This window comes from Cyprinodon tularosa, unplaced genomic scaffold (genome assembly GCF_016077235.1).
Source record: "Cyprinodon tularosa strain WSP-4 unplaced genomic scaffold, ASM1607723v1 ctg191, whole genome shotgun sequence".
Taxonomy (NCBI): domain Eukaryota; kingdom Metazoa; phylum Chordata; class Actinopteri; order Cyprinodontiformes; family Cyprinodontidae; genus Cyprinodon; species Cyprinodon tularosa.
Genome location: NW_024038682.1, coordinates 248,224 through 319,921, shown reverse-complemented (window position 1 = coordinate 319,921; position 71,698 = coordinate 248,224). Strand labels below are relative to the sequence as shown.

At 38.4% G+C, this 71,698-nt stretch overlaps 4 protein-coding genes and 1 long non-coding RNA gene across 7 annotated transcripts in view; 2 read left to right on the top strand and 3 right to left on the bottom strand.

The window, feature by feature from the left end:
* The window catches only part of tmem39a (transmembrane protein 39A), a 17,729-nt gene extending 8,554 nt beyond the window's left edge, over positions 1 to 9,175 (top strand). For both annotated transcript variants that reach the window (XM_038283198.1, XM_038283197.1), the window contains exons 6-9: positions 2,828 to 3,185; positions 3,321 to 3,508; positions 3,595 to 3,715; positions 6,824 to 9,175. In XM_038283198.1, the coding sequence (XP_038139126.1) occupies positions 2,828 to 3,185; positions 3,321 to 3,508; positions 3,595 to 3,715; positions 6,824 to 7,063 (907 nt within the window). In that variant the 3' untranslated portion in view covers positions 7,064 to 9,175. The remainder of the gene's footprint in view (positions 1 to 2,827; positions 3,186 to 3,320; positions 3,509 to 3,594; positions 3,716 to 6,823) is intronic.
* A 1,639-nt stretch (positions 9,176 to 10,814) lies between these two features.
* On the bottom strand, positions 10,815 to 13,103 carry LOC119782299 (serine protease 23-like). The gene is made up of 2 exons (XM_038283199.1): positions 12,791 to 13,103; positions 10,815 to 12,169 (listed from the first exon to the last, which is right to left on the bottom strand). Exons 1-2 carry the CDS (start codon positions 12,814 to 12,816, stop codon positions 10,987 to 10,989), a joined length of 1,209 nt encoding a protein of 402 aa, XP_038139127.1. The 5' UTR covers positions 12,817 to 13,103; the 3' UTR covers positions 10,815 to 10,986.
* A 13,977-nt stretch (positions 13,104 to 27,080) lies between these two features.
* On the bottom strand, positions 27,081 to 49,993 carry LOC119782301 (coiled-coil domain-containing protein 81-like). 2 transcript variants are annotated; one of them, XM_038283204.1, is made up of 6 exons: positions 49,779 to 49,993; positions 49,624 to 49,702; positions 48,938 to 49,048; positions 48,284 to 48,393; positions 48,077 to 48,202; positions 27,081 to 27,369 (listed from the first exon to the last, which is right to left on the bottom strand). In XM_038283204.1, the coding sequence occupies exons 1-6, from the start codon at positions 49,862 to 49,864 to the stop codon at positions 27,351 to 27,353; spliced, it is 531 nt and encodes a 176-aa protein (XP_038139132.1). In that variant the 5' UTR covers positions 49,865 to 49,993; the 3' UTR covers positions 27,081 to 27,350. The 2 variants fall into 2 exon arrangements, with proteins under 2 accessions (XP_038139132.1, XP_038139131.1); XM_038283203.1 differs by lacking the exon at positions 27,081 to 27,369 and adding an exon at positions 47,035 to 47,381 and having other exon boundaries at positions 49,779 to 49,989.
* Positions 49,994 to 54,527: 4,534 nt separating this feature from the next.
* LOC119782286 lies at positions 54,528 to 56,963 on the bottom strand. The gene is made up of 3 exons (XR_005280654.1): positions 56,858 to 56,963; positions 55,274 to 55,390; positions 54,528 to 54,616 (listed from the first exon to the last, which is right to left on the bottom strand). It is a non-coding gene; the product is annotated as an uncharacterized LOC119782286 (long non-coding RNA).
* Positions 56,964 to 65,639: 8,676 nt separating this feature from the next.
* On the top strand, positions 65,640 to 70,871 carry LOC119782293. Its single transcript, XM_038283192.1, has 8 exons — positions 65,640 to 65,750; positions 68,681 to 68,927; positions 69,428 to 69,614; positions 69,705 to 69,849; positions 69,933 to 69,992; positions 70,072 to 70,195; positions 70,288 to 70,430; positions 70,515 to 70,871. The coding sequence occupies exons 1-8, from the start codon at positions 65,657 to 65,659 to the stop codon at positions 70,640 to 70,642; spliced, it is 1,128 nt and encodes a 375-aa protein (XP_038139120.1). The 5' UTR covers positions 65,640 to 65,656; the 3' UTR covers positions 70,643 to 70,871.
* The last annotated feature ends 827 nt before the right edge of the window (positions 70,872 to 71,698 follow it).

The window sequence follows — 71,698 nt, the reverse complement described above, 5'->3', positions numbered from 1 at the left end:
TGGCTCTTTCTTGGATCAAGAGTTATTTGGAGAATATCTCACAATATGTTCATATTAGAAATACTGATTCGCAGCTGCTGACAGTGACCACTGGTCTACCGCAGCGGTCCGTGTTGGGTCCTTTACTATTTATTCTTTATATTAATGATATATGTTTAGTCTAAAAAATATTACATTTTATATTATTTGCAGATGATACTAATATCCTTAGTTCTGGTAAAGATTTAAAAACCTTATTGGAGAATATAGGAAAATAATTAAATATATTAAAGTGTTGGTTTGATTCAAACAAATTGACCTTAAATTTAAAGAAAACAAAATTTATAATATTCACAAATCTTGCTATTAATGTGCACACAAAATTGAAAATAAAGACATAGATTTTGAAAGAGTAAGTGAAGTAAAATTTCTAGGGGTAGCGATACAAAATAAGTTAGGTTGGAAACCACATATTGACTATATCAGATCAAAGTTATCTAAAACATTGGCTTTGGTATATAAATTTAAAGGCCTTTTAAATAAAAAAAACATTATATCTCTTGTATTGTTCATTAGTTTTGCCTTACCTGATGTACTGTCTTGAAGTGTGGGGAAACACCTATAAATTAAGTTAAACCCATTATTCATAATTCAAAAGAGAGCTATTCAGATTGTAAATATAGCAGAATATAGAGAGCATACAAACCAACTTTTTGTAAATTTTTTTGTACTGCTCAATTTATGTACAAAGTAAAAAATATGTTGCCAGTACATATTCAGGGTCTGTTTTTGATCAGGGTCTGTGCTTATGATCTCAGAGGGTATAAAATGTTCAGAAAACCAAAAACAAGAACACATGTAAAACATTGTATTTCTTTTGTTGGGGTTGATGTATGGAACAAATTAGATCAGGAGCTAAAGATTGTACAACATTAACAAGATTTAAAAACAAATGTAAGAATAATACAATAAAAAATTATGAAACGTGAATGCAATTAAGAGCAGCAAGATATTGGGTGCATTAGCTTTTTCTTTTAGTTATTATTGTAGAATAATATATTTTCCTAAAATCATACGTCGGTATGCATTATAAACGGTAGCCATCTATTTATCTTTTTTTCTTTGCTTTCTAGTCCATTGTAAATTGGCTTTGGAGGGTGGGCATTATAAACTTCTTTCTTCTGCCAATACACAGTTTTTCAGACTGTTTTAATTTATGTTATATGGACATACTGTCTTTATTACATACTTGTATGTCTGAAATAAACAAAAAGTGTGCAGCTACTTTACAACCTGCCGGTGCCAACATATTCTACCAGGTCGCCAACACATAGCAGAGCTTTGGTTGTCTTGGTTTGTCTATTGGTAAACACATGCACTGGGTCAGTTAACAGTCAAGTGTGAAGCTGCCAGGATGAGAATCATATCCTCCCAGTCTGTAAACATTGTTCTTGACTGGTTAAAAGGTGGTATGTCACCTTCAGGTTGAAGTTCCTGCCTCAAGGGGAGGAGTTAAAGTGTTTGGGGGCCTGAGGAGTGAGGGGAGAATGGAGCGGGAGATTGATGGATGGATCGGTGCAGCTGCTGCTAAAACGCGGGAGCTGCCTGCCATGGTGGAGAGAGAGCAGAGTAAAAATCCTCTCAATTTATCAGTCGGTCTACGTTTCTACCCTCACCTATGGTCATGAAATCTGGTTCATGACCAAAGGACAAGACCCTGGATACAACTGTCTGAAATGAGCAGGGTGACTTGGCTGTCTCTTAGAGATAAGGGGAGGGGCTCAGTCATCTGGGAGAGGCTCTGAGTAGAGCCATTTCTCCTCAACATTGAAAGGAGTTGGGTGTAGAGGTGTGGGGGGGGGGGGGGAATAATTTTGGCGATATATTGTGATTTTGGGTTGTTTGATATTATATCGATCTTTTAGTGCCTAGTATCGATTTTTTTGTTTTCTTTTAAGCAAAGCATTTTTACCTTAAACTGAGGGAGAATGGGCTACCCCTGCACCGCCAGTGTGGCAGACGGCGCTGTGGAGCCCTTTTATTGTGCAGAGCAGCGCCATATCTGTAGTTGAGGCAGTCACAGTGAAAGACGATAACTGACTCAAACCCCAAGCAACATGGATTCCAAAATAACTGAGCGGTTACTTTTTTATCTATACATTTAATTTTGATTGCAGGAAAGATATTGAAATATATGGTGATTATGCAATATGAGGATATCATTGTATGATGAGACATATCGTATCGCAACACCCAAGGCAATACTCACCCCTAATTGGGTGCAGTGGCTCGGCCATCTTTTTTCGCGGCCCTGGGCACCTTGCTCGAGAGATGTTCCACGGACATCCCCCTGGGAAGGGGACGACCCAGGACACACTGGAGGGCCAATGTGTCTCTGCTGGCCTTGGAGTGGCTCAGACAGAGCTGAGAAGGTTTCTTATCTGTGACTCGGTCACAGATAAAGCAGAAACGACTATGATTACAATGATGCTCTTCATCAAATCAGCCTTCTTGGGCCACTGTTGTCGGGACGCATGTATAGCGACCTTCTTCCTCAAAGCCGCCGCGTCCGTCTTCAGCCAGTGTATGCCCGCTGTCAGGGGAGATGATAGTAATATGTATCTTCATCAGAATTTCCAAAGCTGGCGATCAATCTGTTTATTCACTATGGTACAGTAATGCTGTTGAGTCTCTTCTTTTATGCACTAATGGGTCCAGAAAATGCAATTTGCTCTCCCTTGGTATGTTTCAGCATTTCAAATATTTATGTGTTCACAATATACATTGCATCATGTAAACCTCTTTCTTCTTTGTTTTCTCCTTTTGTTTCTCTCACTGTCCTCTTCAGATTTGGTGTGTACGTCCCTCTCTGCTGTTTCCATCAGGAGGGAGGGAAGAGCCAAGCATCAGCGTCCGACTGCGAGTACCCCGCCGACCACCAGCAGACCGACCTCGCAGAATCCCCGTTGTTCCGACCCCGCGACTTTCTCTTCCTTTTACGAGAAAACATCAGAGAACAGTTCTCTAGCCCCCCACATATGCCCACGCACACCTGCCCACAGCACATACACTCAGACACACCTGAGCTAATTCGAGCAGAGGTGGAGGAGTTGAAAAGCGATTTTAACCGACGAATTAAAGAAGTGCTGTTCAACTCACTGTTCAGTGCTTACTATGTAGCCTTCCTGCCTCTCTGCTTTGTTAAGGTTGGTGTCTTTCCTTTTCTTTTAATGCTGTTTTTGATGTAAACGTGTCATTTAGTTCAGTTCATACCCAACCCTTCATTCACACAGTAATTCTTCCCTCTTTTAAAACTAATCTCATGCACTTCCATTCAACAGAGTACACAGTACTACGACATGCGCTGGTCTTGTGAGCATCTGATAATGGTATGGATCAATGCCTTTGTGATGCTGATGAGCCAGCTGCTGCCTCCCAGCTACTGCGACCTGCTTCACCGCTCGGCGGGTCACCTGGGCCGCTGGCAGAAACTGGAGCACGGTTCATACAGTAACACACCTCAGCATGTGTAGGTGGCTCCTCAACACACGTCTATACCCCGAGAGAGGGAGAAATAATATTGTTCATGGTTTCTGTGGTATGGATGTCTTTCAGGTGGTCGGAAAGCACTGTTTGGCCTCAGGGGGTGTTGGTACGACACAGCCGATGTCTATATAAGGCTGTTGGTTCCTATAATGTTGCTCTCCCCTCTGATGTGTCACATGCAAGGTTTTATGTGAGTATCTCATTTTTAATCAGAGCTGCTTTTATGTCCCTGTGTTCTTTGGAAAATTTTTAAAGGAGGGAAGGAAAAACTATTTTTTAAACATCAGTAAAAGTTTTTATTTTTTTTATTGAAGACATATTTAAAGAGTTTGGTTAGACTTTTATTCTAGCAACAATCAACTTTTTATTTTTATTTTGCACTACCTTGACCCCCTGGTTGATTTTTTTATTTTTTTATTTCTAGAAACTTAAATACATGAATATTAATAAATTTATATATTTCCTTTTATAGTGATGCTCATTTGAAGAAAAAATACATTAAAATTATTATTATCAACAAATTCTTTCACAATAAATGGGTGGAGTTGGTGGGTTTGAGCGGAACATGTGGACGTTTAACTTTTCTTTGCTACTTTTTTCTGCCTTTTTCCTACACTGCAGTGGCAATTTTATTCTATTTCTTCACCTTGTGATGAAATACCATAAAAAATTATGGGGTTGGTAAAGATCGATGTGGTGATACTATGCGATTTTCAGTTGCCTGATAATAATATTGAACTTTCAGCTCCTAATACCGTTTCCTCAGGATCTTCGGGTTTTACGTCTGTTACCACTACACACCCTCACCCGAGGAAGGCCCAGTCGGGGATGATAAGTCCCCACTGTGTGGAATAAAATTCCTATAGTTAAAGAGAAGGAGCAAGCTAAAAAAAAAAAAATTAGCAATTTTTTTCCTAACATAGGAGGTAAAAATAATTTCTCCTACCATTTTATTTCCTCCCTTTTGTGCATTCTCAGTAACTCAGGGTAGCTCATCCATAATGTCGCCTCTTATAGTGCTTACAATGCCGTCATTATGTCATAATGACTGCTGTGAGATGTCTACTCAGTAGTTTCAGTGAAAAGACACTTGTTGCACTTTATTTTATGATGGCAGTATGTTTGTAACTGCATGTTGTTTTTCCAGTGAGAATGTGCAAGAATACTAGTAGTAGAAAATAAATAGGATGTTTTGAAGCACATTAGACCGAGCTAAGCAAAGAGACGCCTAAGGATAATTTAAAGAGACTGAAAAACATCACAAGCACCATCTTCAAATGTAGAGAACTTGGAAAAATAACCTACATATTGACAAAGAGCAAAAAGAGCCCCTTACAGATATAAAACCTCCACCTGTAGAACTGAAATTAATGAATCCCATGTATTCATGTCCTTGTCATACATTTATGTATGAAATGTGTAGACCCCCCAGCCCCCAGCAGACAGCCCATCACCACAGTGTTACCCTTACAGGACGGTTACTTAAAGGTTTAACTGGCATTTTCCTCCTAATCAATGAAATATTTTTTTCGAATATTTATTTTAGATGATTTAGATGATCTTTGTCTGACATTTAAACTAAAGGGTCTGTCTGAAAGATTTGTGGGTAACAAGAAAGAAAAGAGAATAAATCTGCTTTAGGGGCTGTTTGACACGTACGAGTTTGACAGTGATGAGGTTAAAAAACAGAAGTGAAACTGCGCCCACATGATAAAACTGCCTGACCATAGCCTGCTCCCTGTAGCCCTGCTTAAGATAAAAAAGATCAACAGTAACGGGGACAGTAACATCTAAAAGGAATTAATTCAGATTTTCTTAACCAAAGCTAAGGAGGAAACTATAGGGAGCATCGAGGAAAACAGAAAGTAAATGTAACAGCTCCGACTTAAGATCAGCAGATTGTCTGACACATTGTCTGTTATTTACATGACTACAGAAAACAGCAGAGGCGTTTACCAAGTCAAAAACTGTTGGGAGGAAGCAATAGTCATGGCATGACGCAACAAAAAAAACAAAAGGAAAAGTAAATTAATAAAGAAAAATGGAGCTGTGTTACATTTACTTTCTGTTTTCCTCGATGCTCCCTATACTTTCCTCCTTAGCCTTTTACAGTCTAGTCCTGGCAGGCTGAGATAACTCGAGCTGCTGCACATCGTTAACCTCTTACTACTCCATCATTCTAACAGCACACATACATTTCTTTATATTAGGGGTGTGAACATTTACAAAGCAGACAACTTAAACTATCTCCTTTATTTTAAGAATTCTTTAGTTTTTCTATGCAATATCATCTATTTTGTTTAGATTCATGGATTTATACTTTATTACTTGTGAAACTTACTCATCCGCTTCAGAGGCTGGATTTATTTTCTTTTTAAGGTGCTATAGGAGGTTTAGGGAAATCTCATTAAATTGGTTAAATTTTAAAGATAAGTTACAGAAATAAAAGGACTTAGTTTTTCTAACTGCATCAAATATTGTTAAAACTGTTCACGACTTCAGGCTTGTCTAGAGAAGGATTGTGATAAGCCATCTATGCATGGTAATTATTCCACTAAATGGAAAACAAGATGATAGATTAAGGATTGGTAGTTGCAGCTAACGGCTTCCTGCTGTGCTCTAGTGTTTAATCAGGTTTTATTGCAGTTTTCTCAGATTGCATTCAAATAAACAGGATAACTAGTTAATATGAACGGTTTAAAATAAACTGCAAGCAGCTTTCTGTTTTGATAAATACATAAAAATCTATTCAGTAAAAAATATAATTTATCTTTACTTGAGAGGAGAAAACTACAAAAACGTATTAATTTTCTATCTGGAACCAAACAGACTCTGTAGCAGGTGGTGCTTCAAAGTAACAATGCTCTTTACTTATATGTTCTGTATTGGATGGGTCCTTCTAAAACATGTTTAAACAAAAGATACAATGATAATAAAACTTTTTACCATGCATATGAGGTTTAATGTTATCGTTAAGATAATGCAGGATGAATATGGAAACACTCAGCAGCGTAGTTTTTTCAGCAGGAAGCGACAGCTAGCATGTTGAATGTTTTTTTTCTGCTTTTGAAAGTGTTTGCTCTGCCTGGTATCCATTAGCACCCTTAATTACTTCTTTTGTGAATGTGCAAGATGGGCAGATGCAGCACAAAATGGGGAGTTTATCAAATAGACATTCTAATTTTAACATTTACTGAATCCATAGAACATTGAAATGCAAAATGTAGTGAAACCTTTATTATCTCTGACTCAGTTAAATATTATTTTTTTTGTTTTCAATTCTGGTCTGTTCTTACAGTTCCTGTTTCATAAGCCATTGCGGATCTTAAACCTGCTGATCGGGATCGAGTCCAGCGTGGTTTTATACCAGCTCTACTCTCTGCTGCGCTCGGAGCGCTGGAACCACACGTTGTCTCTGGGCCTTATTCTCCTCTGCAACTACTATGTGCTTTTTAAACTTCTCCGAGATCGCATTGTGTTGGGCAAAGCCTATTCCTACCCGCTCTCCTCCAACAGTTCGGGGCTCAAGTCACAGTAAAGGACAACAAGACCTGGCCTTCAAACTTTGGATGTGGAGCCAGGGGTCGGAGGGGTACAGACTGTGAACTCACCTCTGTGTTTTTGATACGGTTCTATTTTTAATGCAATGTTTGTATATGCTTATTTAAAAGAATATTTTTATTTTGTATACTATTACATGTTACACCGGGCATTACAGCTCCGATGACGTCAGCATGTTGTTACGTTGTTGCCAGACAACGGGGAGGTCAGGGAATGCCTGGGGGTGACTTTCACCAAAGATCCTTTAAGTGCAAGTGGCCAATCAGATTGGACATGGCCCCAAGATGTCAGTCAATAAATTGAGGAATTTAAGAAGAACAAAAGGATTTGTGCCTGAGATCCAGATTGTTTTTGGTTTTTTTCTTGCTTCATCGCAGAATCCCTTCTCTACAGGTCATTGATTTTGGAGGCAACATAATTTAGCATCCATGCAGAAAATGCATGTCAACCTTTAGATCCTGCTCTTAGAGGAGTTTGTCATTTTGCTCAGATCCTCTTATTGGCATTTAGATGGTACAGGCTGATACTTCTTTTCGGATCGTTACAAATTTCTCTAGTTTATTCAAGATAAAACTAAAGTCGATCAACAAAATGTGACAAATTTTCCTTTTTTTTATGTTGTATATGGATGTAATGTGGGCCAAACTGGCTTTTTTTGTGTTTTATTTCATTGGCTCATTTGAACTTAGATGACTGGTGATTCTAGCCAGACAAAGACGAGAGTGGCTTCTAATTTGACTAAACCAAAATATATTCCCCAAAAATGACAAACTGCTCCCTAAAGCAGAATCTCTAAGTTTCTGATGAAATAAACATCAGCAGAATGATTTGATTGAACTGCGCTGAATGTTTTTCCACCTCGCTTCAGATCGGTTATGACTGCCGCTGATACCGGACCCTTTGTATTTGTATTTGCAAAAATGTGGAGTAGTTCAATAGACTGTTGGCATTTCCTAAGAGCGAATTAAAATGAAAACTTATTCCATAATTTGTTTTCCCAACTTACAGTTAGGAAACGGGTGCCGTTTTAAGTTCAAAGCTTGATTGATGTCTGGCCTCAATTTGACTTGCTAAATTAAATTTTCTATTACTGGTTTCTGTTTTAAAGGTATACAAAATATTGCCCCCTAAACGGGAGGACAAGTACATCCAGTTAGTCTTTTGTTGGGTTAAGATGTATAAAATGAAGGGACAGTGGTAGATAAATCATTTTGGATATACCCGCACTTTAGCCTTTTTTCAACTTTAAAAAAACGAAAAGCTGTCGCTGCTCACCGATCTGGATTTACTGTTTGATATGAATTAAAGGCAAAGTAGAGGCTGGCAGGAAATACTCTTGTAAAATTTCCAGTTCCCATATGCAAAGTTACAAAACAAAGATCACCTTCTGTTTCATTTCACTTGTTGAACACCTTCATGGTCTCTATTGCTTTCTCTGTTTAAGCTTCTTTGCTACCACCTACTTTGGTTTCAGTATTGATGAAAAGGAAAATGCTAAATCTAATAAACTCAATGCAAAATACAGGTACCAGGTTTAATCTAAGGGTTTGCTCTTTGGTGCTGTTTTTCACATTTTTCACAGGAATGTAGTAGATGGCAGCGAGCTGAGGTTGCATGTTATTGTAGCTAATTCCAACTAGCCTTATCAGCATGGGGATTGAAATGTAAGCTTTGAATGTGGTTCTTCCATCTTTCACTTGCTCTTAACTGAGTAACATCACTCGAAGGTTTTTAGATTCTGCATTTGTTTAGGCTGTTTAGGCTTTATTCCATAAGATTTGGAGACTTTAAATTGGACAAAAGTCTAAACTCTGACAGATCTCATGTTTTTTTTGATCCCACTGCTGTGAAATGTATTTGATCTTATTTGAGTTTACATAAAACAATTGTTTCAAATTGATCAAGAGATTTTCTTTTTGTTTTCTCTTGTGCTGTATCACAGGATCCAGGTTCAGATTTCTGGTTATTCTGTGTCTCCACTGGTTGAGATATAGGACCAGGATCCTTGTATCTCGGCATATGACAGTATTCAGATTCCACAAACCATTTCTGGATTTTCTGACACCTGAAATAAAGTTAATGGTGTTAATTCATGTTATGTTTTGTCTTGTAAGAAATATTTTTTTTCAAAGAATATATTTTATTACATTTTCTGTTGTCTTGGATTTTAAGAAAAGCAAAAAACAAAAAAAAACAAAAAAAAAAGGCTTAACTGAATCTAGGCTGTTGACATGAAAGGTTTTGTTGAGTCATGCAGTGCTTTGTGTTCCCACTAGAGGGCGGAGTACAACAATCAAGCCTAGTTAAACAGGAATCATTACATAACGCAAATGAATTTAATAGACTCCATTGAAATAAAAAGTATGATCATCAAAACCTTTTATGTCTACTTTGAGGTGCAAGATAGACGGGAAAAAGGCAACTTTGGTTTTACAGACGTGTACATTCATCCACAGGTAACATTTTCAGTAGAAGGAAGTCTTGACAGTGCATTTTTAAGTAAAGTAGCAAAAGTTTTAGCTGGAATAAAAGAGAACATGCCCACTCCATCAGTCTGCCTTCCACTTCATTAAAACTCACTTTAATTTTTCACAGCAGATACCCTCTTCCCCTAAAATATTAGGTTGCAGCAATAAACACATTTTCACTTCATTTTTCTTAAAGAGGTTTTCGGCCTTAACTCTCCTCAACTGGGACAAAGAAATGAATACTTATAGTTGTTTAGAAATCTCAGTGTTAACAAAAAATGCTGATAAATACTGGTATCCTCTGGGTTCCAGCATTCCAGAGGAATATGCAGTGCCTCAGAGAAGTGCCTTCAGTATATTTGGATTTGCTGTAACCAACACAGAGTAGCCTATAGTTATGAAAGGGAAGGAAAAAGATGCACAGTTTTCAATATATTTCAAGCCCCATTTACTCTTGATTCTACCAAAAGACAGTTATCAGTTGCTAATAATGGCTCCAGAAATCCAATTATCTGGATTTGAGCAGTGGTTCAGTAAACACCTCAGAGGACTGTTAAGAGGATATTACTGATAAAGCATCATAAACACTCAAGGAATACAGCAGGCAGGTCAAGGGGAATCAAAAGAAGGTGGTTAAAGCAGGGAGAGCAAATAAACTATTTTTCATTTAATTTCTTAACTAGTTTTAAGGCAGTGCTGAAAAAAAGACTTCAGACCTTGAAGGTCCATCTTTCTACAGGACCGAGTGGTAAATCTTCAATAAGTATTATCCTTAATAATACCATTAATACCTGTATTTTTATTCTTAAAGTATGATAAATTTTTTTTAGACTAATTTGAGAATCCTTTCCTGGCAAACGGTCCACATAGATATATTTTTAGAGGGCTTGCAGTATACAAAACACAAGATGGAGAATGTACCTCATTGAGTGGACATGCTATTTAGCCATATGGTAATGATGACACCATGTCATGCCGCCATAGATTAAGAGTCATATTGCTTAAATAAAAAATCCCGAGCATAGAGCCAAATCCATAATATAATGCTATTGATCTTAACAAATGTATCTGATTAGTCGAGTGAAAGTTCAGCCCCAAGTGGCCTCAACATCTTATCTATCACAGCAAAGAATGGGACGATTTTAGTGTCTAGATGTGCAAAGCAGGTAGAAATCTTTCCCAAAGACTGCCGCAGTGGTAACTGTATTGAAGGTCGGTTCCACCTAATATTGACCTTGTAAAGCTTTATGCATAATTGTCACACTTTAAATGTTTTTTTAATAATCATGAAAACTGTGCATCATTTTTCTTACACTACAACTGTGTACAAACTTAAAATGTGTTGAAGTTTGTGGTTGTAGCTTAACAAAATCTGAAAAAGTTCCTAGAGTATGGCACAGTTCTTTTAGTTACTGCATCCCTTTCAACGTCCTCATCCTTCTCTGCAGTCCACAAAGTTTCCTTTAATCCAGTAGCAAATCTGTGCATATTTAAGAGGTGTGATTCTCACTGCCACATTAAATTCCTGAGATGTTCCTTTCTTCTCTACCCACTGGTGGCCCGAAAACACACCTATCACCTTTCGCTCCCAACGCCGGCGCCGCCCATCCCACATCCGGGCATAGACTCCAGAGCCGCTGGCCCCAGGCTGAGCATCACAGTGTTGGTACAGCAAATCCGACGTCTCCTCACCAGCCTGACAGAAGCGATACACCAGCTGTCCTGGGCGGTCGTTGTCAAATCCTGAGAAGTGGACACGACGGCCAGGAAGTCTCTGAGCTGGGGGGCTGACTCCCAGCTTCATGTGGCGACGTTTGTGTGGTTTTTTCAATTCCAGTAAAGCGTAGTCGTAGTCCATCCCGATTTCATTTGCATTTCCTTTAATCCAACCTTTAGGAACATGGGTGCGCTTGGCTCTGATCCATTGGAACTTCATTTTGTCATTGACAGGTGGGGAGTATTGAGCAGCACCTCCCTCTATGTGATTGGTGAAGTTAGAGGGAAGGTAGACAGATGGATCTTGTGCATCCCGTTGCTTTGACTTCAAAAAGCCAACCCGAAGCCTCTGGGCTCCTTTCACATAGTTTTTGCCGTCATGGACACAATGAGCCGCTGTCAGAACGTGTCGTTCCCCCACTAGTGTACCAGAACATCCAGTGGACAGTTTGACCGTCACCGAGAAGGGGTACTTGAGTAGGAAGTTCTGCCCTGCAATACTGAAACGTCCATCATGTCCAAATATCTGTCGTTTTCTTCTGACGTGGGACCCCTTAGCCTTAACAGAAGACCCAGAGGAGTGAGCTGGACTGGTACTGGCATATGGACTGTAGCCATAAATCCCAACAGCAGTCTCTGTGAGTTGACCATTAGAGTGGAGAGTCTCGTAGGCCAAAAAGCTGCGCAAATCCCAGTAGCTGGGACGAGGGGCTTTCTTGTGGCATTCGGGGTCACAGGGGGAGGCAACATCCAGGCGGGCCTCATTCACAAAATGCGGGGTCGGCCCAGCCTCTGTTTGCTGGGGCAGGACCACAGGGATACGCTGGAGAATCCATTGACGCCGAGAAGAGGAGGACAAAACAGAGGGGAGGAAAAGGAGACACAAAAGGGAGCCAAACCTATAAGAAGCAAAAAGCATATTAAAGAACCTGTGAAAAGCAAGTTTAAATGTTAAATATCATACCAAATATTTCTGCAAAGCAACTGATTGAAAGTGACCGCATGTCTGGACCGCCTTATAAAACATCCTCATTCCTAAAGTCTCTATCATGCATATTTAATTACATGCATGGGAGTTGGAGAGGGTTTTTAATCTGGAGGAATTTTGATCCGAGCTGAAATTTTGCAGCGGTAACTTTCCACTGTTTCATGCAGTAAAAATGGCAAAGAAGGACAAGATCAGGCCACTGATGGAAAATTCCTGAACTGGCCTTAGGGGCTTACCTTAAACCATAAAGAGCAGCTGAAAAGCATGTTGCAGTGAAAACAAAACGGGGTGTTTTTTTTTTTGGAAAAGAGCTATTTGACCCACACATATTTATGAGTTTCAAATTATTAATTGTTTCTTCCAAAGTTCCTTAAACTTTAAGTGGGAAAGGGTTAATCATTTCTTTTGCACTTTTTACTATTAAAAAAATCATTCCATTACTTTTTTTTTCTTTTTTGTTTATATGATAAAGCGATTTAATTCTTTGTATCCATCCTTCCTTTACGCATATAAGTCCACCGCTGGAACTTACCGGGGAAGCGCAGCCTGGGAGCGCATGGTCCTGTCTCTGCAGGTGAGCCTGTGGCTGAACACCGAGGGAAATCCCCTCTATCTGCTGCAGGAAGACACACCTCTGAAAACAAAAAAACTGCGTTTTCGACTTAAAAGAGCCACCGGTCGTTTGGTATGTAAAGAAAATTCAAGCTTTACGCGGAACCGTGACGGTGTGATCGGATCCACAGCATGCAGCTCTGTCCAGGACGAATGTGCTGGATCATTGCGCGCTGCTGGAGGAGGATCTGCGGACTGCCTGATCCCCGGTGTCACATCCGCCAACGAGGATACAGAGCACCAAGCCCAGCGCTGTCATGTGATATCACATCAGTGCCACTGATTGCAGCAGCAGGGACCAGGCGAGGCTTCCTGGTTTGATCCCAGCTAAATCAAATCCAGTGCATGACTGTTCTTTTTTTGCAACATACAATTGATTCAACATAACAAATTACAGTTTTAATTTATTTGACAAAATCAACAAATAGTTGATAGCTGCTCAGCGTAACAGTGCAGCACTGCTGGCTTGCAGCAAGAAGGTTCCAGGTTTGATTCCCAGCCAGGGGTCTTTCTGCATGGAGTTTGCAAGTTCTGCCTGAGCATGCGTGGGTTCTCTCCAGGTACTCCGGCTTCCTCCCACAGTCCAAAAACATGACTGTTAGGTTAATTGGCTTCTCTTGATTCTCCTTAGGTATGAGTGTGTGCGTGAATGGTTGTTTGTCTCTGTGTTGCCCTGTGATGGACTGGCGACCTGTCCAGGGTGTAGCCCACCTCTCGCCCATTGACCACTGGAGATAGGCACCAGCACCCCTTACGACCCCATTTGGGATTAAGCGTATTTGAAGATGGATGGAAAGTTATTTTATTTTCAGCCTACAGTTAATAAAACCCCAAATTATGTTAATCCACTTGTTTCTTGTACAATGGTTCCCAAACCGGGAGTCTGGACCCCAAGTGGGGGATGATTTTTAATAAACATTGTGATGTGAACCCTGAGGTACATGGAGGGCCAAAATCATAAGTTTGCATAGGGACCATAGTGACATGTTCCTACCAAAATTTTGGCCCGACCTACTTATCCCTACCAATAATTATATGTGAATAACATGTTTATAATTTACAATACAGCGTTGTTGCAGCAGTCGCTTCTTTTCTCACCACTTGTATATTGAAGTCAATATTTTAAATGCTCAGTGTCAGTTCCTCTTATAGTTCCCACGCCCATGTAAATACAATAACTCTATTTGCAGTCTCTTGCATATGTTATTTCTGCTTTGTTTTACAATACAGAGAATATTAGCATATCAGGTTAAAAAAATGAGTGGGTTTTACCTCTGTTTACCTCTCCAATTACCTATAGAAAACACCGGATAAATACACATACAAAAGACATATTTAGACTATATTGGGTTAAAAAGGCACATATTTACTTCCGTCTTAGTCATTTGTAAGTTCAAATGTAACCCTTTCAAAGTGTAAGGTTGTCCCAATTTTACATTATTCTGAGCCACTCATGCTTCAAACATTAAAAACAGCATCTTGTGTGTGTAGTCCTTATAACATTTGTATAAATGTAGCAAAAAAAAATGCTGTTTTCTCTTTGAACAAAATGCGCCCTGATGCTTAAGTCAAACATTAAAAAAAATAGGAGCATGCGCAATGCGTAGGACCAAAGATATCAGACCAATTCAGCTTAAGACCAATAGTGTCCCTACCAAAGTTGAGATCAAACCTACGCCCTTGGCCAAAGTGCAAAGTGAAATTCATCAATGTGAATTAGAAGATGTAGCATGTAGATATGCATTTTAAAATAAACATCCCAACAAATTAAAAAAGGCACACTTAGATTAGTTAAATGTTGACCCGTTAAATGCTCTATTAAATTAAAAAAAAATATTAAAATAAAAGATTAAAATGTTAATTTATAAAGAACTTACCAGTATTCAAAATAAGTAAATCAGTTAATTGAATTAATTAATTTTAAGGTTGTTGTCAGACTGTGGCACTGTTACTGTTGAGATCACAAGCTGAAATATTTGGGAATCTCCAGTCTAGTGCACTAGAAGTAACATGATAACCCTGGTTAGGAAACAGTTGCTCTAAAATGTCTCAATATAGAGCTGCCATGACTTTGAACAAGATAAAGTGAAGCAAAAGAAGCAGATGATGGCTCCCAAATCACCCCCAACTGCAAACTTTAGATTGGTTCTCAAGCTGCAGCTGCATGCTGTAGCCACAGAAGCACTGAAGAAGAACTCCACATGTAAAATTTCCCAAATCTTAAAACTATTGGTTCACAATCTCCTCATGCATGGGTACTTTTGTTACTTGTGCAAAATGTTTTAACCCTCTACGGAAAGTGAAGCTAATTAGGCTCAGCTCCAGTCTAAATTAAGCCAGCATGGTTTTATGTGTGATGGTGAGACCACATAGAATTTTGCTGATAAACTCAGTAAAATTTTAAAACGTGAGTTAGGTTGTACAGTAAAAAAAATAAATACAGACTTATTTATGTACTTATAGAGGCACTACTGAGTTCTTTCTAATAAAACAGAGCTGCATAACTTTTTGCCCGTTCTCAAAGCTTGCGCTCACACTTGACAAAGTTTATTCTTCCCTTTTTCAACTTACCTAGAGTTGCCATTGGTGTCTGATTTGAGCTGGATAACGGTCGCTTCTGAGTATTCACAAAATTCATCTTGAAAAAACTCTTCCATTGTTTGCTTGGTTGGACCCATTTAACTTTGACACAGCTGACGCCAAATTCACAGAACAGAGCGGGACTTTCTGACCCAAAGTAAATTCAGGAAAATAGGCTACAGGCTCCTAGATGCCTCAGTGCTGAACTACTTAGGGGTCAGTCTGCTCATCAAACATCGTAAAGGCACAAATAAAAAGCTTATTTGAACCCCTTAAGGCCTATGCAATTTTTTACATACATTTTTTTATTTCTCTTTGTTATTTGGGCTCGTTTGAACCCAGTTAGAATAAAAACAAAATATATTTCAATGTAATGTACTTTTAGAGAGAAAGGATGTCCACGTATTTGGATTCATGTTCCCAAGCTCCATAAAACACAGTGTCAACATTGGATAAAAGAGTGAAAAAACCCTCTTTATTTCCACCTTCAACAAAGCAGTTTTTTTCTGCCTGCTTTTTAATGTATTGATAACACGTACAAATGTTTTTTAACATGTTCTAATTATCAAAGAGTAAAAAAAAAAAAAAAATGTAGTTTTTGGTTTAACAGTTCAAATAGATCTTTTGAAAGATCATATTGTTTGCCTGTAACAAAATATAAAATAAAAATGCAAATTATTTTTAACTGTCACTGTTGTCTCAACCTATAACTGTGAAAATCATAAAAAAATAATGAAACATAATGAAAAGAAAAAATAACTTTTTGACTTCCACAGTAGCACTGCTGGCTTGCAGCGAGAAGGTTCTGGGTTCGATTCCCGGGCCGGGGTCTTTCTGCATGGAGTTTGCATGTTCTCCCTGAGCATGCATGGGTTCTCTCCAGGTACTCTGGCTTCCTCCCACAGTCCAAAAACATGACCTTTAGGTTAATTGGCTTCTCTAGATTCTCTTTAGGTGTGAGTGTGTGCGTGTATGGTTGTATGTCCTGTTTGTCTCTATGTTGCCCTGCGATGGACTGGCGACCTGTCCAGGGTGTACCCCGCCTCTCGCCCATTGACTGCTGGAGACCAGCACCCCTCGCGACCCCAATTGGGACAAGCGTGTCAGATAATGGATGGATCGATGGACTTCTACAGTTACAGTATGGCTCATGAAACTATGCATTTGTAGTGTAAGAAGAAGGATATGTGAAAGACATTAATCATTATAGGTACGAATGCACACCTTAGAAATCACTGCCATTACCTATGCGTGAAAGGCTACTCAGTTTTCACGGACAACACAACACTTTTCAGGTCACATAACACACTCTGGTTCTTCCAAGGCCACAGGTTGCAGTGCAGTGCAGTGCATAGTGTTCTTCAGGCTGATTATCTCTGGAAGGTGGGCATTGGCTCCTCTGCGGACTGAGACATGAGACAACTACTTCACATGACATGTGACCCCTTAATTAATTTCTTCATCTGAAGGTTCTGACAGGTCTGCATGTGCACCGTCATGCTGGGTCAGGAGGATCTTGGCCCCTTTCATATGGCACTATAGTAACTGGATGGGTCTCGTCTTTGGTCCAGTAATTACTGCATGGTCATTTTGGTGTAGGAGCCAGCTGTTGGCTAAAGCCAGAATTATGAAGTGATTACCATCTGTAATGTCTACTTCTAACTGCTCATGCGATAGTAACTTATTCTGTTTATCAAATCCACTCCATACATCTTCATACTTGTACTCACGTACAATGCTTGGTAGTGAGACAGTGACGTATTTCGATTTCTTGTCCCAATGCTGGCAGGTGTCCTCTGGCAGTGCACCATGAACAACAGACATAATCAGAATTGGTTTGATGTCGCACCACTTTACTGCACATAACTTTCCATCTTTAGTGGAAACTTTTTTCTCTTCCTGCATTTTTCAGGGCTTTGTCCCTGGGCAGCTTATGGTTAGCTCCAGCTAGTCTGTTCTTCATTATTGTGCCAGTCATATATAACTCCTTTTCTATCATGTGTTATGCACGCTTGATGGTGGTGAACAACCAGTCACAAAACACTTTTGTACCACAATGCAGAGTTTGACACAAAAGCTCAACGACTAAGCTTCCCACACCCAGGTTCCTCTACCTTCTCAATTAGCACACTGGTAAGGGATTAAAGCAGGCATCCCCAAAGTCGGTCCTCGAGGGCCGCTGTCCTGCAGGTTTTAGAGGTTTCCTTCCTCCAGCACAGCTGATTTTAATTACAAGAGGATTAACAGGCCTTTACTCAACTGCAATCATCAGAATCAGCTGGGCTAAAGCAAGGAAACCTCTAAAAACTGCAAGACGGCGGCCCTCGAGGACCGACTTTGGGGATGCCTGGATTAAAGCATCTATTTTGTCTAACTAACGTTGAAAATGGCCTTTCCTGAACATGTAGCTTTTCCCTTTTGTTTCTGGAAAATTGCTCCAGTGGATTTATTTTAAGACTTGTGCACAATTGTGAGTGAAGTGAGGATTTTGATAATATTCTTATTCTTGTCAACGGACTTTAAACCATAAATAACAGACGTTTTTTTTTTTTTATTAAACAAGTTTATCAAAACACAAACTTCTGATTTATCTCAGTTTGGTGTTTATATACACTTAATAGTTAGAAGAAAAAAGGGAGTTTTCAATATTTGACCCACTGAGCACGGCTCAGAGGCAGTAAAAACAAAACAGTTTGTTCTGATTTCTAGCTGAGTGATCACCGTGTCTATTTGATAAAATTCCTGTAACAATGATAATTATTATTTTATTTTTGCCCCTTTCTTGTTTTTTTAGATTATTTTCCAGTCCCCACACTAGTTTTCAACTTGCATTTCTGTTAAATGTAATTTTTTAACCCAACAGCTGGACTGAGCGCTCTGCCAGAACTAAAGAGGAAGGGAGGATCTATAAGGGTTCACAGAGGATGATGGAAAAAGAAACCAAAGCTTGTGAGACTGAGTTTATTTTTCAGCATTTGAAGGAAAGTTTGAGATGCCGCACGTTATCTGTAAGTGACTCATCGGGGAAAACTACATTCAAGAGACTAATACATCCACTAATGATAGAATTCCTTAAAAACAATATAAACACGTGAGTGTGCACTGTGTCTACAACAGGACGTTCGTGTTATACATCATTAAAGTTTCACCTGCTATAAACTGCTGTATGTTTTCTGAGGTTTCTCTACATTTCCTGAATTATGACTAACGTAAATTGACATAACTTGTATTTTATAAATTGTATTATTGTCTTAGTAGCTGCTTAGCTGTTGGGAATGTTGGATGTAGTCAAGGGGTGATTTGGATGCCAGTGTTGGAAGTGTTTCTCCCTGAATCATAATGTTGAAAACATGCAAACTGTCAGTGGATAATATTCTGTCTAATGGTTTCAGTGGGAACAACTGCCAGCAGAAAGACAGGGAGAGTGGAGGAAATAACAAGAGGGTTGCTGGGAGGGAGCCAGGCACTAATGGATGGCTGAGCCTCCACCCATCCTAACACTGTATACCCCTTGTTTGATCAAAGAACAACCCACAATGTTCACAGACATAACTTGAATGTGATAAATATAATAAATGAAAAAAAAATCTGTGAAAATGAGCAAATGAAAGTCATACATTGCTTTTCAACCACGCTTCGGTGGAATGATAAAAAAAAACAAAAACAAAAAAACTCATGAAATAGGCCTAAAAAAAAAAAAAAAAGATTGAAAATAATTTGAGGAAAGGGAGATTTTATATTAAACTGTGTCCACTAGTTAGCATCACTGGTGTCTGCAATGTAGTAATCAGTCGTTGGGTCTATAAATAGGGCTACAGGTAACACTGCTGTTTGGTGACATGGTATGTACCACACCCAACATGGACCAAAGGAAGTAAAGGAAAAAATTGTTTCAGGTGATTAGAATGAAAACTATAGACAAGCATCTTAAAGTAAAAGCAATAAGACCATCTCCAAGCAGCTTGATGTTCCTTTGACAACCTTTGCACTTATTAAGAAATCTAAGATCGCTGAGACTGTATCCATCCTCCCTGGACGGGGTTACAACAGGAAATTTATGATAAATCTGAGACAGATAATATGAATGGTAACAAAATAGCCCATAAAAACTTCTAAAGAGATTAAAGCTGGACTAATCTCAAAGAATATCTGTGTCAGATCGCACCAACCATCCTTTCTGAAGCAGAGTTATTGGAAATGACCAAGGAGCACACCATTGTTTAAAACAAATCATAAAAAAAAACATACTGGAATTAGCCAAACTACATGATGACAAGCCACAAAGTTTCTGGGAGAATTACCTATGGACAGAAGAGACAGAAATGGAAATTTGTACCAAAGCACATTAGCTCCATTTTCACACACAGAAAACTGAAGCATATCAAGAAAAGAACACAGGGGACGGATCCAAGGATGTTAACAGGCAGAGTACAAACAGCAGTCCGAAGACAGGAAACAGGTAGAAACAGACTGAAACAGGGGCAGACTAAAAACTCAGGAATCCAGGGGCGGAAACAGGTCAGGATCTGGTAGTGAAACAACAATACTGGGTACACTAGAAAATTCTCACGCTAGGATGGAATAATCTGGCACTGATGGCTGGAAAACAGGCAACATAAATAGGAGCTTGAAACAGGTGGATCAGATGAGCGGTAATGAGCAACTGGACGGAGTTAGACAGGTAAAGGAATGAGCAATTAAGCAAGCCGCCAGTGCCAAGATCATGACTGTGTAACATGAAGGAGGCTCTGTTATGTTCTGGAGCTGTTGTCTAACCTAAAACGGGGCGTATGGAATCTCTGCAGAGAAAAATGAAATTTCAAGACCATCAAAGGATTCTGGAGAGAAATGTGCTTCCCAGTGTTTGAAAGTTTGATCCCTGATGGTGCTTTACAGTTTTGTGCGTAACGTATATCATATGTGCATCGACAACAGATTAAAATCTTGTATGCACTGCAACAAAGCAGACAAATGCTGTTTTTACTTTAAACTCTTTAACCTTAAGATAACTTGTTTTATCTTCTTTGTTGTAATCTACCTCTGTTCCTATGAAACTGGGGGGTTTCTGGACTTTGAATCTTTGTGTATTTGCACAAAGTTTATTTATGACTTTTATAGATGTAGCATGTGAACAATGTTGATTCCTTCATTTCAAATACAGAAGCGTGTCTGTTTTTACTCATTAATCAGACAAAAGGAATATTTAATTCCATGTTCTTGGCATGTAAGATGAAATGTTTTCATATAAACGGAATCCTTGTTGTAAGATGTAGGGATATATTCTCACCATCCATTTTTTACTTGATTTCTTTTTACAGCTAGTTCAGTTTGAACCCAGTGACAAGCACACATAGTGTTCTTTGAACAAGCTTATCACTTGCATTATAACTGTGCAGAAAACAAAGAGTTTTCACCCTTTTATGGCTTTTGGCAAGAAAGCACATATGATTCAGAAACTATTGTTCTGCGTCTTCTGTTACTAATTATGGATAAGCACCTTTGCCAGGACAAAGGGTGGACCTGTTGGCTCATCAAACACTGCTGTAAATCCAAAGAAAAAGAACCACACCCATCCTACTGCACAAATCTACAAATTGGCCCACTGTCATACACTTTCACCAATTCTGAAGAACGGACTGAATAAAAATCAAGATTTTAAAGCCTTTTTATTATGCTGTATCTAATCAGCACCATCATCCAAGACAGAATAAGTTGATTCATTTTAAAACAGAAACAAGAGATATAAGTAAATAAGATATATAAGTCAATAATTCTTTTGTAATTATTCTCAAAAAGCTACTGCAGTTGCTCCATTTTGCAAAAGCCAGAGGGCTAATAGAAGAGACATTTCTATTTGTTTTGAAATGTTCTGAAAGGACCTGTTTGTTTGCCTTTGCCCACTGTTGTCAAGGTAACCAACATTCCCCGGAATGCTTTCCATGTTAATTGTTTTATTCCTCCCACCCTCCTCCTCTTGCTGCTGGTCACAGACACAATCAAGCGTGTGTTGACAGACTCACTTGGTGTTCATCTGCCTTTTCTCTTTCAGTCTTTGTGTTTTCCCGTTCCTGTGCCTCTTGTGTTTGATTAATCTCTCCCATCCATGAAGTCCTCTCTCACCCATTCCTTTGGGTTGCAGAACAGCTGTTTGGTGAAATGAGATAACCGCGGAGGTCTTTGGAGAAATTATTCGCCATGAAATCTTACGATGAACTTCAGCCAAGTCCACTTTTCACTGTAATACAAAAGGAGGATAATAAAAGAGCTGGAAGGCATACTTGAGATCTAACTTTTATTTCCTCAGAGTAAGTGTAACCACTCATGCTCATGTTTCATGCTCGTGGAGTGTTTACTTCCCGCCTTCTGCAATAAGCAACATACTGTCATATTGCCAATCCTTGTGTTGCTATGAAAGCAATATTGAGTTCTCATAATAATAGTGATGACTGCAGAGAGACAGCTTTAGAGACTCCTTAATTTTAAATTGGTTGCAGCCAGACCCACACTTGATGCTAAACACCCCACACAAAGAATGGAGAAAGTGCTATACAACTGAATGTTAACAATTAACCCCCCCCCCCCTCTGAGAAATGAGATAAGGTAGACTGGATTTCATCTGTATAATTAACCATAATGTCAGGGAACAAAAACTATGAGATTTATAACACCATGGTGTTATACAGCTGATATCTTCCTTATCACTGATTTCCTCATGTTTTCTGTTGGATTTGGTGCTGGATCTTGGCTAGGCCATTTCTAAGTTTTATTTTCTAAATGTAGAGATTTTGAAAGGTTACATCTCATCTACACCCAATGTGTCTCACAGACTCTATGGATTTGAGTCAAAACGGAGACGATTATAATTTTTATCCAAAATGTCAAAAGACATTTTAGCTGAAGTGGTTGTTTTCTTTTGTCTTTCAACTCCACTCACCAGTCCAGGATTAGTAATAAGACTTTTCTTACATCTACAGAATAACCAACTCTAACCAGAAGTTAATTTATCTCTCTCAGTCCTGTCAGGTTTTGGCAGCCTCCCTGAACATTTATACTTCAGTTTTCTATTAGTTAGAGAAAAAAAGTGTTCAGTTTTAGTAATATCCCAGGTTACACATGTTCTTGAACTAATTATCTCGGTCTTCATAGTAATATATGTAAATCAGAGGTGTCAAATAACGAGGGACACGTACTTCATTACTGTACTTAAGTACACTTATTAGGTATCTATACATTACTCCATTACTTATTTTTCTTCCTACTTCTGACTTCTATTCATTACATTTTCACACAATTATCTGTACTTTCTATTTCCTACAGTTTGCTTCTTTAAGACATTTGCTCTGATGCTGTAACCCATGCAGCATCTTGCTGCAAACACCAAATTATCTAGGAAATCAGGTTATATTGCTTTAATTCATTCCTCAAAGCATTACACTACAGGTGATGGGTCTTTAACGTAGGCTTTCCTCACTCTAAGGTGGGTGACAAAACATAAGGTAAATGTCAAAATAATGGGTAGAAGTGTTTTAAAAGAATGTTGGCAATATGAGAGGGTTAGGGTTTTATATCCATTCTATGTATGGTCTTTAAATGGACCATCATTAAGAACTTGGCTTAATTCAAGAGTTTCAAGAGCAGATATTCAAATGATTTTGCTTCTGATCCATTTAATAATACCAGAGTAAACCCGTCAACCAAACTACTGGTTGGAAGAAAAAGAAAAAAAAACCCAAAACAAATTAGTTAACCAGTAATATACAGCAATAAATATCATCAGCAATCAGTGTATTTAGTTTTATGTATTTCCAAGTGATATTTTTTTAAACACTACAAAATGTAAATGTGCTTCCTCATTATTTTTATTTCTTAGTTTATTTCCTAAAGAGAAACTCAAGCCGTAATTGTTGGATAAAAAAGTATTCAGTCCACCTCAGAATTGGCACTTTCAACTTTGACAGATGAGAGAGGTCTGCAATTTTCATCTTAGGTACACTTTATCTATGAGAGTCAAAACAGAAGAAAAAATGATTTCTAAAGATTTTTTTGGTAAATTAAGTGAAAAAAATATGTATTTGATCAATAAAAAAAAGTTCAATTCATAACTTTGTACCAAGACCTTTGTCGGCAATGATGAACAATAATCATGTAAGTTCACCATGTTTACACACAGCATAGCTGGTATTTTGGCCTATTCCTCCATGCAGAACACCTCTAGAGAATTAATATGTTGGTGTTTTTGCTGGAAGTTTAGACTTTCAAGTCCCTGCAAAATGTGTCTATGGGTTCTACTTGCTAGGCCATTCCAGGACCTTGAAATGTTTTTTTTTTAGCCACTACTTTGTTTAGGATCATTGTCATGGTGGAAGACCCGGCCAGTTTTTTAAAATATCTTTAAAGCTCCAACTGATGGTGGGAAATTTTGGATAAAAGTCTCACCACATATGGCCCATTTATTGTGCACTTAACAATGATCAGTCATTATGTCCCCTTTGCAGAAAAACATTGCTGAAGCATGATGTTTCCACCCCCATGCTTCACATTAGGTATGGTGTTCTTCGGATATACCTCACTATTCTTTTCCTTCCAAACACGAGTTGAGTTTTTGTCAGAAAGTTCCATTTTCATTTGACCACATGATATTCTATCGGTCGTCTTCTGGATCATCGTATCATATGCTCCCTGGAAAACTTCAGGCAGACCTGGACATGAACTAGTTTAAGGCAGGGGAGGTGGCTAACACCTTCCTCTTAGTGTAGGGCATTACTGATGGTAGCATTTGTTTCCACAGATCTCTGGAGGTCATTCATCAGGTCCCTCTGTGTAGCTCTTGGATGTTAGTTCACTGTTCTCATGATCATTTTGACTTCACAGGATGAGATTTCGTATGGGGCCCCAGATCGAGGGAAATTGTCAGTGCTCTTGCACGTCTTCTATTTTCTTACTGTTTATTTCTTCACACCAACCTGTTTGCCTATTATAGATGTACTCTTCCCAGCCTGGTGCAGGACTACAATTTTCTTCCTTTTGTCTTCAACAGTTATTTGGTCTTGGCCATGATTGAGTCTGACTGTTTGATGCTGCAAACAGGCTTCTTTTATGACATTAATATACATAATGAGTGGTGAACAGAAGAACTTCTGATAGAAGTTGTTACAGGTCTGTGAGGGCCAGGCATCTTGTTAGTTTGTGGATGACCAAATATTTTCTACCATAATTTAGAAAAAAACTCTTTAGAATGTGGCCTCAGTTATTAGTGTATTTTATTGTACAGCTATATTCAAATAAAAAAAAATCTAAATCTTATAGGCCTTGTGTTTATAAATCTTGTAACAAATGTACAGCTGTATCTGGTTTTGTAAATGTAGTAGTGAAACATGTATTAAAGTTTGATGTGATAAGAATAGAATAGAAAATCCCTTTGTTGTCTTACAATTAAAGGTTTAATTGGGGGATTTAAGGTTAGTTGTCCGCCTTAAAAGAAAACTGTTTGTCTAAATGATTTTATTCTTTAAATTAGCCATTGTTCAACATTCCTCCATCTGTCGACTTGGTTCAGTTCAGTTACAGCACTTCTCTTCCTCTGTGTCTAATAGATGCACTCTGATTTGCACCATGACCCGGTATTAGCTTGGCCTGATATCTAAAACTCAAGCTTGGAAAAATGACTCATGGTCTTGTGACAGAAACAGCAAAGCATTCATAGGGTGCTGTGGGATTTGTGGTTTTCTTTTCTCTTTTTATTTTATGTAAGCTGTTCCCACAATCCTGATTTTGTTTTATCAGCAGGTAAGAACAATTTAAACTTGGCTCTCCAATGGAGTCATACTGCAAAAGTTTGAAGCTTCTTATTAAATCTAAACATAATGAAGTCTAACACTGAGTTATTTGTACTGAAAAGTTATGTTATAATTAAACATAAGCCACAGAAATACGGATCATGGGAGGAAGATTTATGCGAGTTTTCTGACAGAACAGATGGTGCAGAAAATCCCTTCAACTTTAATCAGTTATTGAAGCAAAGCTTAAATCTGGTTATATTAACCACTAAATCGTGTTTTTTTATTCTCCAACCTGAAAGTCATACATCTATTAATGCAGGGTCTCCTTTACATTAGGGTGATAACATAAGACATTTTTTTTGTATTTCCACCAGGGTCCAATCTTTTGCAACTCAGTAAAACAGAAATTTAAAATCTAATTTATAAATAAATTAGGTAAGAGGGCTGATTTTCTACCTTAGATCATGGAGTTTTCACTGAAAGTTTGACTTAAACCATAATGTAGAATTGAGTATTTGACATTCAAAACATGCATGATAGAGAGTTGGCTGAACTTTTTTTTTTTAAACAACCTTGATTAGTTCCAGAGCTTCTATACTAAAATGTAATAGTTGATGCAAATTCTACGGAAAATACTCAATACCTTTTCTTTTATATAGGGCACTTGTTAAGAACAAAGCAAGAAATTTACAAACTTAGTTTAAAATTTATTTTCTTGAATTTGTAAGCAACAATGCAGGTCTGAAACCCCGATTCTGACGGCAGGACTGGCATCCCTAAGAAAAGGTAAGAGATAAATATCGTGTTCACAGGCGAATGTAATGACTTTAGAACCGTGGACCCAATATTCAAGCAGACAGATCAGGATGGTTTGGAAATAAGCTTTATTTATAACTTAAAGAAATAGTACACCCAAAACATGATTAGCCTTCATTTTCTACTCACCCCCATGCTGAACAACACCCTGGAGTACTTTTTTGATTTCTCAAATGCATCTGGAGATCTGGGAGTCTTCTTGCTGTCTGCTGACATTCAAATAATGGAGGTCTATGGTGACCGAGACAGAAAGGTCCATAAAAGTCCACAAAAACGTGTCAATATTCTTCCATACTGCTCGTCCAATGTATTCCAAGTGTCCTGAGTGGGTAGCATCCAGAATTTACTCGAAACGAAGTCATTTAGAATGTTTTTAGAGCATAAACAGTAGTGTATAGGATTTCCTGAAAGCGCGCACATGTGCGTTCACGACGCTACGGAAGCCGGCAGACCAAGCCAGATGAAAGTGCGCATTCAGCGTCTGCTCTGCCAATAATGCAAGCGTAGAAGAAGAAATGTGCTGTTTACCTGTGCAAAGAAAGAAACAACGAAAGAAAAAAGACTGAGGACTTCAGTGTTGAGGAAGAGCATGAGTTCTTTGCCGAGCTGAATGCGCTGGTTTGGTCTGCCGGCTTCCGTAGCGTCGTGAACGCGCATGTGTGCGCTTTCAGGAAATCCTATACACTACTGTTTATGCTCTAAAAACATTCTAAATGACTTCGTTTCGAGTAAATTCTGGATGCTACCCACTCAGGACACTTGGAATACATTGGACGAGCAGTATGGAGGAATATTGACACTTTTTTGTGGACTTTTATGGACCTTTCTGCCTCGGGCGCCATAGACCTCCATTATTTGAATGTCAGCAGAAAGCAAGAAGCCTCCCAGATCTCCAGATGCATTTGAGATATCAAAAAAGTACTCCAGAGTGTTGTTCAGCATGGGGGTGAGTAGAAAATGAAGGCTAATCATGTTTTGGGTGTACTATTCCTTTAAGCGAAACGCTGGACGTCATTGGGGCGGATGACCCGATTCTCTGCAGAAACAGAAAATTCAGGTCAGTGAGTAGAATGTCGAGCTGATTTTAAATGGGAGAAAAAGTCACTGAGCTGGTTGGAAGTTCATTCTGATCCCAGAGAGAGAGGAGGAATCCATGGGGTGATTGTCCAACGCTTGCGGTCGTAACCGCTTCAGAGCTCAGGGTGATGGGGAGCTGGCGCCAGCTGACGCTGAGGAGGCAACAGTGTCCATGAGGGATAAACCAAAACCGTAGTACAGTCCAAACCAGGTCTACACACCACGGGATCAGAGAGCCGAAGAAGTACTGAGGGAGAGTCCAAGCAGGCCACGTTCGATAACCTGCAGAATCTGAAAACCAAACTCACAGAGCAGACGAGGAAGAAACGCAAATATCCAGAGGCAGAAAACAGGTCAGAATCAGAATCTCAAACACTTACTTACACTCAACATAAATAGCTGAAATAATCTGCCGCTGATGGTAGGCAAGCAAACAACATAAATAGCTTCTGGAACCAGGTGAAACAGATCTGTGTTAATCAGCCGCTGGGCCTGTTAGTCAGGTGAGCAGGAGAAGGTGAAAAAAACAACCATCAGCACCAAGGCCATGAAAGACAGTCTTATTTTATGCATAGATTCAGCAATCCAAGGAGGAGGTAAGTTTGGACAGAAGCACGTAGGACAGCCTTATGTAAACATCACCAGAATGATTGACAATTACCAGGACCACTTATTTTGATGATCCACCCGGAAAAAGGACATCCAGCAATCTTCTCTTATGCCATTTTTCTCTCCTTTGCAGCTGCAGTGCTGTTGCTCTGTCTTTTAAAGATTTTCTACATGTTTTTATTTTATTTCTGCATTAAAATCTCTCGTTCCACTAGGGTGAAATTGAAATTCGCACTTCTTGTTGCCTGTTATCAGGGTGACTTGTCGAATTGGAGCTCAACTGATAATGGCTTTTCACACTTGTTACACGTGTTCTACTCTGAGTGGACCTACTTAGGGTTGATTAAACTAACTCACAGCAACCATTGTGACACCGAAAACTCAGAGTTTCCAGCCTTTAGACTAGATCAATTTAGAGTTGAGGATTTAAATCTGGGTCTGTTAAGCCTGCCCTAGAATAGCATCTAAGAGGTAGCTCAGACCCAGGGAACCCCATCATTAGGCCAGGGTGACCAAACGTCCGTATTTCCCGGGACATATCCGTATTTCACGTCCTGTCCCGGGTGTCCCGTTTTTTTTTTTTAGAAAGTGAGGAAATGTCCTGATTTCACTGCGCACGACGCTCCGTGTGACGTAATCCCTGAGCCGCATCAGTGCGGGCAGCCCTGTTCTTAATCAGAGGCTCTGTTCGAAAACCTAGGACGCATCCTCCAAGGACGCGGTCTACCTACACTGGATCCTTCGAAGTCCTTGAAAATAAGGAGGCCGGAAGAGTTTTGGCTGTAAATTCGAACAGGTCCTGCCTTCAGCGGGTTTTACCGCCGTATGCTCTGTTGCTTAGCAACCGTGAAAGTTGACACACAAAGCAGGAAAAGAATGAATACCGAGGCTTTCAAAACTGTTTATTTATTTATTTTTTTAAAAGTTAAAGTGAACAAAGACTACACTCACAAGAATCCAGAGTGGAATAAAGGTTCCAACCAGCGGGAGCAGGAACAAATCAAATCAAATGTAATGATAGAAACCTTAGTCAGTTAAATAACATGCTGCTGTCATTCTGCACATCTCTGATGTTGCTGCTATTTGCAAATATCCATTACTGTAAAAATGTCCATAGCTGCATATTGGTTATTTATTCTACAGTTTTATATAGTTAAAACACTTTACAGAATTTTATTTTTTATATTTTAACTCTTCCCTATTATGTTATTCTTTCTAAGGTCCACATTTGTGTGACCATTTTCAATAATCTTTCTGCTGCTGTAAATTTGCCCATTGTGGGACAATAAAGGGATTTTCTATTCTATTCTATAAAAGGGTTAAAAATATATAAGTAAATCTAAACAATGTATCTACAAAATGTATCTGCAAAATCTCTAATATTCAACAACAAAAAATACTAAGTTAAGCATATTGTGCAAAACAACAACAAAAAAATTAAACTCCTATCAGATTTATAGTCCCCACCCTGCAGATCTATTAGAATCTGTCCTTAAATTCAGGCCAAACCCATTTACACAGTAACAGATAAAAACCTTTAGATACATCAAACACTACCGCCACATATCTGACTCTATAACCATTAAAACAACTTGTAACAAGTAACACTTCCTCTCATCACTGAGCAAAACATTTGTTCTTTTAATCAAACCCCCCCCCCCCCCGGCTCCAAGGTGTCCTGGTTTTCCCAAATGAAAATATGGTCACCCTACATTAGGCTGTTCATGCCGGTCAGACTGACAAAAATTATTTTTTGCTTATATTATTCAGAATGATCACTATTTTAGTATTTTAGTGTTGCTCCAAAAGTATAGCATTAGGTTGGCACATATGCCACTTTTCAGCATTCTGTTATTTCTTGTTGGTCTTTATAGGAAAAGCACTCGAAACAATGTCTTTGTCTTTGTGTTTTTTTTTTTTTTTTTTTTTTTTTTTTCTGGCTCTATTCAACATGTTTGTAGACTTTAATACTTTAAGCATTGTTATTGCTCTGGTGAACCTATTGGAAGCAGAGGGACTGAGCTCAGTTATTCTAACACTGCAGCCAAAAAAAGGGCAACACTTTGGAGAAATGTGTTTCAATGCAAATCAGCATATTTGAATAATTAATTTTTAGTATCCCTTGCAATGAGGGGTCGTTGATTAACTATATATTTTAGTTTTTTATTTGATACTTGGAACTTTTTTTTTCTATATTGGAATCCTATTCTCCAGTCAAGGTTTCATTGTTCACACATGTGGGATTGGGTGGGGTGGATTGACATACTAGAAGGGAAGTTGGATCAAACAATAAATTCTTCACTCACCAGAAAACTGCTTCAGAATAATCTACAACCATCCCAAAGAACACTGATTTAGATTTTGAAAAGAATTGTTCTGATTTTAAGTTGCTCTCCATAATAATCTAATTATTAAGCTGTCAGTACCCAACGCTGTCTCCTTTACAGTAACTTCTCTAGTATTCAATGAGAACTCGCCACTGATTCTTTCCTAGACAGAGCTATCTGTGGAGCCAGTTTACTGTTACCCTTTTTAACAGAAAGTTTTATGGATTAGTGCTTTTAAGTTCCTTTAATATATCTGCATTTCTCTCCTTGAACCCCCAGCTGGCCTCAACAGAAGCCTGCTTATGCTGAGCCTGGCTCTGCTGCAGGTTTCTTCTTATTAAAAGTGATTTTTTCCCCCTCCTCTGTTGCTGCATGAATAATCTGAGTAAGGGATTGCTGCAGAGTAAATGACACAATGCAAACGAATACCTACTATAACCATATGTTCTTCCAGTAAGTGCTAATCTTGCAAAGTCAGTGACTCAATACAATCAGATGGGTTTCTTTAGTTAGAAAGGATTTAATGAAAACGGGCTGCATAACTATGTCAGTAACCTTGAGATGACATTTTAATTGGTGCTATATGAAAAACTGAATTGAATTGAAAATATCTTTTTTTAGATGAATAAAACACAAACTCACAACGAAACCCAAGAAAACAAATGAAATTTGATAGTTTTATTTGGCATCATGCCATGCACATGACTGCTCATACAGCAACATACTTTTATAAATAAAACCATCAGCCTTCTTAAAGAGACGGTGACTAATGCAAGTCCAATCTTTCCTTGTGGTTTCTTTGTGTCTAATCCAAGTAGTGTCGGGGTGTCCATCAAACCCCTAGAGAGTTACCACACACTGCAAAACATGCAGCCACTGATAAGTCACAGAGCCCAGAAATCCTTCTGAATCTAATTTATCTCTAAGCCTTAGACTATTTTAATGGCTCCCATTCAAAGAATGTCTCATTCTCAGAGATAAAGTCATCTGTTCTTAGTCTAAACCAGCAGTGTGTCACTGAGACACTCTTTCTCAGTTAAAACATTTTAAAAGATGTTGTCCCATGGCTGTCCCTGTGTGTGAGCCTGAATTTGTCTTTCTGAAAGGGGAACGCATGATTCACTAGGAAAAAAATAATGATTGCTTTATCAAGTCCTCACTCTCCAAAGACCCTCTCACTCTTATCATTCATCCCCCCATTTATAAACATGTTTACATGGCTATTTAATTCTTGTGGGGGATTTTAATGTACATGTTGACAACCCGGAACACAGAGTTTGGAAAGAACTGTATGATACACTTGAAATTTTTGGTTTGACTCAATATGTTAAACTACCAACACACATTTAGAGACATATTATCGACTGGGTCATTAGTAATTCAGGTCTAAATATTTCAAATGTTTCTGTAACTGATGTTGCCCTATCAGACCATCTTACTTTGAAACCATTTTCCCCACTGATCTAATATATGTTAAATATATGTTATAAGAAGGCATGTTATCATGGTCGGTAAAATTTAAAATTTTACCCAGGCTTATCTACCTGCTTCCATTTTACCCTGTTACTCAATAGATGAGCTGGTTGATTATTTCCATTCTATAGTTGCGGACATCATTGATTCCGATGCTCCAGAGAGTTAAAGTGAAAGTTGCTGGGAAGATAAAATCTCCATGGAAAAAATGCTCCAGCAGTGAGAAAAGATAAGAGGGAATACCGAAAAGCCAGGCGAAGGTAAAGAAAGAATGGACTCCAAGTTCACTATGAAATCTATAAAGAAAAGCATAATTTAGTTGCATAATTTACAACTAAAAAATGGAGAAAATCTTTCCTCTCTGAGATTATCAATAATACATCTGCATTATTTGCCACAGTCAACAGGTAAACAACGCCCCATCTCTGTGGCCAATTAACTCTTATCTAAATATGCCTGCAATGACTTTCCAATACAAGGTATTGGAAAAGCAGTCTATACATCAGCTCCAGTCCCAGTGATGTCACCAGTTAGAATAAACTAAAAGGCCCAAATTCTGCGAAATAAACTGCAAAAGTTAAGGAGAAATTCTTCAGGTGTTAAGCTCCTTTTCCTGTTGTCCAGATGTCAGGTTTTATTAGAAGGTTTTGCCTGTTTTAGAGTCTAACTTGATTCAAATTATAAACACATCCCTTGTGTCAGGTGATTTCCCCCAGGCCTTACAACAGGAATTATAAAATCATTATTGAAAAAGAGAAGCTTTGAAAAATTAATCCTGCAGGACTACAGGTCCCAAAAGTTATTTTAAGTCAAAGTCAAAAATGCATTAAATTGTTAACTGATGTGTAATTATATTAATGTCGTAGTACAACTGTTTTATTTGTTTTATTACCTGCTTTTATCGTCTTTTATATCTTTAGTTGCTTTTATTCTGCTTTTGCCTTGTCTGAAGTTATGTTCTATATTAAGCTTTATTTTTTTTTATATTGTTTTTTTTTTTTTTTTTTTTCTGATCCCATTTGTGCCGGACACAAACTTTAATATACTGAAGGTGATGTTTGGAAACTCTAATCACAAATGATCGTTTGAGAAACAAGTTCAGTGATTATACAGGTGCTGGTCATAAAATTAGAATATCATGAAAAAGTAGATTGATTTCAGTAATTCCATTTAAAAAGTGAAACTTGTATATTATATTCATACATTACATACAAACTCATATATTTCAGATGTTTATTTTGTTTAATTTTGATGATTACAAATGACAACAAATGAAAATCTCAAATTCATCATATCAGAAAATTAGAATATTGTGAAAAGGTTCAAAATTGATGGCCCCTGGTGCCACACTCTAATCAGCTAATTAACTCAAACCACCTGCAAAAGCCTTTAAATGGTCTTTCAGTCTAGTTCTATAGGCTACACAATCATGGGGAAGACTGCTGACTTGACAGTTGTCCAAAAGACGACCATCGACACCTTGCACAAGGAGGGCAAGACACAAAAGGTCATCGCTAAAGAGGCTGGCTGTTCACAGAGCTCAGTGTCCAAGCACATTAATAGAGAGGCGAAGGGAAGGAAAAGATGTGGTCGAAAAAAGTGTACAAGCAAGAGAGATAACCGCACCCTGGAGAGGATTGTGAAACAAAACCCATTCAAAAATGTGGGGGAGATTCACAAAGAGTGGACTGCAGCTGGAGTGAGTGCTTCAAGAACCACCACACACAGACGTATGAAAGACATGGGTTTCTGCTGTCGCATTCCTTGTGTCAAGCCACTCTTGAACCACAGACAGCGTCAGAAGCGTCTTGCCTGGGCTAAAGAGAAACAGGACTGGACTGCTGGTGAGTGGTCCAAAGTCATGTTCTCTGATGAAAGTAAATTTTGCATTTCCTTTGGAAATCAAGGTCCCAGAGTCTGGAGGAAAAGAAGAGAGGCACTTCATCCACGTTGCTTGAAGTCCAGTGTAAAGTTTCCACAGTCAGTGATGGTTTGGGGTGCCATGTCATCTGCTGGTGTTGGTCCATTGTGTTTTCTGAGGTCCAGGGTCAACGCAGCCACATACCAGGAAGTTTTAGAGCACTTCATGCTTCCTGCAGCTGACCAACTTTTTGGAGATGCAGATTTCATTTTCCAACAGGACTTGGCACCTGCACACAGTGCCAAAGCTACCAGTACCTGGTTGAAGGACCATGGTATCCCTGTTCTTAATTGGCCAGCAAACTCTCCTGACCTTAACCCCATAGAAAATCTATGGGGTATTGTGAAGAAGAAGATGCAATACACCAGACCCAACAATTCAGAAGAGCTAAAAGCCACTATTAGAGCAACCTGGGCTATCATAACACCTGAGCAGTGCCACAGACTGATCGACTCCATGCCACGCCGCATTGCTGCAGTAATACAGGCCAAAGGAGGCCCAACTAAATACTGAGTGCTGTACATGCTCATACTTTTCATGTTCATACTTTTCAGTTGGCCAACATTTCTATAAATCCTTTGTTTTTATTGGTCTTCAGTAATATTCTAATTTTCTGATATGATGAATTTGAGATTTTCATTTGTTGTCATTTGTAATCATCAAAATTAAACAAAATAAACATCTGAAATATATGAGTTTGTATGTAATGTATGAATATAATATACAAGTTTCACTTTTTAAATGGAATTACTGAAATCAATCTACTTTTTCATGATATTCTAATTTTATGACCAGCACCTGTATTTACAATGAGGTAAGTCATACAGGCTTCTTTTAAATGTATCAAGTGTTTCAATGATGTACAACAAAAAATAGGGAACATTTTGTTGTAGGCTGTTTCACTATTACTTGGTACACATCGTAAATTTTCTCACGTCCCACTTGCAGTATGTATTTATCTTTGCACATTAAAATAATGCTTTGGAGATGCTTTACTTCTATTTTGAAAGACTTTAAATAGAATGATTCTAATACTTGCATCCTGGTTTTAGACAACTCAGTCCAAATTTCCACTCTTTTGGCAAACTCCACAAAGGTGATGAAATGCAACAAGGTCTATGGAACCTAAATACTGTGTTTTGTGTCTGATTCCATGTGTTTCAATGAAATATTTATCTTTTCCACATATTTCACCATAAGCTATGGGATGGGACTGTCAGTTTCTGAGGCTGAATTCCTACATTTCAAATTCAAGAAGACAGATAAGAGTCCAGAGCTTAAGGCCGCTCTTAGTCACGCCATCTTTTTTCAAATGCTGTGTTTGGAGTAATCTGCTGTGAGAAGAAGCAGATGTGCTGTATTGGATCCAGCAAACAATGGTGACTGGGGGAAGATGTTTATCTTATGAATCAGAACATGCCAGGTGGAAACACCAGGCTGACATGAGAATATTGATGGTTTAACGTAATGGAAGCAGGATTTGGCTTCCTGTTTTTTTAGGGAATTACCTGCTTGACTCAGAAAACCCATAAACACACAAGTAAATCCCCTTTAGTACAGAAAAAAATAACCTTTCATATGTCTGAATGTGAATATGTACACACATCTATGGAACAACTAAAGAATAACACACTATTTCATATAGTAGCTTTTAAGTCAAGGATGTCAGTCTTTAAATCCATTGTATATCTGCAAATAATGATAAATCATGGGCGTAGGTTTGCATAGGGACATGTCCCTACCAAAATTTTGAACCGACCTAATTGTCCCTACCAATAATTGGATGTGAGCAACATGTTTATAATTTACAGCAGTAGTTGTTGCAGCAGTGGCTTCTTTTCCTCTCGCAGCTCCTCTGCCTGGTCTCTCCTGTCCCTTTCATGTAGCAGCGCATGGAACTGTGCTGCGCTGTTTAACTCAACTCTCATTGGTTGTTCTGCCTTAAGTTCCGCCTTCTCTCTCTCTGATTGGCTGTTTTCTAGTCCGCGTGTGCTTGGAGCACAACATTGAAAAATTATTCACACTAGAATGCAGCGGTTACTACAATTAATATTAGGCTACAAAACTAGTCCCAATAAAAAAAAATGAATATCATGTACACTAAAAAACAAAAACCATTTTTTTTTCTTTTATAAAACGAAATATTCTGAGTCAGCCAGGAGTTCTGAAGACTGTTGGAAAAATGGGCAAATAAAGGCTGTAAGCCATTAACATTTCTGATTCTTAGCCACAGCCACCTAAAAAAGAAAATGTGAGGGTTTCCTTTTTACCGATATTAAGTTGATATTACTGTTTTCATTTTTTTTGTTTTTATTCTTACAATTTTGATATAATAGCTGATCTAAGTGGGTTGCTCTGTGGGGAAAGGCACATTTTACATTTATATTACTGTATGTTTTAAAGTCTCTATACTCCAGTTAATGATGAATCACTTACTAAATTAGTTGACGATTATTGAAATAATCAATTAATATGATTCATTTTTTTCAGCCCCAGATGAAATACATGATATTGGCTTCACAGAGTAACTACAGCCCAGATGTTCAACTTTTATAGTGAAGTTAATATTTTAGTGAATGTATTACTTTGCTTGATACAGAGAGAGAATAGTAGGTACAAATATTAGAGTGGGGTTTAACTCTGCACAATTCTGTATCTTCAAAAGAAAATACTGTATTTACCTTCTCTCTTAGTCGTTCAAATGAAACCGTTTTCAAAGTGGAAAACAGTCCTAATTCCACATTCATCAGAGCCGGTGATACTTCAAACATTGATAAACAGCATCTAATGAGTGTAGAGCTTATAACTTTTTTATTAATGGAGCAAAATGTTGCTTTTCTCTTTTAACAATGAATTCCTCTTATCAGTACGGATGCTCACATCGAGCATAAAAAAGGGCATGCATATTGCATAGCACCAATGACACCAGACCAATAGTGTCCCTACCAAAGTTCAAATCAGACCTACGCCCTTGTGATAAATTCCACACCTGTGACTCAACAACATCTTCTTCCTCACGTATCTGTGTACCCATCCATCTAACCTCTTTTCCAAAACACCCTCCAAAAACCTTGCTCTCATTTTATCTCTATAACCAGGCCATGGTGACTGATCAGCAGGAAGATTGGAGGGTTTCGGGTTAATGAGAGCCTCAGTGTGGGAAGGACTGCATCCACAGCAGGAGGGAGACCTCAACGTCATCCAGACAAAGGGTTTTTCCATGTTTCTATGTGGGAATAATGTTCCCAGGCATCCCTGCATCATGTTAGTTTAAGGACCACCACATAATCCACACAACTTTGTATTCAAGGTATTTTTATTTTTCCTGTCAAGGGTCACATAGGTGGTTTCCGTCTATTGTGTATAATAGGTGTAAACTATTTCCGCCCATCCTGTTTGCTTAAACAAAATATTTAACTTGAAGTTTATGGATAAAAATATTAGAAAAATTTGTTACAAAAGATTAAATTTAACACGATAATTAGTGCTGTTATGGTTAAAATGGCCATCCTAGCAATTTTACAGATAAACATTTTTTTCTCTCTCTTATGTTCAATAAAACTGAATATAAGGGATGTTATTTTGATTTAAACATAAATTAAATAAATAAACCTTTAGCTTCCTATACATATGGGCAACATTTGCGCCTGGATTACATAAAGGAAATCTCTCTAAAAGCATGTAAATTATAGTTGGGACTGTTTTTCACTGCAGTCCATCAGTGTGAGTTTGGAGTTTTGTAACATTTAGTTCATGCAGCTTTAACCGATGGTCTGTGGCAGGAAGTGGCCTGAGTCCAGCTTGGCTCTGCTTCAGGTCTGTGAGTAATTTTGTTATGATATGTGCTGATTTTGGACTTTAGCTTCGGTCCCAAAGCTCTCATATAAACACACATATACAGACTCATCGCTCTACAGTTGTGAGGACAAACAATGAATCTGCTACCTGTCTCACAGCCTGGTTAAACGTCCTTTTATTTAGCAGAAGTTTTAAGTCGACTTTGTTTTGTCCCTGAGGTCTTTTCTAAACAAACTTTAGTCTGCAGTCTGAAAATGTAACTCAATAATAACAAGATTATAAATCATACATTTTGGCCTTTCTTTTTAATGCAACTAAAGGTGTTTTGTTGCTAATCTGGACTGCTTCTACAGATCGGATCATGGATTAGGAGTTTATTATTTTGGAAATCACCCACACATTCCTCCATCCTGCAAGCTGTGAGAAAAACATCATAGGTTTTGAGAACCCAAATGACTCACAGGGTGGACTTGTGGGACCTTGTCTGAAAGGACCTGATGAGGCCTTTAGAATAAGAGCTGAAACGTCTCAAAAAAGAAATGAAGACCGCTGTCCTTAAATCTAAGCATTAATGAATAGAAATAGCAAGAGCTACAGTTGCAGAATGTATTGTATTCCATCTCTTTCTATTTAGAATCAAAGTAATTACCTATTTCTGATGACGATTTTATTTTTTATACTGTCTTTTTCCACATGAATGATAAAGTCTTAGAGAGTAGCACTGTGCTACCCCACCAGTGACCCCATCAAGAGTAAGTACTCTTCTCCGCTGCACGGTGCAAAGCCTAAGACAACAGTATATTCTCCCTTAGCCAAAGGCACAATGGTGGAAACCCTCTTATCTACCAGGGTGAACCGAAAAACATAACAGCTAAGCTGCGGAGCAGCATAGGCTGTCCTAAAGTATAATGGCTGATTAAAAGAGGCATATAACATTTTTATTTGTGTTATCATTTTATAAAACCTAGGTGAAAAATCAAAGACTCTGTTTATAAGACAAAATTAATTACTACTTTGGTACAGAATGAAAAGTAGCTTGAATTCTGTTTTCTAGCTGCTTGGATCCTTTTTCTCCCTTTGTCAGATAAGTTGCTTCATTACTGATTATAACGCTCATGTATCGGTTGCACCTATTCTGACAGTGGGTGGCCCCAAACTACAGTTTTATAGACAGCAACAGAAAGTTGGAGCAATGGCTTCTTTCCCCTTAAATACTTCAATCTGAGTCCAATGTTCTCAGATATTTACAGGCCTCCTTAATCTAAAACAAATGTTAACTGTGACATGTGACTGTTTAACTATTGTGGGAGATTTTAACAATCCCACTGACCATTGCAAAAAGCATCTTACTAAACTCTGATGACAGAATGAAATTATAAATGAAAAAATAGATAATTCTGTTGATAGAATAATTGAAATTTGGAAAAATTCTCTGAATAACTCAAAAATAAAGAAATTCAAATTGATCAAATCGGGTTTTAAATTTTTTCACCACATCAAGAGTTGATCTCTCTACATTAACCATAGATAAACATCATATGTATTAACATATTGCAAACCACTTGAAAATAGGTTTGATTTCTAAGTCAAATGAATACTGTACTCACTCCATATTGTTATTTTGTATTAGATTCCGCCCTGCATTATTGGTACTGTTGTGTCTGTATAATGAAAATAGAAAAAAAAAGTAAAAAAAAAAAAAAAAAAAAAAAAAAATTCCCATGGATATTCCCATAGACACAAGTGCAATAGAACTATGTGATCCTCTTTTTGTGATTGTGTTTTGAAAACCAATGATTCAGTTGCTCCAATTAAAGTGAAGGTTGTTTCTGGGAAGAAAAAATCTCTCCACCTGTCAGAACTGAAAAGGACTCTTTAAAAAAGATGAACCCAGGTGCTAAAGACTGAACCCTAGGTTCACATAACATCTATAAAGACAGGCTATACAGATAAAACTAACAACTGCAAAAATACAATAGTGTTTTTTCCCTGATAATTAGCAAAAGCATGCCTTATTCGGTCGATAGGGAAACAAATCCTCTTCTGACTGCAGGATCTTAACTCCACTCTAACAAGTCCTGCAATTAATTTGCAAAATTCTTCACTGAAAGAACCCCAAAAAAATCAAAGGAGCAGGCAAGATATCACCACCAGCTCAAGTCACAATGTTAGCTGCAACTAAAGATCCACCGCCACTGTCACCCCCAATCCTTCTTAGACAAAAGTGGACACTTTGTAAGTCATAACACCATTTGGCTCAAAAAAATAAATATGTCGCTTTTGTCATGTGTTTGGGGGGGCCAAGTCATAAAATCGAAATGATCAGATCGCTGATGAAATAAAGCAAATGGACCTTAGTGCAACATTGAACACTGTTGAGCACTTCATGTTATTACAGTGTCTGAAAATATGTCAGCCTTGCTGTTATAGCACCCGACTGGTACTAGATTGGACTGCTTTAAATATTACTACAATGAGAGGGTCTTTTTTGTGTCAGTGCATTAGAGGCCAAAAAAAGAGGCCCCGGAGTTCATCTTAGGTCCCCTTCTTTTTCAAATATATTAAGAGAGCTGCAAGAACTAAAATTTATATTCAATTAGGTTTAATAAAAATTCTATTTCTTATGAGGTCAATATACATTCATAAATTAGAAATTTTTCCACCTAATTTAAATCAAAATTACCATTTTTTTTTATCTGAATTAGAACTCAAGAAAAACTGATAAATTCAGCTGTAAAAATGTGTGTATTTTTTTTCATTTGTTTTGAAAAAAAACAAAACATTAAGCAGATGAAAACTGGGATTCTATCTCAATACCATTGAAGCTATCACCTTATTGTTTTTAAATAATTAGTAAAACAGAATTTATAAAGAAAAAAATCTAATAGATCCAAAGGACCTATCAGTAACCATGTCTGTTCCATCACATATCATCATTAGAATTTCTTTTAAGTATCATTTCTTCAGTACAGGGCGCATAACAGGGGCCAGGACATGATTTACAGGGGCACTGCCCCCTATTGGCCCCTGTCTAGAACCACCTATGTATATATTTATTATTTGTAGAATTGATTACTGAAATGGGGCCTTCACAGGCCTGCCCCAAAAAAAATGATCAGACAGCAGCAGCTGATCTAGAATGCTGCTAGAGAAATGTGGGCATTAAGCTGGTTTGGAGGGTTCTTATCAGCGTTAGCACATTGCTTAGAAGGAAAGCCATGACAAAGTATTCTTCTCATAGCAATTGTTTCAGACAGTTGTTTCCAAAATGGAAAGAATTACTTAGGTATTTCCAAAATGGTTGGATTCTATCACTGCTCTGTTGGAGAAATGATTCACAGGTGGAAAGCCTACATGATAGCAGCCAAGGGAGGACTTATCAAGTTCAGCATGAGTTCAGAGCAATTAATGCTTTTAAAAGTAGCACAAGAGCTAGATCCAGTGCTTAATCTATGTTTGCACAGTAGATGTTTGCCCCAATCTGGACTAAAGTGAAATCAAATATAGCACAGAAAGGCAAACAAATAAGAAGAGGAATTACTGTGCTACTGTTATCATGGAAAAATCCGAACATATCATTAACTTTTGTTATATCTTATGTTGCATATTTTAAGTTTAATCTGCTGGTTAGCCTACTCCAACTTCTTCAAATGATCATTTGTGGAGTCAGATTTTGTTAGGATGTTGTGCTTAGACACAAAGATGCCTTATTCCTAATTTATTTTCTTATGAAGATTTCTGTTTTAGATTGCCTTTTCTACATTATAAATCGTATAAGTCATCTATTCATAATGTCACCTGAGAAACTTTAGTCGACATTGACTGTCCTTAAATGCACATGCTCATAAGATGACCAACATTCTTGTCAACAACTAAAGACTATATATAGATACAATTCAAATTGAGATCTACCAAAGGCTAAACACATAATCACTGAAAGCATCAAACAAGGGTGTGTTTTTCATAAACTTTATGGTTTTCTTGCTTATTCCACTTATTTTCCACTTCAATACATCCACTAAACAAACAGCTCACATGCTTCATACCAAGTCAGGTCTATGTGTTTTTACATACTGTAACCAAGCCTTCCAGACGTTATTATATTTGTCTGTCTCCAATATTTTTGATGCAGTTATTTTCTCCTTGACATAAATACTTGATATCAATCCATTCTTTTACTGTAGGTATAAAAGTACTATGCCATCGTATGGTTATTGCTTTGTAAGCAGCCAGAAGCAGTATTAGCAACATCTTGTGTTCCTCTACTTTTTTTAGATTTAGCTGACAAATATTCCCCAGACCCATAAATTCAAGTTGACAACAAACTTGTATTGTTATCGTCACTTCAAGTACTATGTTTTTTTTTTTCCGATTCAATATTGTTTTATTAACGGGCAACCCCAGAATAAATGAAAATAGTCAGCTTTTCTGGCACCACGGGATCGCCAGCCTTTGGTATCACCATTCTCTGTGCCGGAGTAACAAAGAACCTTACAATGTTTTTTTCCAGCCATATTCTCTCCAAAATAATGAATATGTGGTTTTCCCTTGATACTCATTACTTCCCTCTGAGTCCTCCTCTAGTATCTCAATATTTGCTTCCCTTTGATTTTATCTGTAAATCAATAGATGTAATCAGAAAAATCAGACATGTCACAAAAAAAAAGATCATGGCTTATCTATGTGGGATTTTTTTGAAATATGCACAGTTTTTTAGAAAAGTTTAATTGAGCATTGGTTATATGAGAAATTGTGCAAAATTCACACAGATCGAAGTATTTTATATAGGCTATTCTTTTCCTCTTTCACACATTGCTGCCAAATCCTAAAATTATCTTATTCACTTAATCGAAATGTAGTTTTTCATGCTGTGCAAGTTGCCTCCAGAAATCAAAGTATTTTAATCTGGTTATTGAGTCTAGTTCTGGGAAGTATCCCAACACACAATGGGCTTTTTTCAGAAGGTTCTCAGGGTTTTATCTGTCCTTTTCTGTTTTCATCTGAACCCAGTTGTTCATCTATCAGTTAGTAACAGCTTAGATTAAAACAGGCATTTTTACTAATTCCTTTTGGAACCCACATCTAACATAATTAGTCATGATGCAGCAATATGTATACAGTGGATTTGCTCAAAGTCTTTGAGGATCATCCTGGTATTATCTGCCAGATGAACTGCAATCTACACTCACCGGCCACTTTATTAGGTACACCTGTCCAACTGCTCGTTAACACTTAATTTCTAAGCAGCCAATCACATGGCGGCAACTCAGTGCATTTAGGCATGTAGACATGGTCAAGACAATCTCCTGCAGTTCAAACCGAGCATCAGTATGGGGAAGAAAGGTGATTTGAGTGACTTTGAACGTGGCATGATTGTTGGTGCCAGAAGGGCTGGTCTGAGTATTTCAGAAACTGCTGATCTACTGGCATTTTCACGCACAACCATCTCTAGGGTTTACAGAGAATGGTCCGAAAAAGAAAAAACATCCAGTGAGCGGCTGTTCTGTGGGCAGAAATGCCTTGTTGATGCCAGAGGTCAGAGGAGAATGGCCAGACTGGTTGGAGCTGATAGAAGGGCAACAGTGATTCAAATAACCACCCGTTACAACCAAGGTGGGCAGAAGAGCATCTCTGAACGCACAGTACGTCAAACTTTGAGGCAGATGGGCTACAGCAGTAGAAGACCACACCGGGTGCCACTCCTTTCAGCTAAGAACAGGAAACTGAGGCTACAATTTGCACAAGCTCATCGAAATTGGACAATAGAAGATTGGAAAAACGTTGCCTGGTCTGATGAGTCTCGATTTCTGCTGCGACATTCGGATGGTAGGGTCAGAATTTGGCGTCTACAACATGAAAGCATGGATCCATCCAGCCTTGTATCAACGGTTCAGGCTGGTGGTGGTGGTGTCATGGTGTGGGGAATATTTTCTTGGCACTCTTTGGGCCCCTTGGGTACCAATTGAGCATCGTTGCAATGCCACAGCCTGCCTGAGTATTGTTGCTGACCATGTCCATCCCTTTATGACCACAATGTACCCAACTTCTGAAGGCTACTTTCAGCAGGATAATCCGCCATGTCATAAAGCTGGAATCATCTCAGACTGGTTTCTTGAACATGACAATGAGTTCACTGTACTCAAATGGCCTCCACAGTGACCAGATCTCAATCCAATAGAACGTGTTTGGGATGTGGTGGAACGAGATATTCGCATCATGGATGTGCAGCCGACAAATCTGCGGCAACTGTGTGATGCCATCATGTCAATATGAACCAAACTCCCTGAGGAATGCTTCCAGCACCTTGTTGAATCTATGCCACAAAGAATTGAGGCAGTTCTGAAGGCAAAAGGGGGTCCAACCCGTTACTAGCATGGGGTACCTAATAAAGTGGCCGGTGAGTGTATTTCTTGCATGTTATAACAAACTGCCGGTTATTAAAGCATACTAACAGGGGAAATCAGAAAAGATAGACTTTGTTTGATTAATAGTTCATAAAGTAGAGCTGCAGGAGTTTGTGTGAGGGGGAGCTTAAATGCACAGAAATATTTTATTTTTCACAAATAGTTCGGGGATATTTGCATCTGTGACGCCATAAAGGGTCATTAAGATGGTGCACATAACCTCAAGACACCACTAGGTGTCGCACTAGAGCTGTAGAGCCTCAGTCCAAAACTGAAATGGGTTCCCCAATAAAAGCTTGCCAGCTGTTTGTAAATGTCACTGCATCTGTAAACCAGATAAACTATGTGCTCTACTCCCTGTTGTATTGAAACAGGACACTTTTATTAAGAAAAAAAATGATATAAATTACAAAATGTTGTAACAAAATGGAGGGATAAAAGTATATTTTAACATGCAAAAAAATAAATGGCTGCCATTTGTTTATTTGTGCAATTAATAAATATAAAGTGGACTAACTTTAAAATACTTAAATGGAGTGTTTAATTGCTTGATTTAATAATAACAATAACAATAATAATAATAATAAGAAGAATAAGAACAATAAAAATAATTGCACATGTTGCCAGTAATTCACATTTATTGCACACAAAACTAACAACCTTTTTTAACTAGGAAGCTGCATGCTCTCCTGTTAGGTAAAGAGTAATACAAAGGAAAATACCTGGCCATGGAGTTGGAAGTAACATTAATATTAGTTACCTGAAATTATAATATCAATAGAATAACAAAAATGGTGACAATTATGCTTAGTAAAAGTTACATATATGTATGTCATGGTGCTGTAAACAAAAAGAAAATGAAATAAAAAGCATAAAATATTGAAACCTGGGTAGAGGCAAAGTCAGTTGTGTTGAAAACACTTTGTTGTTGTTAAAGTTCTTTTATAAGGCAAAAATTAACTAAATAGTAGTAAGTATAACCAGACAAGGGACATAGTTTATGAAAGGTCATTTTTTTTTTTTTTTTTAGCTGATATTTTTATACCTTTATTTATATATCAAGTCCAAGTAGGCAGGTCTTATAAATAGAGGTGAGTATTGGCATGAGTGTTGCGATTCGATACATGTCGCGATACGTGGATCACGATACGATATTATCACGATATTGCAGTATCACTATATATTGCCATATTTTCCCCAGCTATCAAAATCAAATGATGAGATAAAACAGCAAGTGCTGTATATTTTCATCAGAAAATATTGATTAGGTATTATTATCCATGTTGTTTGGGGTTTTCTTCCTCTGTGACTGCCTCAAATACAAATTTGGTGCTGCACGCACAGTTAAAGGGCTCCACAGCGCTTTCTGCTAGAGTGGTGGTGCAGAGGTAGCCCATTTTCCCATCAATGTTTTATGTAACCATTTTTTTTTTTGAAAATCAATACTAAGAAGTGAAAGATCGATATTATATTGGGCAGCCGAATATCACGATATATCGCCAAAACGATTATTTCCCACACCCCTACTTATAAATCAAGTCTTTTAAAGTCCCACGCTCTAACCATGTCTGTGATGTTCATTCACTGAAAACCAGTTTGAGACCTTTCCCAAACTGTCTCATGCTTGGACAATATTTTATTTCAATATTAAGTTTGTTCCATACATTATCCCTTAACTTATATCCCCCTCCCCAGCTTTCTGTCAGCTGTTGTCTGTATCTTCATACTTTAACGGAATAATACATTAGTGTGCTTACAATTGCCTGTCTGGACGGTGCATAGTGGCTTGAGTGTTGTCCTATACAATAAGTGTTACTACAGTGTTCTGTGCAATAGCCCAGGGAGCAATAGCTCAAATCAGCTAACTGTAGACAATGTCTTTTCATTTCTTGTTTTTTAATTCTGAAACCGTTTTGCAGTTATTACAAAGGTTTCCAGCAGATTTTGTTGTCAATAATCACAACTAAGAATTACAATTCATACTTGTTCCATCTCTACCCCATCTGTTATGACTTCTCTTCATCTTCTGATGCTTATCTCTCAGAGACAAGTAGTTGGGGCCTATCTTTAGCAGTCTATGGATGAAAGAGGGGGCAGGTGCAGGGCAACACACAACACATTTAACCATGCACGCAAGCTTATACCTAATAGCAGTTTAGAGAAGAAAATCCACCTAACAGTCATGGACTGTGGGAAGAAGCTGGGTGCCTAAGAAGAGCCCACACATGCACGGGGAGAACATGTAGACTCCATGCAGATACACCCTAGGCTTGTAATCAACCCAGGACATTCTTAATGAAAGAGAAGCAGTGCTACAAACTGTGCCACAGTGTAGCCCTCTATTATGATTATCACATCTCTATCACATTTATTCTCAAATAACACAAACTTATATTTTTCTCTAAATGAGAGGGACAGTTTGTTTTTGTCAAATCAATTTCATTTGAGCTTTTCTTATTCAGAATGCTGCTGTCTGTATCCTCATTGAAACTAAAAAATTAGAACATTTCATCATATTTTGAAAGTATTAAACATTAAATGCCTGGATCTCAGAGAAGAGACTTAAATATGTATATCATTATGTAAATAACTAACTATCTTAGCACAAAAAAACAACAACAACAGATCTGTTGTCTATATATAAACCTTACAGACCAGCCAGGCATTCTGAATTGAAGTTGCATCCCCAGAACAAAAAGAAGGGAATAGCACAATTCAGTTGGCTCCCCTTACCTGGGAAAAAAAAGACTATAAATGTGATGAAACCCTAAGATAATTGTCTATAGGTTTTTTTTTTTTTTTTTAGATGTCTGCTCTTGCTATACTTCCCTGTTTTACTTTTTAAATGTTAACTAAAACCTAACTAAAATATTAAGCTGTTATTTTCTTTTCTGAAAGAAAAAGTGCTTTTCTAAAGCACTTTGAAGTTCCCTACTGCTAAAATATGCTGTACAAATAAACCTGCCTTGGCTTGTGGGATAAAGCAATCAACAGTGTTAAAGGAAAGCTCGTTCTTTAATCTACACCTTGAAGCTTTCTCTCTCCGGTTCTTTTCCTGAACCGGAGAGTTTTGTTGTGCTTTCTGAGAAACTCATGGGTGCCCCAGGATTTTAAAAGTTTTTTTTTTTTTTTTTTTGCCAGGAAAAGATTAGAGGGTTGTAAGGATTATTTACAGTCACAGGATAAAAAGGTCCTGTAATTTTGTCTCATTTCAATATTTCAGGTTGAAGCTGGGTAAATGAGGATGTGAGGGGAATTTTCTTCAAACCATGGAGTGCCCAAAGTACATTTAAGTTTCAGAGAAGTAAGTTTATTTTTTTTCTTTTAACAGCATTTTTGAATAGACTCTATCTGAAAAATATTTGAAGCTCAAAACATCACACATTTATTTTTGTGTTTATTAACACTGAACTCAGCATTGATAATACACCTCACAACCATCAAATGTCATTTAGAAAAAGTTCCTTGAACCTTTAACACTTAAAAAAAAAAACCTAGGGCAGAGCAGTTTATTTTTGGGGGGGGGAAAGACACAAAATATAGAAGAATAGAAAAGGAAAGATAACATTATTGCATTGCTGGTATTTTTCTCAAATTCTAAATTTAATCAAATGAATATGGGAACTTGAAAAGTAGAGAGAGTCCACCCATATGTTAGTTTCTCCACAACTGGTCGGAGCAGCGTCTGCATTCTTCAAACTTATCTACCAGGAGCTGCCCTGCAGACCTGTAATCAGAAGCATGAGTCACAGGAAGGTGTTTAATAATCCATTCATCCATTTTCTGACAGGCTTTATCTCAAGTGGGGTTGCGTGCCTATCTCCAGCTGTCTATGGGCGAGAGGCGGGTCACTAGTCCATCTCACAGCAACACAGAGACAAACAGGACAAACAACCATTCACAGCCTTTAGATGTAATAACACTACTTAAGACCTACAGTAAGTACGACAACAGATTAAAAGGTAGTTGACCTTTTTCGCTCTTTCTCAACTCTCTGCCATCCGGGTTGCTGTTTCGCAACGAGTTAACTTTGGTTTGTCTGGCTGGTAGTCAAGCGACCCCATAGATTTAACACTCACGCCAAAGAAGAATTATTTTGGACAGTGGGAGAAACCCACGCATGCTTAGGGAGAACATGCAAACTCTAAGCAGAAAGACCCCGGGCCAGGAATCAAACCCACAACCTTCTTACTGCAAGGCTGCAGTGCTACCCTCTGCACCACTGAGCTGCCAATTTAAAAATCCCTTAAAGGAAATCCTGTTAAATCTAAAGGCTCCTCCAGTGCATGTGGAAAACAACATTGCCTTCTGAAATGCATCTATCCCTTCATCTCTCATGGTCAATGTGTCATTGTGTTATAATTCAGTCATGTTTGTTGTTATGTTATCAATAAAAGGTTTTAGATGGCTTTCAACACACACCTCAGGAATAGCCTCTCCTCTTCTTCTCGTTGGTGTTTGAGCTCCACGCTTCGATTCCACTCGTCCTCAAGCGACTTTCGGATGTTACGCTTCCTTTCAAAGTGATTTGTTTTATCCTGAATCATCCTGTGCAGAAGACAGTACAGTGCTTTTAGTTCTATACCTTCTACTTTTCATGTTTCTCTAAATTGAACTTTTGTCTCTCACTCTGTTTTTGTGCGTTGGAGCATTTCCCTTTCTTTTTCCAGCTGAAGTTGACGGATCTGCATCTCTTCCTTATTTCTCTGAGTAGCAACGCTGAGATTCTCCTGAGACACCTGACATCAATGAAACATACTGTAGCTCAAAAAGACCACTTTTGGTTAAGACTAGTGTTGCACCAATGCCATTTTTTGGCCCCGATACCGATATCTGGCTGTGCAGTATCGGCCAATACCGATACCATACCAATACCATTTGTTTGAAATTGATGTGTGTGTATAAATTAAGAACTGCATACTACTTGGATGTAAAATAATTGCCATCATGGCTTTGTCAAGCTGCTGCCTACCTTTGTGAAGCAGGAAAAAGTCTACGTAATATAAGTGAATCCAGTAGAATTTTTTATGCTTACCTGGAATGGGTGACAATAGTTGAATAAACTTTTGGCTCTCAAAATGGTATCGGTGCCCTATTTGTTGGTACTCGCCGATACCGATACCAACATTTTAGTGCATGATCGGGGCACCGCCCTATACTGGTATCGGTGCAACACTAGTTAAGACCTACGGTAAGTACTAAACATGGCCTCTTTTCTAAAAAAAAAAAAAAAAAAAAGTCTAAGGCCAGTAACTAAAGACGACAGATTAAAAGGTAGTTGACCTTTTTTGCTCTCTCTCGACTCTCTGCCATCCGGGTTGCTGTTTCGCAACGAGTTAACCTTGGTTTGTCTGGCTGGTAGTCAGGAGATCCCATAGAAACCTTATTCACCACCTAAAATCAAAAAACAAAGTTTGTAAGTAGTTGAGCCTCCCTCCAGGAGGAGGCTAAGAGAACGCAATTGGACATGCTGGAGGAAGTATATTTCTTAGCTGGCATGTAGTCCCTCAGGCTTCTCCAAACTTATAAGTTCTGTGTAAGTTGCAGGGCTGCCCCAGCTGCCCCTAGAGGGAAGCTGTCCAGCAGGTTTTAGAGGTTTCCCTGGTACAGCACAGCTGACAGTGACAATTGCAGTTTAGCAAAAGCCTGTTAATCAGCTATCAATGGATATCAGCTGTACTGAGGCAAGGAAACCTCTAAAAACTGCAGGACAGCGGCCCTCAAGGGGTAAATTTGGGCAGGCCTGGTCTAAGGAAATCTGGAGGTCTGTGATGCCACTGCTGGCCAGAGACACAGACTTCAATAAGTTGAAGAAATTATGTAATGACTTTTACACCCTTAATGTTGACAAGTAAACTATTTTTACCTGCTGCTGTTTCATTATTAAAGATACAAGAAGCAGGTTAAAGAATAGAGAAATTAAATAACATTATACTTCAAATCTAAATTTTCTGCAATAGTTTTCCTACCTGGGTGTCCAGAGCCTTCTTGTTAAGCCTAGTTTTCTCCTGTTTCTGTTGGAACTGCTGAGCTTTTTGCAGAGCCATCCTGAAACAAACACACACACACATATACATGAATGTTACACTATATAAGCTATTGATGGCTAAAATTAGTTACTTACAACTTTATCTGCTGGATCTGGTTGAGGCGCTCTGTGAGAAGATGGTACTGCTCAGGCTTGGACTGGTAATCTGTGATACCGGGCATTTGGGCGGTGGGCCGGTCCTATATTTAAACATCCGAGGGCCGGCCCCCCTTAAACCATGCTGGCCCAAACACTTACACTCCGACCGAAGCATCTACCTGTGACAGTAAATAACTCATTGAGCTCAAGAAGTAATACAATGTTTACTACCGAATTAATGCATACAGTATATATAGCCCTTCCTAGTCATGCACGACATTGTGACGCATATGCATATGCATAGAAAAATTTTCTTTTTCTTCAAACTGTAAAATCCGATTTCTTCAAACTGTAAAATACTTGCAACAAACTAAATTATAAAAAATAAAATGCTTTCTTTAAACCAAACTACGATGGTCCTCTTATATTTGGCGAATTTATGTATGAATATTTTGGAAAAATAGGTTGCGGTGCATGATGGGGTTTTGCATCTAAAGGCTCACGTTTCCCATCTTATGTGTATTGTTGCCAGGTTGGGAAACATCCCAACCTGGCAGTTTAGGATGGCCGTCTATGGGTAAAAAAGGTTTTTCTTTAGATTTATGGCCAAATTGGACGAGATCTCGTATATTCAGGCAGTTCATGAAAATGTTTTGGGCACGAAAACATGAGTCAGTGACATCTGGCAACCCTGCTGATGTGGTGAGTGGCACTGGTGATGCTTCTAACCTAGTATTAAAGCTTTGGAAGGCATTCAATATAATGTGACGGATGTGTGTCAAGGTGTACAATTCACCACTTCACCACTACTACTCTTAATAGTAGTAGTATCAGTAGGAGTGCTGGTTTCGTTGATTTCGGTCTGTTGACGGATGGAACCATGGACTTGCAGTGGATGCTTACACACTGCTAAGGTTTCATGTATTCATTCTTGAAGAACTGCCTGTCTGCCTCTATATTGCATTGTTTTATGTTGGTATTTTTACAAACCTCAGGCTTACGTTGTAGACCTAGTATGTGTGAGTGGGTTGGTGTGTGGCTGGCTTCGTGCAATTGTACACGTTACGCAGCAGCATTTCATGAGTGGGCCGGTGTAGATGGAAAAATGCAGGGGCCAAAAATAGTTCCCAGTCCGAGCCTGGTACTGCTGGTCTTGAGCTTTGAGATTCTGTCGCTTCTCCATCTGCCTCTGTAGATCATTCATGTACAATTGCTGCTGTTTCCCAGTCAGAGGTCTGAAATGCTTCTTATTGCATTACCAAAACTGGTTTAGGAAATTTTCTGATGTGTAATAGTAAATAACAAAAAGAAAACACATCATCAATGGTTCCTAGGAAACCAAGTTTGGCTTAGCAGTCTAAAAAGGGTTGTTGAACTATTTCTCTATTGATTTAGGACTGGTGTCCTGGCAAGGCTGATCAACTGACATAAATCTGCTGCAACAGGCTGACGACCTGTGGAGGAATCAAAATGGACCAGTGCTAAGAGGCTCACGCAGCAGTGAGAGGTAGAGCTGTCTCTCTTTTCTACTTCTACTCAGGAGTGGCCTTCATGGAGAGGCAAAGAGATGGAATAAATCCTTTTGTGAACCCCCTATAGGCCACCTTTGGTGAGAAAGTTGCATCCCTGTGCCTTTAGGTATAGGAGAGACAGCTTGGGCTCCTCTCGGGGAAACCATTACCCGTATTTTCACGACTATAAGGCGCACTTAAACGTCTTTTTTTCCCCTCAAAATTTGCGCCCTATGGTGCGGTGCGCCTTATGTGTGTTGTAACTGCGACTTTTGAGACCACCTCATTGAGGAGATGATGAAAGAGTGGCTGAATGTAAGGAGACCAGGTGTTTTTTTTCCACTCATCACCATCGCTGTTAATATGTAACTCCATGCGTGCCCATCTCACAGCTGATGTGAAAAACATGGGGAAACAAATTAACGCTGTGCTCGCTGTTCAACCGCTCGACATCGGTGTGAACCGGACCCAGCAGGTGCAGCAGAAGCAGCGAGTTTACATGCAAAGTCAATGGTTGACGCGCGTATAGGCGCAGCAAAAGGTCCCGAGCGCGTTTTGAGCTGCAGGTGCAGCACGTCAGGAGCGTTTAAGCATCTGACGCACCGCCAACGCGCTGCTGCTGCTCGAGATGGAAAAATTGAAGTTTTGCTGCTGGACGCGCCGCATCAACCAATCAGAGAAGCTGATCTGGGAGCTGACAGCGAGACAGACACAGCGCTCTGATGACATTAACGCAAATGAAAAAGGCTGGAGATGATGAAAGGCAGGTGTATGTGAGGAGACCAGGTGCTTTTTTCCACGCATCACCATCGCTGCGTGCCCATCTCAAAGCCGATGTGAAAAAAAAAGGTCAATCAAATGAACGCTGTGCTCGCCGTTATCCCGGGGGGTCTGACAAAGGAACTTCAACCGCTCGACATCGGTGTGAAGCGGCCGTTCAAAGTAAGGCTGCGAGCGGCGTGGGAGCGATGGATGACAGACTGAGACCACAGTTTCAGGATATGTGGAAGGCAGCGCCGGGCAAGTTACGCCACCTTTAGCAGATGGATTGTAGATGCTTGGACTAACGTGTCTGCTGGCTCTGTTGTTCAAGCTTTCGCAAAAGCCGGCATTATTTCTGAGGAGCCGCGCTGCACGGAAAGTGACTCTGACAGCGAAGAAGGGGAAATTGGCATGTCTGATTCAGCGCAGCTGTTTAATTCAGAAACAGAGGATGATGACTTTGATGGGTTTGATTAATACTTTGTAATAAATACATGAATAAAGCACAATCATACTCAGTTTTGCTCCCGCTCTATTTTTCTACCTGAAAACTTAATTCAACAGCAGCCTCTGGGCCGGGTCTCCTCCTCTTCACCGCGGCGGCTGGCAGGTGTTTTTTCATCTAAATAATCTAAATCTTGCAGCTATATTAGCTGTGATCAGTGGGAATAAAGTAGTTTTAATATGTTTTTAAGTGAGAAAGGCCACCTGAAAACTTAATTGCAGTCAGTTAATCCAGATTATCTATTTCTGTCGGAGGCGCTCAGACCCCCACATACCAGCGGTGCACCGACAGCAGAAATCCCTTCAACAGCAGCCTCACCGCGGCGGCTGGCAGGTGTTTTTCTTCTAAATATTTTACAGTGCAGGCACCAGGATACCGGCAATAAAAGAGAACATATTCCGTCGGCAGGTTTCAGGATTTTAAGTTAATTTAGGAGTAATCACAGCGCTGTGTCATCTGCGATGTGTCTGTCTCACGGCCAGCTCGCAGGTTTGATTAATACTTTGTAATAAATACATCAATAAAGCACAGTCATACTCAGTTTTGGGCCCGCTGTATTTTTAAAATACGCAGTAGAGGTATTTAAAGGTAGTAGAGGACATGTACCTGTATATAAAAAACGCGCCCTATAGTCCGGTGCGCCTTATGTGTGTGTTAAATACAGAAATGGGACACATAATTGAGACTGCGCCTTTTAGTACGGTGCGCCTTATGGTCGTGAAAATACGGTATCTTGATGGGGGACTTTAATGACCATGTGGCAATCAACAGTGACACTGAGAGGAGCATGACCTCCCAAACCTTTTGACACATTTCTTGAGATCGGGAGTTTGCTTTTCCATGGAACAATTTAACCTTTAGGCTTGATTACTCACTGTTTCAGAGTGGGTAGGCTGGATGGTATTTATTCCTTTTTGTGGGTATTTTTTTTTATTTTTTTTAAATACATGCACGTATTTCTGAGAGAAGTGAAACTGCTTTTATTGCTTTACATCTATATCATATGACATGTGGTGTACACTCACAAGGTAGCAATAGATAGATAATAATGAAATAATGAGCATGTCTTGTTTTCAAATACAATTCAATGGAGAGATTATTCAATGATATCAATTATTTGAGTTACAGAAAAAAAAAATTGAATAAATGCACAAACTCACTTGTCCACTATGGAGCTGATTAGGGCAGCTGATATATTTGACATGAAAGAAAGAGAGAGATTCCAGTTCCATTCGACAAATTATGTAGCAAGTATTTTCAGCAACTAAATAATAATCAATTATTATCTTAGTTATAACACTTTAAAATATCTGATTGGCTTTCAAATTAAACTCTTGTAGAACGGGGGTATATGTTCCAGAAGACAAGCTGATATTCTACATAAATAATGTCAGATTATTTCACTGCACTTACAATAAAATGGCTTTGAAGTGAGTAGAAGTCTTTCACAGATAACGCTTTTCTATGACTTCAAGCTTGACTAAAGTCACCCATTGACTGCCCTCACATATACACTTACTATTACAGTACTATTGCTACAGGGGCTTGTTTCTTTTAAAAGAATAAAAAAAACAACTTTAGGTCTTGAGATCTTAAAGTTCTCCTGGGTTTGTATGTAACTGTTAGGGCTTGCTAAGGTAAACAGGATTTGAAGCTCAGATGAACTCCCTGCTGTTTTGATGGAATATAACTGCTCTGTAAAAACATTTACATAATAGATTCTGGGTGTGTTTTTTACTGGAAGCATAGGGTGAATGATGAGCCTAAGGGAAAATCTAACCTTTCTACATGAATTATGGAGTTTGCACGGTTAAAGAGGCAGTGATAGTAATTTGCTGCCCCCACTGAGATCTGAGCTCTCTCTGATAAGGCTTAGTACAGTGCACAGTGCAAACTGATCCTCCATAGGAAGTCTCTGTGTGGGTTTCTATCCGTGTGTGTATGTGTGTGTGTGTGTGTGGGGGGGGGGGGGGGGGGGGGGGTCAGTTCCTCAGTCAGGTAGACAGGTTTCATTTGCAGTTGCTGATTAGATTCTGACTCTCTCCATTGGAGAACCTCTGCAAAGACACCTAATACTCTGAATGGGTATTAAGGTTAGGCTCCCTTTTAATGATTATTCCATTAAAAAGAAAAATTTTTTTTTGTTTATCTCATTTTTTTAGTATGTTTGACTTTTAATTGAAAAGCAAAAACACCTCAGATGAAACTGCTTTGAATCTGTCAGTATCCAAAATGTTGACTATAGGCCTTTAGGTTTTTAAGCAAGAGTTTTTAACCTATTTACCAATTTCTGCAAAGTAAAAAATGTCCACATTACTTAAAACTGAAGTGAAATTTAGCTGCATCTCAATAAATTACAGTGCCATTGAAAAATGTATTTATATCGACAATTTATATCAGAAAATAACACATTAGCAAATAAACATATTTACTGCACGTTTGATATATTTAACATGTTTTCAGAAAACATGATTTCGTTTCATGTTCTCAAGGCACAAAGAACAAGAGAAAAGTTTGTTTTGCTAGTGTTTAAACTTTAGAAGAAGCTCGGCTGCTGAACACATAGAGAGTGCCATACACTCTAGCTTACATAAACACAAAAGCAGCAGAAAGGTATGTTTATCGGATTAATGATGAGGGGGGATGATATATAAATGCGATGAAGCCTGTTACTTAGAAGACACATCTTATAAATGTTTGTATTCTCTCACTACCTGTTCCAGTGAATCCTTAAGCCGTCCATCCATGTAAGAATTTCTTTAGAGAGGGATTTCTGACCCGAAAAACAACAGTGGAAAATCCCCTTTTCAAATGTGAGAAAAAGCACGGGTCTGCAAGTACAAGTTGCATGAGAATAAGGTCAAAGGGAGTATTTCTCAAAAACTGTCAAGGAATGACATCCCTTCCAGCTCATGAAACAGGAGTTTGGGAAATGGTGAAAAACAATAAATGGTCAAAGGACAGTTGAAGATAAAAAAAATTTAGTGTTGTTTTTACTGCTTATCAGGAGCAGCCATGTTATTAAACTGAGTAAAAGGAAAACATATCTACATTAAAATTCTTAATTCACAGTCATTCTACTTTTTTATTTCGGGTCTAATTTTGAGCTTCTAATTTTGAACTGCTTTGATTGCAGCCTTTCATCCTAGTGGTGTGGAATGTATTTAAAAGGTAGGAAATGTTGACAAAGTTGTTCAGAAACCAAGAAGAATGTAAGCAGACCCCTCCATCTTGGATAATTATTTTTGTTATCCATCTGAGAAGAGCAGAAAGAGAGCAGATAGTTGGCAGGGTGATGCAGCCCGCAGTCCTTGACTTTTGAATCTCAGGAAATTCGTCAGAATGTACGGACACACTACCACCAGCTCTCTAGAAGCAAAAGTAAAAGTAATCTGAATGGATTGGTTTTCTTAACGCTGCTTGTAAATGAAAACACACTTTTCTCCTCATCATATTAGATTTTGTTGGTATCACCAGTCTGACTGGTTTTATTTTAAAAAGTCCTGCCAAAATTCATCTGACACCTAAAAAAAAAATTACCATTTAGTGTAACAGCCTCTGTCAAAAACAAAAGAAAAGCCTAAAAGATATGTGTTAGAATTTTCCTAATAAGTTTTATTTTATTTTATTTTTTTATTTTTATGAAAATGTCAGATTCTTCCTTGTGGAAAATATAAAATACTATTTAAGTAAAAAAAAAAAAAAGCTGAAATTTGACAGTGAGAGCAGGTTTGCTGTTGTTAAGAGAGCAAAGATGAATGTAAATGTCATCCTAATTCCACTAAGATATATACCCTACAACTTTTAGTTAGCTATAAAAATGCTCAGTACACCCAAGGGGAAATGTTTGGGATGTTTATCTTTTTTTCCTCTAACTACGACACAGCTGTGTTTGGATGACTGATCACAAATAATCTTATACAAAGTTTATAGAGAGAGCTGGTAAACACAAACAACATTTAAGGAATCTCATTAACAGTTTATTTCACAAACAGAAATAGACTTTCTGCGGATGGATGGATGGATGGATGGATGGATGGATGGATGGATGGATGGATGGATGGATGGATGGATGGATGGATGGATGGATGGATGGATGGATAGCTAGATAGATAGATAGATAGATAGATAGATAGATAGATAGATAGATAGATAGATAGATAGATAGATAGATAGATAGATAGATAGATAGATAGATAGATAGATAGATAGATAGATAGATAGATAGATAGATAGATAGATAGAGATCTGCAGAAACAGAAATAGAACTACTTGTAAAATAAGTCAAAAGCACATACCATATTTGGAAAGCTGCATTAAAAAACACGCCAGTCTGTCTCATTCCAGCAACAACTACAGCTTTATGTTCATCCCAACCAAACCGCACATCTGAATGAAATAGGGGTCAGGGGGTGGGGTAGTTTCTAAGGCAGACTGCCGCGTATTTCCGTCAAATGGGCAGACAATAGTTTCAAATGTCAGAAGGGATAATGGATTGATATATGTAATAGATATCAACTTTGTGTCGCGCGTCACATAGAAAAAGAAGTTGACGGTACAATGTTGAATTTAATTTAGCCTTTAGGAACCGTCCCTAAATTTCCCGACTAAATGCTCTTCAGAAACAAAAATTAAAACGTTCATCTCCTGTGACCCAGAAACAACATGTGATGGAGAGCAGAGGCTCCATCCCTATTAATTGATATTTATTTATAGAACAGATAGTTTTTGTTTCATATCTTTATTTCAGTTTGTGTGGTGTTAATTGGGGTTTACTTATAGAACAGATAGTTTTTGTTTCATTTCTTTATTTCAGTTTGTGTTGTGTTAATTGGGGTTTACCTTCCTGGTGTGTCTCCTTAGAAGGGTGGAGCATACCATGTGAGCTAAGAAGGATAATACTCTAAAGTTAAGTTATATTAAGTTTGATTTATTTTCTTGATTGACTTTAGGATTACGTAGTTGTTTCTAAGTTGCATGCATGTAAATATTTATTTGTACTCTTTATTTTGTGTTGGGTTTGTAAATAATTTATGGTTGTTTTGTCACCCCTTCACCTGGTGTGGAGTGGGAGTGGCCAAAAGCTAAAGCAACCTGCTGTGCTTGGCAGTGAAAGAAAATGGGTGTTGGTGTATTGGTGAACTGCAGCACCAATAAAACATATTCCACCAAGTCTTGTTGCATTGCCTCACCTCCTTCTAACGCAGTGCCGCCCTCGGAGAGTGACAAGTGGTGTCAGAAGTGTGGCTTTGGAGGAACAATGAGGCAATGATGCCCAGAGGTGGAAAAAGAAATAATGAGGCTGAGACTCAAGACAGTACTACAACTATGAGTGGAGCTGAGGCTGCTCCTGGTGCTAGCACTGATGACAAACTGGATCAGCTGGCAAGCCTTGTCCAATCAATGATGCAGTCTCAAACTGCCAGAGACCAGCAGATGGAGAAGGAATCAGCACGCCAAGAAATGAGATGGAAGAATTTACAACATCAGTTTCGACAACTCCAGGCTCATGTGGAGGAACTGAAAGAGGAACGACAGCATGATGGTGACAACATGGAGGAAGATCCTCAAACGTATGTTGATCAAGGAGATGATGATGAACAAAGTCAGATGTTCTACCGATTACCAGCTGGACAGAGGGAGCCAAAGCTGCTTCCACTGACTTCTGATGATGATGTGGAGCACTTCTTAACAACTTTTGAAAGGATTGCTATGGTATGTCAGTGGCCTAAAGAAGAGTGGGCGGTCCGACTGGTTCCACTACTTACTGGGAAAGCACGTAGTGCTTATGTGCTGATGGACATTGCACATTCTCACATTTATGACAAGGTGAAAGATGCCATATTGACCAAATATGACATAACGGCCGACACCTATAGAAGGAGGTTTCGATCCCTGGATGTTCATCAGGGTGAGACACCAAAAGAACTTTATGTTCGACTCAAGGACATGTTCTATAAGTGGGTCAAACCAGAGAAGTCAACAGTGAAGGACATTGCAGAACTGATGATCATGGAGCAGTTCCTCAGGATGGTGAATCCAGACTTGGAGGTGTGGATCAGAGAACGAGCCCCAAAGTCTGCAGACGAGGCTGCAAGTTTGGCAGAAGTCTTTTTGTCAGCAAGGACGCGAGCCAGAAGAACCAACTTTGGGCGTGACAACTTTCCTGCAGGAAGAAGTAAGTCTGATGGGGGTGAAAGGGGTGGTGCTATAGGTCAGACTAGGAGTTTTTCAGCTACTAAGTCATTTTCTGTGGCTAAACCCAATCCTGCTAAGAATTACTCCTCCTCAAAGCAAGATGTAAGGTGTTTTCAGTGTAACAGGATAGGTCATACACAGTACACATGTCCTGCCACTACACAGAGTAAGCCCTCCCTTCTATGTTCGGTTCCCAGACCACCTTCCCCATCCCCCGCCCAGGAACTTGCTCACTTGCTCACTTGTGCTAGTAAATGGTCAACGTGAAACAGCTTTATTAGACACAGGAAGTTTTAAATCTGTAGTTCTTTCTAGCTTGGTGCCAAGAGAGCAGTGGAGTGATACTAAGACAAAAATAAGTTGCACCCATGGTGACGAAATGGAGTATCCTGTAGCTGAGATTTATTTAACTATAGGAGGTCAAACATTTTTATTACCTGTAGCATTAGCACCAAGGCTCCCCTATGCTGTCATTTTGGGCTTGGATGTTCCCACATTAACTGATTTAGTGTCAAGCACAGAAGCTGAACATTTGACTCTCTTTAGAAACCATCAGGACACACAGTTCAGGACCCAGAACACTGTACCCTTGCAGATAAATGTCCCCAAAATAGCAGAAGCAGAACTTTCTTCTCCAATCTGGAGTTTGGTCACAACTAGAGCTCAGGAAGCACAGAACCAACTGCAAGAATTACCATTCTATGATGTCGAACTGGAGGTGGGCCCAGTAAAACCATCTAAATCCAGAGCTGAAAGGAGAAAGGATAAGTTTTCAGGTACAGTCGGAATGGAGGTGGATGAAAAGATTAAACCCTGCCCTTTATTTGACTTTGATATTCCTTCAGATATTTCTGCCTATCAGAGGTCAGACCCAACATTAAAACCATGGTTTGATAAGGTTATTGAAGTTGAGGGAAAGAAGCAGGGAAAAACAAGTGTCTTGGAAGATGCAACTTATGTTGTGCGGAGGGGTGTCCTTTATCAGGTCAAAGGTGAATCAGAAGCCATTGCTTTGCCACAGCAGCTGAGGGAAAAAGTGATGGAACTCTGCCATTCAGTTCCTTGGGCCGGGCACCTTGGGTTCCAGAAATCCCTTCATAGAATAACCAGTCGGTTTGTGTGGCCAGGCATGTACACACAAGTGCAAAAATTCTGCTCTTCCTGTCACACATGTCAGTTGACGACCAACAGAGGTGTATCTAGAGCTCATCTACAGCCATTACCTATCATAGACACTCCGTTTGAAAGGATAGGAATGGATGTTGTAGGTCCCCTGGAGAAAAGCTCCTCCGGTAACCGCTACATTCTGGTTATCTGTGATTACGCTACTAGATACCCCGAGGCTTTTCCTTTAAGATCAGTGAAAGCTAAACAAGTGGCTAACTGTTTGCTGCATCTGTTTTCACGCGTAGGCATCCCTAAAGAAATCCTTACAGACTGTGGGACTAATTTTCTGTCAAAACTCTTAAAGCAGGTTTATCAGTTGTTAGGTATAAAGGGTATAAACACCACCCCATACCACCCCCAGTCAGATGGACTGGTTGAACGTTTTAACCAAACGCTGAAGAACATGCTGCGGAACTTTGTTTCAGAGACTGGCACAGACTGGGACAAGTGGCTGCCCTATATGCTTTTTGCATATAGAGAAGTTCCACAAGCATCAACTGGATTCTCTCCATTCGAGTTGCTGTACGGACGACAGGTGAGGGGACCGTTGGATCTTCTTAAAGAACAATGGGAGAGCCCAAGTCCATCGGGTGAGCATGTGGTGTCCTATGTGATAAAAATGAGAGAGAAACTGGAGCAAATGGCTGTATTGGCACATCAGCATATGAAAGCAGCTCAGACTAAACAGAAAACCTGGTATGATAAAAATGCCAGGAAGAGGAGCTTGCATCCTGGACAGCAAGTGTTGTTGTTGCTCCCCACTAGTGATAATAAGCTTCTTGCTAAATGGCAGGGCCCGTATGAGGTCACGCAACGTGTCGGGAAGCTTAATTATGAACTGTATATACCTGAAAGGAAGAAGAAACATCAAACCTTCCATGTTAATCTTCTGAAACAATACCACAGGTCTCCACAACAGTTTAATATGTCATCTGCTTCACAGTCATCTCAACAGGATCCATTGCAGAGTGAGGAGCATGCAGAGACTGTTTTGCCCCACCTCTTTGTGCAGGTGGTGGATGATGAAGAGGAAGATGAGCTATTTTTTCCAGCCTGTAGCTCTGTACCGGTTTCTATTTCTGTCTCTCATCTCCAGCATTCTCAGCAGCAGGACATAAAGCCCCTTTTCGATCCAGAGCTGTTTCAGGAAAAACCTGGGTTCACAAGCCTGATACAGCACAAGGTTCACCTCAGAGATGACGCTGCACCGCGCAGGAAGTTCTACAGGGTTCCAGAACGTCTTGTCCCACAACTCAAGAATGAGGTGCAGTTCATGTTGGAGCTGGGGATCATTGAGCCCTCTGTGAGTGAATGGTGCAGTCCAGTCGTGCCAGTACCAAAAAAGGATGGCACTTTAAGATTTTGTATTGATTTTAGATACCTCAATAGTGTCTCTAAGTTTGACCCCTACCCAATGCCTCGCATTGATGAACTTTTGGAGAGAGTTGGGAGGTGCAATTTTATCACCACACTTGACCTCAGCAAGGGCTACTGGCAACTGGCCCTGGCATCAGAGGCGAAACAGTTGACTGCTTTTAAAACACCTTTTGGGGTTTTCCAGTTCAAGGTGATGCCCTTTGGCCTACAGGGGGCACCAGCAACGTTTCAGCGCCTCATGGACCAGGTGCTGATGGAGGCATCTGACTTTGCTGCAGCATACCTGGATGATGTGGTGATTTTCAGCCAGACGTGGGAGGAGCATGTTAATCATCTGCAGCATGTTTTACAGCTCATCAGATCTGCAGGGCTCACAATTAACCCTCACAAATGTAAGTTGGCTCAGAGGCAGGTAGAGTACCTAGGCTATGTGGTGGGACAGGGACAAGTTAGACCTCAAGTAGGGAAAGTAGAAGCTATTCACGCATACCCAGTTCCCACAACTAAAAGGAAGGTCCGTGCTTTTGTTGGCTTAGTGGGGTGGTACAGTAAGTTCATTCCCTATTTTGCAGAGAGGGCTGCTGTTCTGACGGATTTAACAAAAGTCTCTGCACAAATAAAGTCAAGTGGACTGAGGAGTGTGATAAAGCTTTTAAGGACCTGAAGTCTGCAATCTTCAGTGACTCTGTTCTCTACAGTCCAGACTTTGATGTCCCGTTTATACTGCAAACTGATGCCTCTGGAGTAGGCCTTGGTGCAGTGTTGCTGCAGGACATTGATGGTGAGAGACATCCCACTGTTTTTCTCAGCAGGAAACTTCAGGACAGAGAGACCAGGTATTCCACAGTTGAAAAAGAATGCCTCGCAGTTAAGTGGGCTGTGGAATCATTGCGGTATTATCTGTTGGGGCGCTCTTTTACCCTTGAAACAGATCATAGGGTGCTGAAATGGTTGCACCAAATGAAAGACTCTAATATGCGTATTGCAAGATGGTATCTGTCATTGCAGCCTTTTGATTTTACAGTGCAATATCGGTCAGGGAAGTCTAACCTTGTCGCTGACTGTCTGTCTAGAATGTATGAAGATTGAACAACTGTTGTCCTGGGTGAAGGGGGGAGGAAATGTGATGGAGAGCAGAGGCTCCATCCCTATTAATTGATATTTATTTATAGAACAGATAGTTTTTTTTCATTTCTTTATTTCAGTTTGTGTTGTGTTAATTGGGGTTTACTTATAGAACAGATAGTTTTTGTTTCATTTCTTTATTTCAGTTTGTGTTGTGTTAATTGGGGTTTACCTTCCTGGTGTGTCTCCTTAGAAGGGTGGAGCATACCATGTGAGCTAAGAAGGATAATACTCTAAAGTTAAGTTATATTAAGTTTGATTTATTTTCTTGATTGACTTTAGGATTAGTTGTTTCTAAGTTGCATGCATGTAAATATTTATTTGTACTCTTTATTTTGTGTTGGGTTTGTAAATAATTTATGGTTGTTTTGTCACCCCTTCACCTGGTGTGGAGTGGGAGTGGCCAAAAGCTAAAGCAAGCTGCTGTGCTTGGCAGTGAAAGAAAATGGGTGTCGGTATATTGGTGAACTGCAGCACCAATAAAACATATTCCACCAAGTCTTGTTGCGTTGCCTCACTTCCTTCTAACGCAGTGCCGCCCTCGGAGTGTGACACAACATTTTTAGAATTTATCTGGCATGTGTCTGACACTAAACTCATATTAAATAATTCATTTATTTAATTTTGAACAACATGGAGGAAACTTTAGCTTCTGCATTTTGATTATTCAAGAAAAAGATGAAATACTAAAACCAATATTCAGGGATGAATAATATTTGATGATTATCAAAACAATGCATACAGAGATTTTTTATCTATAACCAATTTTATATAATTCCAGCATTTTCCAATATATTTATTAAATACTTATTTATAAATCCCAGGTAGACATTTATTTAAACCCTTTAGCAGATGTGAAAGCCTTTATTGACGTTCTGCATTCATGTCATGATCTGCCCTGATGGCTCACCTTAATTGTTCATTTCACTAACCTGTCTAACTCTGCCAGGTTTTCTAATTATAAGTCACCTCACCCACCTGTGTCTTTTCCTTTATATTCGGTTCAACCCAAAATATCGGGGCCAAATCATTGCTTGCTTTCGGTTTCTCCTGTCTGTCGGTTTCGTGAGTTTTAGTTATTTCCAAAGTTCGTGTCCCCGTTTCCAGTAAGAGATTACTCATCGCATCTCTCTAATGAGATGGACTGTACTGTTAAACCAGCATGTTAAAATCATCTATTAAGGGTTCGACCTAGGGAAGCAACTTTGAAAATGTTGGAAACAGCTGTGTTTCCAACATTTGATTTGTAAATACATGTTATATTCTATATTAATGATGAAAAAAAAAAAAGGAAAAAAAGCTATATTAATAATGATTAGAAATTATTAGATTCTATTTTTTGTTTTGTTTTACATTTTTCCTTATTTACCAACAATTTTCAGCCAACAACACCTTAAAAAACCGCTTCTATAGGCAGTAAACAGCGACCTGCTTTTGGTTTCGAAACTAATTAACGTTCCCTGAGCAACGGAAAAAGGAAAGTAGTATCAGTGTTTGGTTTTGGTTTTCTAGAAAAAAAAAGCTAATTACCTGGACGTAAACGGAGCACGCAGGTCGTAGGTATATGGCAGGCCGTTTTGACATTTATTAGAAGCGCTGTCCTCTATATTTCCATTTGTTGATCTCTAAAATAAAATTATTCCAAGTCAAAACTCCATTCCAACTAGCCAGAAATGTAGATATAAATATCCTGAAATTCATTTTTGAAAACAACAAACAGGAGGCTACTTTTCAGGCTGCCAAAAATATAGATGTTCTAGTAAGAACACATTTTCAAATACCTAGAAATCTGTACAAATTTTAAGTGGCCCTTTTGACATTTATTAGCTTGACTGAATATATATTTTAGATATCTCAAATGCATTTATTCCTAGTCAAAATAAGCATTTCAGATATCTAAAATAACATTCTTCCTATCTAAAATAAACATTCTCCCTATCCAAAAAGAATTCTGACTAGGATGAATTCTAATTTCAGATCTCCATAATTGAGTTACTGTTAGTCATAATTACTATTTCAGATATAGAAAAATGAATGTAACATTACAGATGTCCAGAAATCCAATTCTTGACATCTAAAATATATTTCTGCTAGTAGAATATTAATTATAGATATCAACTATTGATATATGACTAGTTAAATTTGAATTTCAGATATCTACATTTTAATAATACCAATCCAAAATGCATTTTTAGAAACTTAAAAACATATTTTGACTAACATTCAAAAAAGAATAATGAGGCACCATTTTAACATAAAATAGGCAGACTAACTAGTCACATTTCTATTATAGATAGCACTAAAGCATTCTACCTCGTCACAATTACAATACTCCTAGCCAGAATTGTATTTTAGATATAACTATTTACATTTCGACCAGTAGAAATGAAATTTTAAGTTGTTCTGACTTTAATCTCAGAATTCTGAATTTTTTCTCAGAATTCTGACTTTTATCTCACAATTCTGACATTTTTCTCACAATTCTGACTGTAATCTTAAAATTCTTTTTTTCTCAGAATTCTCAAAAAAAAAAGCCAGACATCTGAGAAAAAAAGTCAGAATTCTGAGAAAAAAGTCAGAATTCTTAAAAAAAAAAAAATAAATCAGAAATCTGAGAAAAAAATCAGAATTCTGAGATTAAAGTCAATATTCTGACTTTTTTCCTCATATTATACTGAAATAAGATGTAAAAATCAGTTAACTTTTCTATTTTTTCACTGGTCCTAATCCTCTTCCTTAGAAATATGACTAGTCAGCCTGCCTATTTTATGTTAAAATCGTGCTTCATCATTCTTTTGAAAGTATCTAAAACTAAATAAGGCATTATTAAAATTGAGATATCTTGATTTCTAATTTAACTAGTCATAAAATAAATACTTGAAATGTGCAATTATATTTGTACTAGCAGAAATATATTTTAGATGTAAAGAATTGTATTTATAGATATCTGTAATGTTGTAATCATTTTTGATATCCGAAATAGTAATTATGCCTAGGAGTAAATCTATTATGAAGATCTGAAATTAGAATTCATCCTAGTCAAAATTTAGTTTAGATAGGAAGAATGTTTATTATAGATATCTGAAATTCTAATTTTGACTAGGAAGAAATGCATTTGTGACATCTGGACTATACATTCAGTCAAGCTAATAAATGTCAAAACGGCCTGCCAAAGTTCGCGAGCAGGAGGAGGAGCTGCACCGTCCAGTAAAATCAGTGGTTTTCCAAGGATGCAGACGTCAGTCGACCAGCAGAACACATCGCAGTCAGTCCAGATCAACTTAATAATGAATGTTCTGCCGTGGCTCCTTCTATTGCTGAAAGGTAAAAATATTTATTTTATAAAAAGGACTGAGAAACTAATGCTTAAATGTTAACTCGATTAGAAATGGTTTACAGGAAAAGTCTTACGCACAAAACAAGAGATTTTGTAAAAACTCTGTGTCAATACCTAAAATAAAGAGCAAATTTAAAAGGATAAGAGCTATTTTTGAACAATTATTCTTTAAAGCCATACATTTTCAGATAAAACTTGAAATATTTTTCCCTGTGCCATTCCACATTACATGTATTACACTTAACTTGATTTCTGGACATCTATGGTTTCATTTTTTTTTATTTGTGCATGGATTGTTACCAACATCTGGGCAAATTTTCATGTCAATTGCACCTCTAGAAATAATTCTTACTGAGAAAAATGGTGGTGCATTCAATACTTATTTTAAAGTAAATTGTTTGCTGAATGAAATACTCCATAAACGATATTAAAATAAACATATTGAGGGATCATTTCTGTGAGCCACACAGTACAGAGAGAAGAGTTGAAGGCAGAATAACCCCTACACTCTAAAAACAAAGGTTTGGAAAACCTAATATACATACTTTTTGCTAGAAATGCATATAACTCCAAATGTTTTCAGTAAAATTCTCAATTTTTCCACGTAAAGTTGGGGAATCTTTTTTTTTCTCTGCTGGGAGAAACACGTCACCTTGTTAAAAGCCAATATAAATAAAAAGACCAGATTACACAGGAATTTGGGTGGTTTTTTAGGAGCTAAATCTGGACATGACACATCTGCTGTTGCAGACCGACATGGTTATAATGCTTTACTTTCCTCAATAAGGCTAGGTAACAGTAGTGCGTCTATTTAGAGCGTTTAAGGAAGCATAACAAATAAAAACTCTATGTCATTAAACTTGTATTCTGATTTTTATTGATTGTTAATATACTACATTAATAAGTTCACAGATTCATAATTGCTGGCAAATAGTGGCATGATTCAAAATATTTAATCGAAGAAATCCATTTAAATTGTTCTTTACCTGAACAGATGCTCAGAAAGCATTCAGTGAGCTCTTGACTCATTAATATTGTTTAAAAATTGTTTATTAATTTATTTTTAGGAGTTTGTATTTCTCCAATTTGGTGTCTTTAAAAGGTATAAAGTTGAACAACACAATTGCTTCTTTTAAAAATTTACCTGGGTAAATAAAATTGTATTCCATAAAATTTTGTTGAATTATTAACCTGGCATAAACTAGATTAATACTTTGTGGAATTACAATTGAACTACATGAATCGATCTGGAAAGCCTTACGTAGAAGTTGTTTCCAAAGGGAGGGACATTCAGAACAATTCTTTAGGTTGATTGGGTGCCTTCCCTCCATCTCGTGGTGTTAGCCAATCACAGCAGGAGCAGCAGCAGCAGCTTGATTTGTTTCACAACTAGTGGGGTTAAATGATAAATCAAATTCTTCCCGTGGTCCGGAGAACACCAAACATCTTCACATCCACAAAGAAAAAAAACTTATATCCTTTTCCTTGTTTTTCAAAAAATAAATAGCTGGTATTCCACGGGAAACCAACGCAGCCATGTTTGTTTTGCTTTGGTTGAAGTATTGACGTCATACACATCACTGCATTTCCTTTGTATGAAACATTTCTGTATCGAGGCACACGCATCTGCTGGCTCCTAGCAAGGTGTATTTTCATGCATTTGCTAAATCACAAATGTAGCGACAGTTCATCTTGCTTGCAGGGTAATTGAATTATTACAACCCTTAGAATATATGAAGATATGATTTTAGAATATATGCAGATCACTGAAGACTAAATTTAAACTTTAACTGTGAATTTAGATGACATTTGTTTGTGTCCAATATTTACATATAGGCTAGCATATAATTACTAATTTTGTAAGTTTTTATTTAACAATGCCTTAAACATTATGTTGATAAAACACAAAGCTTGTTTTTTACACTGTGGCCCTAAAACATTTGACTCAAAAAGGTTCGGATGAGAGGCGGTTGACTTGCCAGGCAAAAACTCTTTTTATTAGGACATGCATGAATAAGAACCTGGTAAAAAAAAATAAAAAATCTTTCGCAGGTAATGATACCTATTTATCATCTAAATATGTAGACATACTGAGCGATATGCCAGGGCATGCAAACCATGCTCTGTAGGCAGGTATTGCTCTGGAAGGCAGAGTAGTGCCTGTCTGGTACATTTTTTTGGTGCCTGTAGTGTAGAGCTGTAGGAGAAACCACATCTGATGGAGAGGACTGAAATGACCCTGCACAGATTAGGTTTAAAAGCATTCTGTACATTTTTACTAGCATGCATCTCTAAACAAGAAGTAATGTTATTGTTGCGGGGAGCTCTAATCTGATGGAGATTCTGCAGAAGAGGCTAAAGATAAGGATGAGTGCAAGGAGGCCTTCCAACCTCAAAGATGTAATGCTGAAGGCATTGGATAAAGGGTAAAAAACATGCTTGCTGAAACGCATATTTCCCTCTCTGTGGGGCAATAAAGGCTATTATATTCCGAAAGCTCATTTATCATGCCTCCTGTGCTTTTACAAGTTAAGCTAAAGTGAAATGTCTGAACATGTCTGTGCTTTTATCCCTCATAGAGCACGAAACACACTAAAAATAACAGCAAATGTATTTAACTGAAGCTTTATTTGACAACTGCTCCACCTGATATTTGAAGCTTTAATCTCAGCACAAATATTAAGATTACACAAAACAAAACAAAAAAAACAGAAGGAAAAGGAACAAAATGCACTCAGAGCCCAAAGCTCCTTCGATTTAGACTATTTTCTCCTGTCTTTGAGTTTGTTTTTTTTAACAAATATCTGATTACAGTTTAAGACTGCTAAGCATGTGGTTTTAAGACAGATTTCTGAGGTTTCCAAATCAAGTATTGACTTAATAAATGAATGAATGAAAACGTCACTCTCTTTTGCAGGAGTTTGTTCGCTGAGGCCTATATATATCAGGACAGGTGAGATGGTGGTTCTGCGCTGCCCCCTTAAAAAAGATGCCAATGCTACTCTTTTGTGGACCACTCCATCCAGACAAGGAAAGACGCTGACCAGCAGCATGTCAGCAGGATCAGCTGATTTAGGTCAGATGGACATGATGCCTCGGGGACGCAGTCTTGTGATTCTGACAGCATCTATGAAGCATCATGGAAACTACTCATGCTCAATTAGGTAAGACTCAAGCAACCTTGATCCTGAGTTACAAAAGATCTTTTTTTTTTTCTGAAGTGAATTCAAAAATACATTAAAATTGGCCAAAATGGGGGCTGGTTCAGTGTGTCATGTTGATGCTGGATCAGATTAATCTTAAACTTTTAGCTATCCTGTTCCCCAGCCTTCGCTCTGATCTGATAGAGTGCTGTTGGTATATCTGAGACATTACATTGGAGTTATTGATCTAATCTGCCAATTGTTTACATTTTCTGTCTCTCAATGTATTAATGGCTAAATGGCCGTTAATGGAAATTTGTTGTTTTTCTCAGATTAGCAGCTGTTAAAACCTTTAAAAACCCTAAACATTTTAAGTTATTGCTCCATTTATGTTTTGCTACAGTATCTCATAAAAGCCAAACAAAATAAATTCAAAATAATATGGAAAAGCAAATCAGACCAGACAAGCCATCCTCTTTTATTTACAGATTTCTGACTCACTTATTTTAATGTTTCAACAGGAACGACAGCAGCAGTTTCTGGTTCAGTCTGATTGTGTATGGACCAGATTCCAGAGAGTATGAAGAAAGGAATCTATATTCAGCAAAATGCTATACAGAAGATTTCTGCACACTGTATTGTCCAAAAGTGCACATCCCCAATCATGATACTCCTGATATCACGAGCAGAGGGATTACATGGCACAAGGTATGAGTTCTGGCAGCATTAACCTGAAAAGCTCGCGTGTGATTGGTTTTCTTTCTTTGGTTTCTTCTAACCTAATCTTACATCTGGCAGGAGGGGGAGAGATTAGCAACATCAAATACATTCTCAAATGTGACAGAAAAAGATGGTGGTGTCTACACATGCATCAGGTCGTTCTTGTACAACAATCATATTTACAATATGACCTTCAAAATGATACTGGAAATCCAGCATAGCAGTAGGAATTTTTTTTATTTTTATGCGTATTTATGCTCATAAATTTTCAAACTAATTAAAGAATAAGATATTTTTGGTGCACAGGTAAAGCAAAACCTGAGATCCTCTCACCAAAGCATAAGGATGTGTTCCTCGTAAATTTAGGTGAGTTGTCTGGTTTCAGACTGCGACTTTGTCTGGAAAGTTTTCCTATATTTTATGGCGTCTCAACTCTATCTTTCAGGCTCAACAGTGGTTATTCATTGCAAAACTGTTTTGAATTCAGACTTGAATCAGGTGTTTTGGCTAAGTGACAGTTCATTTGTAGATACCAACGAGAATCTGCCTGTTTTCTATAATCATTCAAGGTAAACATATTCTATATGCTGCATGTTCCAGCTTGTATTACACAACACTTTGAAGTGCTTGACCCTTTACTTTTTTGCTTTATTCCTTTTAGCGTCGTACATAGAGATCAAATAAATATGACAGCAACTTTGGTCCTCAGAGATGTGTCAGAGGAAGATCTGTTGAAGAATTACACCTGTAAACTGGAATCTGACCAGCACACAAGTTTTGCCACCATCTCTCTGGCTGAAAAAGGTATTGTAGTTAAGCATGAAGAGGTTAAGATTTACTTAAAAGATTTAAATCTCCATAATAATTTTGTACATACGTTTCTTGCAGCCCGTCCAGTGCCCTGTTTCTTGAATGTCTTGGTGATCATTTGCATTTTGGTCATTGTTACTGTGGTTTTGATCATTTTGCTATCACTGGCATACCATCTAAGAAAGTCCAAATTTTCAATTTGCTAGGTCTAAAAAACTGGGCATCTATGGGTGGTTCTGACAGGACCCAGTACCCATTGGAACTAGTCCTTGATGTTATATAGAACTCATATTTGCTGGTATAATAATTTTTGAAGCTATTGATCTGTTAATTTTTTTTTACCTTTACAGTTTTATTTCATCCATCCATTTTCAAACACACTTAATCCCAAGTGGGGTCGTGAGGGGTGCTGGCGCCTATCTCCAGCTGTCAATGGGCAAGAGGCAGGGTCCATTGCAGCACAGAGACAATTCACGCACACCTAAGGAGAATTTAGAGAAGCCAATTAACCTAACAGTCACGTTTTTGGACTGGGTGGAAGCCAGGTACCTGACGCATGCTCAGGGAGAACATGCAAACTGTTCTCTGCAGAAAGACCCCAGGCCAGGAATTGAACCCAGAACCTTCTTGCTGCAAGGCAGCAGTGCTACCCACTACTCCACCGAGCATGCCAGTTTTATTTCAAAAATTATTATGAATGAAGGTAACGCACTTTTAGCATTAGTAATGTTACTGTGGGGTAACATTTTTAGGGAAGCACGGATTGTCATTTTCTGGTCGACATCCAATCTTTAAAAAGCCTGACGTGCCAATTCTGATTTTGACCAATACCGATGTTAGAATTGTTTTATATATTTCCGAAAATAAAGATTAAAGACCTGCTTACCACTGGGAAGATGCCTTTGCAAGGCTGTAACTACCCTTTTAAAGGCTAAGGCCTAAATGGGTTTGTTTTTTTATGGTATAATTTCTACCACCTACTTCTACTTGACACTGGAACCAAATTGATAAAAATGTTCGACCACCCTTGTTTTATTTTTTCTAAGATGTATATTTCCTGAACAAAGTAATTTTTTGATTGTGTTTTTTAACCTAGGTCTTTACTTTTATTGTTTTTATAACCACGACACAGAACTTAATGTCCTATGGAAAATACCCTTGAATTATACTTAAATTTTTTTTCTCATGCATTAATGGTTGCTGCAACTTAGTCTCATTGATTAGTGCAGGAGTCAGTTTCTAGGATTATCCTTTATCCGTTT

Coding starts and splice junctions, on each gene's coding strand:
- LOC119782293 (XM_038283192.1), top strand. CDS start 65,657: ATGCAGACGTCAGTCGACCAGCAGAACACATCGCAGTCAGTCCAGATC. Junction 68,928..69,427: donor AACTACTCATGCTCAATTAG/GTAAGACTCAAG, acceptor ATGTTTCAACAG/GAACGACAGCAGCAGTTTCT. Junction 69,850..69,932: donor ACTGGAAATCCAGCATAGCA/GTAGGAATTTTT, acceptor TTTGGTGCACAG/GTAAAGCAAAACCTGAGATC.
- LOC119782299 (XM_038283199.1), bottom strand. CDS start 12,816: ATGCGCTCCCAGGCTGCGCTTCCCCG. Junction 12,170..12,790: donor TCCCAGGCTGCGCTTCCCCG/GTAAGTTCCAGC, acceptor TGCTTCTTATAG/GTTTGGCTCCCTTTTGTGTC.
- LOC119782301 (XM_038283203.1), bottom strand. CDS start 49,864: ATGCCCGGTATCACAGATTACCAGTCCAAGCCTGAGCAGTACCATCTT. Junction 49,049..49,623: donor AGAAGGCTCTGGACACCCAG/GTAGGAAAACTA, acceptor TTTTGATTTTAG/GTGGTGAATAAGGTTTCTAT. Junction 47,382..48,076: donor GAGGAGAGGCTATTCCTGAG/GTGTGTGTTGAA, acceptor TTCTGATTACAG/GTCTGCAGGGCAGCTCCTGG.